The 68,455-nt window shown below is 44.4% G+C and overlaps 1 protein-coding gene across 4 annotated transcripts; it reads left to right on the top strand.

Annotated features, from left to right (window-relative positions):
- Positions 1 to 7,929: 7,929 nt before the first annotated feature.
- BCL7A (BAF chromatin remodeling complex subunit BCL7A) lies at positions 7,930 to 39,207 on the top strand. Of its 4 annotated transcripts, none has more exons than XM_075834253.1 (7): positions 7,930 to 8,145; positions 16,585 to 16,666; positions 17,943 to 18,005; positions 20,307 to 20,400; positions 27,511 to 27,675; positions 28,616 to 28,734; positions 34,729 to 39,207. In XM_075834253.1, exons 1-7 carry the CDS (start codon positions 8,054 to 8,056, stop codon positions 34,801 to 34,803), a joined length of 690 nt encoding a protein of 229 aa, XP_075690368.1. In that variant the 5' UTR covers positions 7,930 to 8,053; the 3' UTR covers positions 34,804 to 39,207. The 4 variants fall into 4 exon arrangements, with proteins under 4 accessions (XP_075690368.1, XP_075690360.1, XP_075690384.1 ...); XM_075834245.1 differs by having other exon boundaries at positions 20,304 to 20,400; XM_075834269.1 differs by lacking the exon at positions 17,943 to 18,005.
- Positions 39,208 to 68,455: the final 29,248 nt, after the last annotated feature.

Here is a 68,455-nt window from a genome sequence, read left to right as displayed (position 1 = left end):
CCGTAAGAGGCTTAGCGACGACCGAGAAGTTTGCAATAAATCTCCTGTAATAGTTAGCGAAAACCAAAAAACACTGTAGCGCCTTCAGGGAGGCAGGTTGGACCCATTCCGCCACAGCCTGAACCTTGGCAGGGTCCATGCGGAATTCATGAGGAGTGAGGATTTGACCCAAAAATGGTATCTCCTGTACCCCAAACACACATTTTTCGGTTTTCGCAAACAGATTATTTTCCCGGAGGACCTGGAGGACCTTCCTGACATGCTCCACCTGGGAGGACCAGTCCTTGGAAAACACCAGTATGTCATCAAGGTACACTACAAGAAAATTTCCCAGGTAATCTCTCAGAATTTCATTAATAAAATTCTGGAAGACGGCAGGGGCATTACACAACCCAAAGGGCATGACCAGGTATTCGAAATGACCTTCGGGCGTGTTGAACGCAGTCTTCCACTCATCCCCCTCTTTGATGCGGATAAGGTTATATGCCCCCCGTAGATCGAACTTAGAGAACCATTGGGCCCCCTGAACCTGATTAAAAAGATCCGGAATCAAAGGAAGGGGATACTGGTTCCTTACTGTGACCTTATTCAAGTTCCGATAGTCAATGCACGGCCTAAGACCACCATCCTTCTTCCCCACGAAGAAGAAGCCAGCACCTACAGGAGAAGTCGAGGGGCGAATGAAACCCTTGGCCAGGCATTCTTGGATATACTCCCTCATAGCTTCACGTTCAGGACATGAAAGATTAAATATCCTACCCTTAGGAAGCTTAGCACCAGGTACCAAATCGATGGCGCAATCGTAATCTCTATGAGGGGGCAACACCTCGGAGGCCTCCTTAGAAAACACATCAGCGAAGTCCTGAACAAACTCTGGTAGAGTGTTCACCTCCTCCCGGGGAGAAATAGAGTTAACTGAAAGACATGACGTCAGGCATTCACTACCCCATTTGGTGAGATCCCCAGTATTCCAATCAAACGTGGGATTATGCAGCTGCAACCAGGGAAGACCTAATACCAGATCGGACGATAATCCCTGCATCAACAGTACAGAGCACTGCTCCAAATGCATGGAGCCAACAAGGAGTTCAAAAACAGGAGTATGCTGAGTAAAATAACCATTAGCAAGAGGAGTGGAGTCGATACCCACTACCGGGACAGGATAAGGCAAATCAATAAAAGGCATTTTTAGAGACATAGCAAATTCCACAGACATGATATTAGCAGCTGAGCCAGAATCCACGAAGGCACTGCCGGTGGCAGACCGACCACCAAACGAGACCTGAAAGGGAAGCAAAATTTTATTGCGTTTCATATTAACGGGAAATACCTGTGCGCCCAAGTGACCTCCCCGATGATCACTTAGGCGCGGAAGTTTTCCGGCTGCTTATTCTTGCGCCTGGGACAGGTGTTCAGTAGATGCTTGTCACCCCCACAATAGAAGCAGAGACCATTCTTCCTGCGGAACTCTCTACGTTGTCGAGGGGACATGGAGGCCCCGAGTTGCATAGGTACCTCCGAGTCTTCCATGGAAGAGCGAGGAGACGGGACCTCGGGGGGAATCGCAGGGAAGTCAGAGGGGAAAACATTGAAACGTTCAAGCTGACGTTCCCTGAGACGTCGGTCAAGTCGTACTGCTAGGGCCATAACCTGGTCTAGGGAGTCAAAAGAGGGGTAGCTAACAAGCAGATCCTTCAGGGCGTCAGATAATCCTAACCTAAACTGGCACCTTAAAGCCGGGTCGTTCCACCGAGAAGCTACGCACCACTTTCTAAAATCAGAACAGTACTCCTCAACAGGTCTCCTACCCTGACGTAAGGTCACCAGCTGACTCTCGGCTAAGGCAGTCCTGTCAGTCTCGTCGTAAATGAGTCCGAGGGCAGAGAAAAAACGATCGACGGAGGGAAGTTCAGGGGCGTCAGGAGCCAAGGAGAAGGCCCACTCTTGGGGCCCTTCCTGGAGTCGGGATATAATGATACCCACCCGCTGGTTCTCGGAACCTGAAGAGTGAGGTTTTAGACGGAAGTAAAGTCTGCAACTCTCCCGGAAGGAGAGAAAAGTCTTACGGTCCCCTGAGAACCGGTCAGGTAACTTGAGGTCGGGTTCTAGAGGTAAGGTGAGGGGTACTACTATGGCAGCGTCAGACTGGTTGACCCTCTGAGCCAGGGCCTGGACCTGTAGGGAGAGGCCCTGCATCTGCTGGGTCAGGGTCTCAAGGGGGTCCATGATAGCGTCAGCGTAGGAGAAATGGTAGACTAGGTATAGGCTTGTTATTATGTTATGGCAGGAAGGAGGTGAAGGGAACAAGTGAGCCCTAATCTACCCACCGCCCTGTCCCTGCCTACTTGCAACGACCCGCCCTAGGCGATGGGGTACAACTTGGCGGCGGTCCCTACGCTGACTAAGTGCAAGGGGATACAAGCAGGGAACAAGCAAGGGAAGGGGCAGTAGCCCACGGAACACCGTGAGGAAACGGAGTGGTGAACGAGCCAGTCAGGATCAGGATGTAGTGGAGTATACAAACGCAGAGCACGGAGCAGGAAGCAAGCCAGGGGCAGAGCGAAGCAGGATAAGCGGGAACTGAAGCAAGGCAGAAGCAAGGCAGAAGCAGGCTGGAGCAAGTCAGCAGTGGGGCCAGGAATCCAAGAAGAATAACAAGCAATGAGGAAGAGAAAACGGCAGGTATAAATGGACAGGGGGCGGAGCTAACTCCGACTGACCAGGCCGCGATAGGCTCTCCCACTCCTGAGCCTGCCACCCTGATTGGTGGGAGCCGGTGTCAGTCTAAGAGGTCTGGCCTCAGGTGTCGACTGATTAATCCTGGGAGTATCCACAGACGTAGTGCCTGGCAGATCCTTTACAGTAATATAGTTATATCGCTAGTGCAGTCACTTACACAAACGCTAACATTACTGCAGTGTCCTGATAATGAATATACATCACTACCAGCCTGGACGTGATGTGTATTCAGAATCCTGACACTTCTGAATCTTTTCTGTGAGATTCCAGCAAGGCAAGCGTAATCTCGCGAGATTACGATGTAACCTGTCATTTCAAACGAGATTACGCTTGCCTTGCTATAAATCTCACAGAGACGCTACAGACATGTCAGGATTCTGAATACACATGACGTCCAGGCTGGTAGTGATGTATATTCATTTTCAGGATACTGCAGTAATGTTAGTGTTTGTGAATGTAGCTGCACATAACGATATAACTATATCGCTAGTGCAGTGTAAAAGAATGGAGAGAAGTGCATGACGCTGATTGGTCAGCGTCACACACTCCTCTGTACAACGCCCACTTGGTCTAACGTAAAACACGCCCACTTGGGCATTAAGAAAACTCATTAGCATAAAGCTAAAAATCGCTCATAAAGTGGTTTAAAATAGATTGTTTTTCTAAATAAAAAGCATTACTGTCACCTACATTATAGCGCCGATCTTCTTATATAGGAGATAGGGCACTTATAATGTGGTGACAGAGCCTCTTTAAACAAACAGTCTTGTAGAAATCCTGCAGAGTGAACAGGGGTCCTGCTGATCTGTCCCATTTTCAGCTAGGGGTGGGGCTTAACGATTTTTGCATCCTACTGCAAACAGGGTATAGGCTTCTATTGCAGCCAGTTTTTGTTATGACCAGCAGGTTGTAGACCCACTGTGCTACTTTACTGGCTAAAGGCCACCTCTAAGGGCATTATCTATGTAACCTCCTCAGTCTTCACCCTTTAACCCCCATACAGTGATCTGGACTTCACATGCGGGAAATCTACCAAGTTGCTACCTGTTGACGTGGTCCCGGTATGAGTAGCGACTGGCTCAGCAGACCAGGATACAACGGGATTCAGACTGATGGTGGATAACAGGATACGAACTGGAAGAAGGCAGCATGAGGCAGACTGGTAGTGGATAGCTGGACACATGCTGTAGCAGATAGCTGGATACAGACTGGTAGCGGATTACTGGATACAGGCTGGTAGCGGATTACTGGATACAGGCTGGTAGCGGATAGCTGGATACAGGCTGGTAGCGGATAGCTGGATACAGGCTGGTAGCGGATAGCTGGATACAGACTGGTAGTGGATTACTGGATACAGGCTGGTAGCGGATAGCTGGATACAGACTGGTAGCGGATTACTGGATACAGGCTGGTAGCGGATAGCTGGATACAGGCTGGTAGCGGATAGCTGGATACAGACTGGTAGTGGATAGCTGCATACAGACTGGTAGCGGATAGCTAGATATGGACTTGTAGCGGATTACTGCATACGGACTGGTAGCAGATTACTGCATACGGACTGGTAGCAGATTACTGCATACGGACTGGTAGCGGATTACTGCATACAGGCTTCTAGCAGATAGCTGGATACAGACTCGTAGCAGATAGCTGGATACAGGCTGGTAGCGGATAGCTGGATACAGACTGGTAGCGGATAGCTGGATACAGGCTTCTAGCAGATAGCTGGATACAGACTGGTAGCGGATTACTGGATACAGGCTGGTAGTGGATAGCTGGATACAGACTGGTAGTGGATAGCTGGATACAGACTGGTAGCGGATAGCTGGATACAGACTGGTAGCGGAAAGCTGGATACAGACTGGTAGCGGATAGCTGGATGCAGACTGGTAGTGGATAGCTGGATGCAGACTGGCAGTAGATAGCTGGACACATGCTGTAGCAGATAGCTGGATACAGACTGGTAGCGGATTACTGGGTACAGGCTCGTAGCGCATAGCTGGATACAGGCTGGTAGCAGATAGCTGGATACAGGCTGGTAGCAGATAGCTGGATACAGGCTGGTAGCAGATAGCTGGATACAGACTGGTAGCAGATAGCTGGATACAGGCTGGTACAGTGGCGTAACTACCGCTATAGCAGCCGTAGCGGCTGCTACGGGGCCCCCGGCATGAGGGGGCCCGTGTCGCCCGCCGGCACGGGTCCCCACCATGGCTGCAGGCTCCACTAGCTGCCGCTATGGCTGCTACAGCGAGACGCCACTGAATACTACGGCAGAGCAGGGAGGTATCTCCTCGCTGTGCCATGAAAGGGGTTGTTCCTACATAAGACATGTATTCCCTATCCACAGGATAGGGGATACATGTGTGATCGCTGGCAGCGATAGGGAGAACGGGGGACCGAAAGTCCCCTGAAGTTCTCCATGAGAAACCTCGGACTTCCGGGGTCTGTGTCGGCAGCTCCGTAGAAATGAATGGAGCGCATAGCTGGATACAAACTGGTAGCGGATAGCTGGATACAGACTGGTAGCGGATAGCTGGATACAAACTGGTAGCGGATAGCAGGATACAGACTGGTAGTGGATAGCTGGATACAGACTGGTAGCGGATAGCTGAATACAGACTGGTAGCGGATAGCTGGATACAGACTGGTAGCGGATAGCTGGATACAGACTGGTAGCGGATAGCTGGATACAGACTGGTAGTGGATAGCTGGATACAGACTGTATCCAGCTATCCACTACTAGTCTGTATCCAGCTATCTGCTACCAGTCTGTATCCAGCTATCTGCTACCAGTCTGGTAGTGGATAGCTGGATACAGACTGGTAGTGGATAGGTGGATAGACTGGTATCGGGTAGCTGGATACAGACAATTGGATACAGACTGGTAGCGGATAGCTGGATACAGACTGGTAGTGGATAGCTGGATACAGACTGGTAGTGGATAGCTGGATACAGACTGGTAGCGGATAGCTGGATACAGACTGGTAGTGGATAGCGGGATACAGAGTGTATCCAGCTATCCACTACTAGTCTGTATCCAGCTATCTGCTACCAGTCTGGTAGTGGATAGCTGGATACAGACTGGTAATGGATAGCTGGATACAGACTGGTAGCGGATAGCTGGATACAGACTGGTAGCGGATAGCTGGATACAGACTGGTAGTGGATAGCGGGATACAGACTGTATCCAGCTATCCACTACTTGTCTGTATCCAGCTATCTGCTACCAGTCTGGTAGTGGATAGCTGGATACAGACTGGTAGTGGATAGCTGGATACAGACTGGTAGCGGATAGCTGGATACAGACAATTGGATACAGACTGGTAGCGGATAGCTGGATACAGACTGGTAGCGGATAGCTGGATACAGACTGGTAGCGGATAGCTGGATACAGACTGGTAGCGGATAGCTGGATACAGACTGGTAGCGGATAGCTGGATACATACTGGTAGCGGATAGCTGGATACATACTGGTAGCGGATAGCTGGATACAGAATGGTAGCGGATAGCTGGATACAGAATGGTAGTGGATAGCTGGATACAGAATGGTAGCGGATAGCTGGATACAGAATGGTAGTGGATAGCTGGATACAGAATGGTAGCGGATAGCTGGATACAGAATGGTAGCGGATAGCTGGATACAGAATGGTACTGGATAGCTGGATACAGAATGGTAGCGGATAGCTGGATACAGACTGGTAGTGGATAGCTGGATACAGAATGGTAGCGGATAGCTGGATACAGACTGGTAGTGGATAGCTGGATACAGAATGGTAGCGGATAGCTGGATACAAACTGGTAGTGGATAGCTGGATACAGAATGGTAGCTGATAGCTGGATACAGACTGGCCAGGGACTCAGGCATCGTAACGTTCCTGACATCACTTTCCATATATACAGACAGGGATGTCAGAGGCTTCTCCAGGGCCAGAGTGCTTTGATGCTCTTGCCGGTGACCCTGGCATTGTAAGGGTATGTTCACAAACAGAGTAAAAAAGTCTCAAAATACAGAGCTGTTTTTAAGGGAAAACAGCCCCTGATTTTCAGCTGTTTTTTGAGCAACTCACGTTTATCGCTGCGTTTTTTACGGCCATTTTTGGAGCTGTTTTCAATAGAGTCTATGAGAAAACGGCTCCAAAAACGTCCCAAGAAGTGTCCTGCACTTCTTTGACGAGCCGTCATTTTATGCGCAGTAGTTTGACAGCGAAGCGTAAAATGACAGCTCGTCTGCACAGAACATCGTAAGACCCATTGCAAGCAATGGGCAGATCTTTGCCGACGTATTGGAGCCGTCTTTTCAGGCTTAATTCGAGGCGTAAAAACACCTCCATTACGCCTGAAAAATGGTCATGTGCACATACCCTTAAGCTCTTGACATTAAAATAGCGTCAAGGGCTTCCCTAGGGCACTTGCAATGCTCAGGCCAGGAACTGCGCATATATGGACAGTGACGTCAGGATCAACACCAGGCTCAGTGTTTCAGGTAGCGCTCTGCCTGGCATTTCAGGCAACGTATTCTACTGTATGCCTATACCGTGGGATAGGTGGCAGCCTTTCGTCAATGGTATACGTCCAGTCCTCCTGACATATACCTCCCGACGGAAGACAAAAACATGATGTGAAGGAGGCCTAACTCGAGACAAAATTGATGGGATCTTTTTTTTACGCATGTGTATGTCTAATGTTCCCTTAAACCGCTCTAGGCGTGGCGTCTTTAGTTTACACAGGTTTTAATATGGAAAAATATGGGAAACTTTTTTTACGTATTTCCTTGACCTCCCATTTTGGCTGGAATGTCGATGGTCCGGTCGCTTGTAGGAACGATCCGACGTACGATTGATCAGCCACATTGTAGACGGACCTATGGTCAGCTTTAGACCGGCGATAAAATACTCTGGCCACCGATGCACGACCGCATTCATATGTGTTTTTCTAGACAAATCTAAAACTTTCCTTGTCCATACTCTTCCACATCCTTATCTGTGGTAGCCTACAACTGAATTATATAGCAACTTACAATAGAATTACAAAAGATGTAGGTTTTTCTTTACAGTTTACACCAGTATTTCTCCCCAACATCCCCCTAAGATATAGATGGAAAAAAACAGGGTGCAGAAGTGTTGCATTGTAATTGTGGGTGTGCAATGCTTCCCTTTCCCATCCCCCCGCTGCGAGTCCCGGCAGGCGAGACACTGCGCATGCGCGTTGTGCTGTGCTCGGCCGTATGTGAGTGTGTGTGAGAGAGCAAAGAAAGCTACAAGTAACCGGCGGCGACTCTTCCTCCTCTCCCCCTCCCTGATAACCCGCTGCAGCCATGTCGGGACGTTCGGTCAGAGCCGAGACACGAAGCCGAGCTAAAGATGACATCAAACGGGTTATGGCCGCCATTGAAAAAGTACGGAAATGGTAAGAAAAAGGACAACAAAGGAGAAATGGAGGGAGGTGACGGCAGCGGGGACGGACGCGGCGTGAGTGGAAAGCGGCGTTATGCGGACTGCTGAGCCTCCTAGAGCCCGCTTTACTATACAGTTTCTATAGGCGCTCCGAGCTCCCGCCAAAGCCGGCAGCCATGTCAGCTCAGTGAGAGCCGGCGAGAGAGAAGCCCCAGCCCATTGCGACCGCTCCGGTGCCTTCCCGCAGCGTCCTCCCCTGATGACTGCGGAGCGCTCCCTCTCTGCTCTTATTTATATCTCTTATCAGGGGCTCGTAGATTTCTTTTAAATTTAGCGCTTTGGCCCTGAGGCTCGGAGCTCCCTCCTCCCCCGTCCTCTTGTTCTGAAGAAAGATGAGGCAGGAGGAGGAAGTGCGGCTGCATGGCTGATCTCTCACACACGTATATAAAAGGAGCCCGATTTGGCCCTCACGTCTCCGGCTTTCAGGATCCGTGTTTACACGATCATCACACGTGTGCTATGGAGGAGGCTGCGGATTTTCACACGGGACGAGCGTCGTTTACACATTGATTTCATTACACAACCTTCCTTTGTCTTCCATCACACGGCGATCTAAGCGTGGATTGTGCGAAATCTTTAGACGTTTTTAAGCCACGGATGAGCGATCTGTGCAGCACTCGCATCTGCCTTACAAAGTTTCATCAACAGTATTTTCATTTGCTATTTATTGTGAAATGGACACCTTGGTCAGCCATACAGCAGCCAATGGGAAGCTGCTGTCTTATTGTGGGATGACCTTAAGGCTGCTTATTGGGCAGTCATTTAAATGGCCAAGAAGTTTCTACAGTGTTAAGAGACATCCGATCACTTTGGTTGGTGGTTTGCACAATAATTAAGCTTTTAGCCATTTAAAGAGCATTCCCACCTACCATAACTTAACTGTGTGTGTGTGTGTGTATATATATATATATATATATATATATATATGTGTGTGTGTGTTAAAAATGCAGATTCACTATCCACTCTGATTTCTTACTAGGGAAATTTGGCACTTCAGTATCTAAGGTATGAATGGGCCGCCTTTGTGGCAGCCATATTTGTCATTCTGCTTTTCCAGGACAATAAATCTTTTGCTAAGTTGTCCTATTGGGCTGTTTCAGGCCCTGTTCACATCATGTTTGTCATCTACGTTTAGCGTGTACAGCGGAAAACACCCTTTAAATGTGTCCATGTGGTTACATTAGCCCGATAAAGGCCAAAAGAACAACCTTTTGGCCGCTGTCTGGTATACTCCAAAAAGAAGGTATTGAATAGCGTAGTACACTATGCTATTCTCTACAACAGTATCTAGTAAAATAAATATACATATTTACAATGGGATATGTAAGTGTATGTATTAAACTTATACGTCGAAAAGGTCCAGTGATGTAACTGTCAGTTTATGGACCGTAATCACTGGAGCTTCCCTGGGCAGAGATAGACAGCCCGGACAGAGCATCAGGATTCAGAGAGGGGGAAGCCATTCCCAATGCTCTGACCAGGGACTTCAGCTACTTTAAAAGAAGTAAGGCCCTAATCACACAATTGCAGTAAAAACAGACCCCAAATTAACACGGGCTATTCACACGGCCAATTTTTTTGACGGCCCGGTAAACTGGGTTGTCAAAGAATGAAACATGCCCTATTTTGGGCCGTTCTCACGGCTGCACTGCTCCCATGGAAGTCAATGGGGCCGTTACTTGGATGTGATCCGAGTGACAGCCATGCTTTCTGCCACTCGCTCTCTCCTCACAGTGCGAAGTGCTTGTGAGGAGGAGCCTTTTTTTTTTTTTTTTTTTTTTGCTGTAGTTAGTGCCACAGCCCTTTTGTAGATAGCACCACCCCTCTCTGCCTTGTAGATGGCGCCACTAGCTCCCTATAGGAGTGTAATCCCAGAGGCGGGCGATTCAGCACCTAGCTCGAGCCCCTGACATCACTATCCATATATGGACAGTGGCATCAGGGGCAACTCCTGAAGCGGAATCCCCGGCCAGAGGGATTCCGCTCCTACAGGGAGCTACAGTGGCACTACCTACAAGGGGGGCTGTGTGGCACTATCTACAGGGGGCATCAACATCTGCGATTGCTGTCTGAATTGCCGAGAAATTGGCCACAGCTGTAGTACACGGTTCAATGGTTGAGGACATGGTAGCAAGTAAAAAATAGCAGAAAAGCCAGAAACCAATGAAAAGAAGCAGAGGGATCAGATCAAGCTCTCTATACTCTGAAAGCAAGAGCAAATGGTGATCATGTGACCTTCTTTGGGTGTTTTTAGTGGGTTGGGACCCAAAAAATGGACAAGTGAACTTCATCAGTTTTTAAAATGGACAGTGAAAAACAGATCCAAAGCGGGTCACAATCGGCCGTTAAAAATGGAAACCTGGCCCAGAACGGATGCAAAATGGCAGAGAGAAACTGACCAAAACAGCCGTTTTTATCGCCCGACACCCGGACCCTGTCGTGTGAATAGAGCCTTAGGCCCTATTCACATGACAGGGACTCTCGGCCATTCTTTGAATGGCCGCAGTAGGAACAATAGACCCCGAATGGGGCTATTCACTCGGCCGAAGCTGTGGCCGGGGATTGTGTTCCAGGAGAAGTCACTGTCCGTATATGGACAGTGACATCAGGGACTTCTCCTGGAGCTGTCCCCTACTCTTGCAGCGGAATCCCCGGCGCTGTGGCCAGTGATTCCGCTTCAGAAGTCCCTGACTTCATTGTCCATATATGGACTGTGGCGTCGGTGACTTTTGAAGCGGAATCACCGGTGATTCCGAACCAGGAGAAGTCCCTGACTACACTGTCCATATATGGACAGTAAAGTTAGGGACTTCTCCTGGAGCTGTCCCCTACAGGAAGGTAGGGGGGGTACCATCTATGGGGTGTGGTTATGTACAGGGGGTCTGTGTGGCACTACCAACAAGGGGGTCTGTGTGGCACTACCTACAGATGGCAGGGTGTGGCAGAAAATTTACAAATGAAATTCATCTGTTTTTAAAACGGACAGGAAAAAAACCTGAGGCAAAACGGGTCAAAATCGGCCATTAAAAATGGAAACACGGCCCGGAACAGAAACTGAATGGATGCAAAACACTCGGACCCTTTCATGTGACTAGAGCCTAAGTGGTGAGTCACGGGAAGAATTGGTGGTGGCAGGCAGAATTTCAATAGAGAACACTGCACCCTTTTAGGGATGAAGAGCCAGTGAGTGTCCCGCTCCCCCTCTTACTGGAGACGGACAGCGAGAACACTGCCCGCTTTGAAGCCCAGCTCCATCTTTGCACGGACATCGGCTTTAGGCTAGTCTGCCTGCAGCTTTTCTCTCTGCAGCTCCTGGTAGCGCCACAGTGCGGTGAGGTGTTCTATGAGTAGTTATCACCTCCTGTGTGTTGGTAGGAGGGGGATCGGTGACATGGTGATCAGCTGCTCCAGCCGTATTCACTGCAGGGAGATGACTCCGCTTTTCCCTCCGGGAGGTCCAGACTGCTGGTAGCACTTGGATGTATGAAGGGGCCACATTGCATTGGGGTCCACATACTGGGAATGCCGAAGCTGGGGCGCTGCAGTAAAGGATATCCCTCATGTCTTGGATGTGCAGCCTGCAGTCATGTAATAAGTGACCGGAGTGTCCCCAGGTGATTAACTGTCCATGTATGGACGGTGCTGGGCTGTTTAGGAAGAGAAACATCAGACACCAGGAGTGTCAGGGGTGAAGAATAAGAGGGGGGGGGGGGGAGAGAGAGAGGTCAGTGGACCAGAGGCGCTCGGGTGATCTCTGTGCCGCTTCGATTCTGATCGGCTCTTCTCGGAGCAGTATATGGGCTCAATAGAAAGTATGAGTTCGTACACTGCTCTCTCAGAAAGCCGTCCAGAAACTAAGCTGCACAGCGCTAACCCAACTGCTTCCACCGCTTCGATTCACTATGACATGTCAAAAGTTTTTGGTTTTTTTTTAAGTTTAATCACACTTTAATGGTGTGGTTTTTTTATTTTCCCGGTACAAATCTTCTTTAAAGAGGCTCTGTCACCAGATTTTGCAGCCCCTATCTGCTATTGCAGCAGATAGGCACTGCAATGTAGATTACAGTAACGTTTTTATTTTTAAAAAACGAGCATTTTTGGCCAAGTTATGACCATTTTTGTAGTTATGCAAATGAGGCTAGCAAAAGTCCAAGTGGGTGTGTTTAAAAGTAAAAGTCCAAGTGGGCGTGTATTATGTGCGTACATCGGGGCGTTTTTAATACTTTTTCTAGCTGGGCGCTCTGATAAGTATCATCCACTTCTCTTCAGAACGCCCAGCTTCTGGCAGTGCAGACACAGCCGTGTTCTCGAGAGATCACGCTGTGTCGTCACTCACAGGTCCTGCATCGTGTCAGACGAGCGAGGACACCGGCACCAGAGGCTACAGTTGATTCTGCATCAGCGTTTGCAGGTAAGTCGATGTAGCTACTTACCTGCAAACGCCGATGCTGCTGCAGAATCAACTGTAGCCTCTGGTGCCGGTGTCCTCGCTCGTCTGACACGATGCAGGACCTGTGAGTGACGACACAGCGTGATCTCTCGAGAACACGGCTGTGTCTGCACTGCCAGAAGCTGGGCGTTCTGAATAGAAGTGGATGATACTTCTCATCAGAGCGCCCAGCTAGTAAAAGTAGTAAACACGCCCCGATGTACGCACATAATACACGCCCACTTGGACTTTTACTTTTAAACACACTCACTTGGACTTTTGCAAGCCTCATTTGCATAAATACAAAAATGGTCATAACTTGGCCAAAAATGCTCGTTTTTTAAAAATAAAAACGTTACTGTAATCTACATTGCAGCGCCGATCTGTTGCAATAGCAGATGGGGGTTGCAAAATCTGGTGACAGAGCCTCTTTAAAGAGGCTCTGTCACCAGATTATAAGTGCCCTATATCCTACATAATGTGATCGGCACTGTAACGTAGATAACAGTGTTTTTTATTTTGAAAAACGATCATTTTTGACCAAGTTATAAACTATTTTAGATTTATGCTAATTTAGTTTCTTAAGACAACTGGGCGTGTTTTTACTTTTTACCAAGAAACTAATTAGCATAAATCTAAAATAGTTTATAACTTGGTCAAAAATTATCGTTTTTCAAAATAAAAAACACTTATCTACGTTACAGTGCCGATCAGATTATGTAGGAGACAGGGCATTTATAATCTGGTGACAGAGCCTCTAACAATTTAAAGAGGCTCTGTCACCAGATTATAAGTGCCCTATCTCCTACATAAGGTGATTGGCGCTGTAATGTAGGTGACAGTAATGCTTTTTATTTCGAAAAATGATCTATTTTAAACCACGTTATGAGCGATTTTTAGCTTTATGCTAATGAGTTTCTTAATGCCCAAGTGGGCGTGTTTTTACTTTAGACCAAGGGAGCGTTGTACAGAGGAGTGTATGACGCTGACCAATCAGCGTCATGCACTCCTCTCTATTCATTTATACTGCACTAGCGATATAGTTATATCACTATGTGCAGCTACATACACAAACACTAACATGACTTTAGTGTCCTGACAATGAATATACATCACTACTAGCCTGGACGTGATGTTTATTCAGAATCCTGACACGTCTGTAGCGTCTCTGTGAGATTTACAGCAAGGCAAACGTAATCTCGCGAGATTACGATGTAATTTGTCATTTCAAACGAGATTACGCTTTCCTTGCTGGAATCTCACAGAAAAGATTCAGAAGTGTCAGGATTCTGAGTACACATGACGTCCAGGCTGGATTTCATGTGTATTCATTATCAGGACACTGTAGTAATGTTAGGGTTTGTGTATGTAGCTGCACATAGTGATATAACTATATCGCTAGTGCAGTGTAAATGAATGGAGAGAAGTGCATGACGCTGATTGGTCAGCGTCATACACTCCTCTGTACAACGCCCACTTGGTCTAAAGTAAAACACGCCCACTTGGGCATTAAGGAACTCATTAGCATAAAGCTAAAAATCGCTCAAAGTGGTTTAAAATAGATTGTTTTTCTAAATAAAAAGCATTACTGTCACCTACATTACAGCGCCAATCACGTTATATAGGAGATAGGGCACTTATAATGTGGTGACTTTAAGGGGGTTTTCCCATCAGGGACATATTTATGACATTCCGTGGATGTCAGATAGGTCCAGGTCTCCGAGGTGGGACTCGCATCTATCTCTAAACCCCGTTCTACCGCTCTGTGTTCCCGCTGAAGCGTGTGATTTCCGACCATGTCAGATGAAAACAATGTAGCTAGCTGAGCTTCTGTTTCCGTAACTCCCATAGTAGTGAATGGTAGTTACGGAAACAGCGTAGCATGCGAGCTACGCTTTATCTGTAACTGCCATTCACCTCTATGGGACTTACGGAAACAGCGTAGCTCAGAGAGCTGCGCTGTTTTCTTCTTTATATGGTCGGAAATCACAAGCATCAGCGGGAACATAGAAAGCTAGAACAGGGTTTAGGGGGCCCCGTTGTAGAGATAGGTGGGACCTGCATCTATCTGACATTTATGGCATATTCATTGGATATGTCATAAATGTCCCTTATGCAAAAACTCTTACGGCCACGGCCTAGTTTAGGTTCTCTTTAAAGAGGCTCTGTCACCACATTATAAGTGCCCTATCTCCTACATAAGGAGATGGGCGCTATAATGTAGGTGACAGTAATGCTTTTCATTTAGAAAAACTATCTATTTTAAACCACTTTATGAGCGATTTTTTTTTAGCTTTATGCTAATGAGTTTCTTAATGCCCAAGTGGGCGTGTTTTACTTTAGACCAAGTAGGCGTTGTACAGAGGAGTGTATGACGCTGACCAGTCAGCGCCATGCACTTCTCTCCATTCATTTACACTGCACTAGCGATATAGTTATGACCTTATGTGCAGCCACATACACAAGCACTAACATTACTGTAGTGTCCTTATAATGAATATACATCACTACCAGCCTGGACGTGATGTGTATTCAGAATCCTGACACTTCTGAATCTTCTCTGTGAGATTCCAGCAGGGCAAGCGTAATCTCGTTTGAAATGACAGGTTACATCGTAATCTCGCGAGATTACGTTTGCCTTGCTGGAATCTCACAGAAAAGATTCAGAAGTGTCAGTATTCTGAGTACACATGACGTCCAGGCTGGTAGTGATGTATATTCATTATCAGGACACTGCAGTAATGTTAGTGTTTGTGTATGTAGCTGCACATAACGATATAACTATATCGCTAGTGCAGTGTAAATGAATGGAGAGAAGTGTATGAAGCTGATTGGTCAGAGTCATACACTCCTCTGTACAACGCCCACTTGGTCTAAAGTAAAACACGCCCACTTGGGCATTAAGAAACATTAGCATAAAGCTAAAAATCGCTCTTAGGCCTGGTTTACACGAGTGTGTGTGTGTTTTGCGCACACAAAAAACGCGGCATTTGGCGTGCGCAAAAGGCACTAAACAGCTCTGTATGTCATCAGCATATGATGCGCGGCTGCGAGATTTTCACGCAGCCGCCATCATTATGACACTCCGTTTGGATGTTTGTAAACAGAAAAGCACGTGGTGCTTTTCTGTTTATATTCAGAGTTTGACAGCTGTTGCGCGTATCACGCTGTTCGCACGGAAGTGCTTCCGTGCGACCTACGTGATTTTCACGCACCCATTGACTTCAATGGGTGCGTGATGCGCGAACAGCGCACAAATATAGGACATGTCGTGAGTTTTTTTCAGCGGAAACACGCTGAGCAAAAATCACGGACTGTCTGCATGCCCCCATAGACTTACATAGGTCCGTACGACACGCGTGAAAAGCACGCGCGTCGCACGGACGTATATCACGCTCGTGTAAACGAGGCCTTAAAGTGGTTTAAAATAGATCGTTTTTCGAAATAAAAAGCATTGCTGTCACCTACATTATAGCGCCGATCTCCTTATATAGGAGACAGGGCACTTATAATGTGGTGACAGAGACCCTTTAAGGTCCTTCACCTGCCCACACATGTGCAGCATGTAATAGGCAGGGCTTCACAAACACTGTCTCACGTGAAATAATTTTTCTAACTTCCTCCGTGATTTCCATATCGGTGCCGTTCTATTTGGCGCCCAATATGTAAATAAGCCCCTGAACTGTCAATGGGGCGTTTTCTATCTAAATGGCAAGGGGGCGTGATGTCTTCGCTCTGACACTGTCCAATCAGCTACGGACAGTGTCAGGGAGGACTGCCCTGTGTTCCCTCCCGCGAGAACACACACAGACTGAGAGAGCGCTCTCTGCAGAACCACCAGTGTTGTACCTTCCTGATGTGACTATGATATTGAAAGTAATCCGGAGTATGCAGTTATGACGTATGTGAGATGCCCTTATAGTATCAAGTAGCCACACATTTATTTTCGGTTTTATTTTCCAGGGAAAAGAAATGGGTAACTGTTGGCGATACCTCTCTAAGGATTTACAAGTGGGTGCCGGTTGCTGAGCCGAAAACGGATGATGTAAGATTTTATTTAGACAATAAATTAAAGATTGACATTTCTAGTTTTTTTTTAAATTGTATTTATTTATTTTTTAATTGACTTGTATGCTATCCAAATGGACATATTTGTATGTCTAACAAATTACTGAAAAAGTATATTCATTTAAAATCGATGAACAGGCCATCCTTACTCATAAGGGCGGGTACGCGCACCACCTCCCAACAGGACGCAGACAAAACACAATTCTAATCTCCCTCTACGTAGCATTGTGTTTTGTCTGCGTCCTGTTGGGCGGTGGTGTGCGTACCCGCCCTTATGAGCAAGTATGGCCTGTTCAGTGATTTTATATTTGTATGTCTAGCCGCATTGTATCAAGAAAAGCACACAAAAAAATGGCGACGGCACATGCGAACATCGTCACCTAAACCGCTAAATGTAAATAAGTATGCATTACATGCTAAATCTACTTACAATAGGGAGGTTCTTTTGTGCACATTTTGATCAAAAAGTGTGTGTGTGTATGTATGTGTGTGTGTGTGTATATATATATATATATATATATATATATTCACATGCATAACCTGTAAATAAAAAACGAATACGACTGTTATTCTTGCATTGTGACTAAAAAAATGGTTCATTTTTTATTTTATTTTTTTCTCCCTGGAGCAGAATGAGGAATGGAAGAAGCCTTTTCTGTATAGAGCAGGATATTTGCCTTATTGTTTTGCTTAATATGGCTATATTTTATGCTGAAAAATGCAACTCTTACTTCTGGGTTTCCCTACAGATTAAAGATATTTATGGGGGTTCCAGCATCGGCAAACCCTTTGATCTGCTACTTGTCAGCCAAATGCTTTAAAAGGGAATCTTCCAAAGTGAACAATGCTTTTTAATCTATTAATAGAACATGCCCTCGTCAGCTGGCGTTTGTGCCCGCACTATTTAATGTCTGCATTCCTTTTAATTCTTCTACAATGCCAAAACAGTGCCTTACAATTAGCCAGGCCAACCTGATCTATTCACACACTAACAAAAATGCTTGCTGCCATGTTGGAAAATGATATTGCCCCATCTTGGTTGCTCTGTGAAGAAATGAAAGGGGATTGTATATCGTGACAACAAGGTTGACAAAATTCGTAGTGTTTACTAGAAAAGTGAATTAACTTGTGAACGTTATTCTGCAGGATGGGAACTGGTCTCACTTTAGGGGGTAACATTTTATTTTATGCACATCAATTGCACTAGAATTCTACACCCAGTCACTTATTTCTGTACATTTCTTTCCCTTCAGATTGAGTTGAAAGTGACAGATGAGAATTCGGGACTTCTGAGGCGACCAAAACCCTGTGGAAAAGTCAGATACTGTCTTTTCTACTATTGTGTGTTTTTAATGTTGCAGGGAGTGGGTTCATCACTAACAAACAAGCATGATGGTTTATTTACTACTTTGACACTAACTGTTGGATTTGCTGATTTATTAATGATGAAAGCTCAAGTTCTAGTTAAAATAAACCAACCTAGTATTCTTAGATGTACTGCATCTTTATGTCATTTTAAATGTGACCTAAAAAAGGTCATGTAACTTAAGTTATTTGTGGTCCTATAAACTTCGGCATTATGTTGCTAAATGCCGATATATTGAAAAAACAATGTGGATAATGGCCTTATTGTGATCGCAATTTCTTCACATGAAATGATGCATTTGTAGTCTAGTATTTCAGCTTTCATCACTCCTTTACGTAGATTTATTTCATTAAAGGCTATGTACACCTTTGAAAACGTTGTTTTCTTTAAATAAAAATGTCAGTTTTATTGGTGCATCTTTCAAAATACTTTTTATTAAAAATTATTTTAACTTTTTGAGATATAGCTGCTTTGTATTCTGTATACATAGCAGCTGTATCGTGCGCGAAGACCTGAATCTGCAGGACGGACGGGTGCAGGGTCAGCGGAAGACACACAGGATCCACCTGTAACCTATCAGATCTAAGTTCCGAACTTGGATATGATCGGTAACCGCTCGATCACGCAGAACCCCTGTCACTGAATCAGTCAGTCCCGCAGACCTGCTAGATACAGCTGCTCTGTATACAGGATACAAAGCTGCTGTATCTCAAAAAGTAAAAATTATTTTTATTAAAAATTGCTTTTGAAGTTGTACATAGCCTTTAAAGGCTTCCTAGACATAAAAAAAAACTGCCCCATAGGTAGCAGTCGGGACAAGTGCCACTTTCTAATATGACTAGTGCTGTTGCTTTGCAGCACTTGGGTCCTGGTTTAGAATCCAATCTCGGACTCTTCATCAACACACGCCAAAAAAACATACTAATGTATTCATTGTTTTCCTAGGGCATCAGCCCTATTTTGTGTGGCTGAGAAAGGAACATTATATTGTGAGCCTCATTGGGGACCGGGGCTAATTTAAATGGTGACAACCTGTTCAGTGCTGCAGGTTATGTTGGCACTATATAGAGAACGGAAAATAAATATGCACCCTGTCCTAAATATGCCTTCTTGGGGATCTGTGGTAGGGCTGCAGTGCAAAAGCATCTGTTTTATATTCTCGATACTTGTGCGCATAGATCACTTTGTGGACATGCTCTTATTTGCACCACAGCCCCCTACCCCTGAGAAGTCCAGCGATAGGTGCAAAAAGAAGGAACAAGTTGCATATTAGAAAATGGTATCTGTCTGGATTGCTGCTCATGGAGCTCCTTTTCTCTCTATTAAAGTGCGGAATCTAATTGACATGTTGTGCAGTCACAATATTACATTTACTTTATAAGACCGCATTTCAGGAAACTCTAGATTGCTGCATTTTTTTTTCAATCTGTAATGGATATCCAAAATGTAATTTGTTCTGTCACTTTGTCTTAATTCTTTTTTTTTTTTACTACGGTTACCCAATAGTCAAATAGAAATTTATTTAGCATCTTACACACTTGGCCATCCCGCATAAAACCGTTACCGCGAAAGATGTTGTTTCTAATTGCAAATGGTTTGATCAGATTTTCAAACTTGCTATGGAAACTTTGAAATGCCTATGAGGTCAGGGGGCCCTAGGTGGTGATATTGCTGGAACATTTGTCGCAGAAATGAAACACATGCGAGTCAATATCAGTCTGCAAGTGAGAACTGGGTATTGGTAAGACCATCTGTTCTGTATCTCCGTCTCTATATAGTGTGGCATCACTATTTACAACCGAGTATTCGAATAAAAATTAGGGTTTACTGCTAGGAAATTGTTTTAATCACGGTCTATGGTGTTGACATTTAACATTACAGTTTCTGATTTTCTGCAAAGTATATACAAGTGCTTTTATTTGATAGGTTTTTCAACAGTTCAAGAAAATCAACTTACTATTTTATTATTTATTGTATTAATGCCTATGGAAGGGCTTACTGTGTAATGTAAAGATTGCAGGCTTAAAATACTAACTAATCTACACTTGTATATATTTGCTCACAGGGTGATCTATGCCTGGATAGTTTCTATTTAATTCCTTTTTCTTTTCCTCTTAACTCCTTTTGGATTTTCCTCGTTTGCGGTTTGAGATAGGTTGACATTTGTGAAAGATGTTGTTTTTTTGTTTTTTTTTTGTTTGTTTTCTTTTTTAAATATTGTGATGTTTTTTGTTTTCTTTCCATTCAGAAGACTAAGAACAAAAAGAAAACAAAAGATGAGAAATGTGGTTCAGAACTGACCACCCCAGAAAATAGCTCTTCCCCAGGGATGATGGACATGCATGGTGGGTACTGGGCTGTAAATGGTGCTATAAATAATGTGATTAAATGGTGTAAACACTGGATTTTCTGCAACTGATTCATTGCGTATTACAGTAGCAGCAGTGTGGGTGAGATTCCAACAAATCTCACCCCCAAAAAGCGGCCAAAAAAACCGCACATAAATTGACCTGCGGTGCGGTTTCTTCAGCCGCAGAATGTCAATTGCTGCGGAATCGCTGCTCTACTGTTGCGGGTTTTCCCCATTGAATTCAATAGGGTGCTTATGGGTGCAGCAGTCACAGGGCTTGCAACGTCCTCCCAGGAGGCCGGACCACGCACAGAAGAGAGGAAGGGGGTAAGTATTCATAGGTTGTTTTTTCCGGCGCTGCTTTCTGCAGCAGAAATTCCGCACTAATAAATGCACCACAATATGGTGCAGATTTTCGGACGGCATTCCCTGCGGTGTTCAGGGCGGATACGCTGTGCAGCTTGACGCAGCATATCCGCCCTGAACACCCTTAAACTGGATTGGAAAGTAAGAAGCGACTATATTGTCAGCTGCCAAAAGATCAAGGAGTCTGATGTCCAGAGCCCCCTCCCCAGCAGTTTGGATTAGTAACAGAACCAAGGGGGCACATGGAAGCAACAAACACTGCAAATTACTTCTAAGGGTATGTGCACACACACTAATTACGTCCGTAAGTGACGGACGTATTTCGGCCGCAAGTTCCGGACCGAACTCAGTGCAGGGAGCCGGGCTCCTAGCATCATACTTATGTACGATGCTAGGAGTCTCTGCCCCGCTGCAGGACAACTGTCCCGTACTGTAATCATGTTTTCAGTACGTGACAGTTGTCCTGCAGCGAGGCAGGGACTCCTAGCATCGTACATAAGTATGATGCTAGGAGCCCGGCTCCCTGCACTGTGTTCGGTCCGGGACTTGCGGCCGAAATACGTCCGTCACTTACGGACGTAATTAGTGTGTGTGCACATACCCTAAATCTGCTATTAACAGCGTTTCTTTCGTTTTGCTATGATTCATGGGATAACCCCTTTTAAAGCCTTAATTATCCATTAAAGTGTATTAAATAAAAACAAGCGCGCAGTAGTAATATATGCAGTGTCATCTCTGCATTCTGAAAACTCACATTTTTTTTTTTTTGGGGGTAAATATAATATATTGAATAACTTTTATGAATTTTAGGTGAGGAATGGAAAAAAAAACAAAATTTCTCCGTTCCCCATGCAGTATAAATTACATAGTAAGGCCCCATGCACACGACCGTAAAATCGTCCGCAATTACGGTCCATAATTACAGGTTCATTCAGTTTTATTGCCCGCGTACACCTTTCCGTATCGCTATGGATGGGTGTCCGTGCCCACAGAACTGCCGGGAATCATGGAGCATGTCCGTTTTTTTCATGTTTTACGGGCCGTGCTCCCATACTTTGTATTCGAGCACAGCCAGAAAATGCGGGCGGCCGTCTGCAGCTAGCTGTGATTTACGGGCACGGACGTGTGCATGGGGACTAACTTAATTCGGTGTTACTAAAATTTGGTTATTTTATGTTTTACTACTTTGGCATTGTAAATTTGTTTTTTTGTCGTGCATTCCAAAAGCCATAATGTGTACAATTTTTCCATCAACCTTTTGAGGGCTTCTTCTTCTTTTCTTTTTTTTTTTTTTTTTTCGAAAGAGGTTCTCCAACTAAATGTATAAGATAATTTGTAATATTTTACTAAATTAAAAAGAGCAAAGAGTTGTCAAGCCTCCTTGCCTCTTTTCTAGTCTCCGCTCAGTGCTAGTTCTGGGTAATTTGAGGCAGGTTGGTTGCTAAGGCTGTAGCTGTGAGGCAGTTCATGCCTGGCAACCAGTCTCTCTGAAATAACTGTTCAGTGTAAAGCTGTATTGTCACTGTGCTGACAGCAGAGACTGAGAACAGCTACTTGGCAGCAGTCAGCCATGTCATTCCACATCTGAGCCTGAGTGTTAGTTGAAGATGCTCTTTCATACGGAATAACATTTTATGTAGCCTAGTGATAGGACTGGATTTTTGGGATTTCCGTCTATCTTCTGAAGAGCGGTTTGTATCACTATTTTCCATGCCATCCATGGTTAACTGTTCATAAGGCAGGGGGGTTACTACAGCAGTTCAAGAACTGTGCATTTGTGCTGTGTAAGTCGATAGTAAGGATCTCAGAGGAATAAGTCCGGAGTATACCTCCGGCGTATGCCACTGTATAGCCATGCAGTAGTTTATATCTCTCATTGGCCACAATGTTCAATATTCTTTCCACTGAATAGGAAAAAGTATGCATGTCACCATTAACTGGTTGCCGACACAGGACGAGAATGCTCGTCCTCCTCGGCGAGTACTTGGCGCATTAGGACGAGTATTCTCGTCCTGTGTGACAGCCGTCTCTGCAGGCGATCGAGAGCGGGGCAACGGCTGTAATACACAGCCACGGCCCCGCTCTGACAGCGGAGAGGAGAGAAACATCTTCTCTCCGCCGTTAACCCTTTGAACGCCGCGATGAAAGCAGATCGCGGCGTTCAAAGAGGGGGGACTGCACATTGATCGCGTCACAGAAAATAACTGACGCGATCAAAGCCCACAACTCATATGGCCAGACAGCCCAGGGTCCATTGAAGGACCCCAGGGCTGTCTGAACTTATTTCCTGTTGTTAGCGCATACTGAGGTATGCCCTAACAACTGCCTGTGTACAATCAGTAACAGGCTAATGTACTAGAATATAGATCTATGCCAGTACATTACAGTTACAAAATCAAAATGATAAATCCCTTTATGGGATTAAAAAAAAAAAGTTAAATGAATGTAAAAAAAAAATAATGATAAATAAATAAAAAGTAAAAAAAAAAAAATACACAAACACTATTTTAAAATAGTACCAAAACATGAAACAAATATAGACATATTTGGTATTACCACGACCGTAAAAACCTGTACAACAAATGTATAACATTATTTATGATCGGTGTATGGTGTAAAAAAAAAATCAATATTAAAACTGCTGCGGAACTGCTTTTTTTTTCTTCCTTTTCGCCATAATAAAAATGTATAGAAATTAAACGATAATGTATTTGTACCAAAAAATGGTACCTACATAAAGTACAACTCGTCCCGCAAAAAACAGTCTCATACAACTACGTCGTACAAAAAATAAGAGTTATGTGCGTCGGGATGCAAAGAGGGAAATCTGAAAAAATTGCTCTGTCCTCAAGACCAAAATTGGCCGTGTCCTTAAGGGGTTAAAGGGAATGTGTCACGAATTAAAAGTTGTTTTTTTTTTTTTTAGTAAGTTTACTTTTTATTATATTTTGTATAGGTTTTCTTGCTGTATCTTTTTTTTTTTTTTTTGTTTTTTTTCTTCCACATGGTGGAAAGTATTAAAAGTTAAATAATTTGAAGTTTTCCTATGTTGGCCACCAGAGGAAGCACTTCCCAGAATTACAGCAAAGTGAACCAGGCAAAGCAGCCTAATTTACAGCTGATGTAAATGTGGAAGGGAGGGAGACTCACCCCCCTCCCTATTTTTGGCTACAAGCCAGGAAAAGGTGTCTCCAAATTGCTAAGCATTGTGCAGCTCCATTTTGGGAGTGTTTTTACAATGGCAGCTGGTAAAAGGCTAAGGCCCTGTGCACACGAACGTGCTTTTGCGGCCACAGTTCCCCCGAAAATCCACGGGAGAATTGTGGCCCCATTCATTCCTATGGGGCCATGCACACGACCGTGGTTTTCACAGTTCTGCGGTCCAGGCTCATAAGAAATAATGGACGCAGCCATGTGCACGGGCGGCTTGCGGGTGACACTCCGCTGCGGGCCGACCCGACAATCACGGCCGTGCACATGGCTACGGTCGTGTGCATGAGGCCTAAGAATGATGAAAGTCAAGAGGGAAGACCCTGTGGTGAATGAGTTTTCAGTTGACACGTTCACACAGCATTTTTCATGCCGAAAAACTCGTCAAATGCTTGATTAAGCTTCCCATTTACACCATTGGGAAAGTGCAACGTTGGTACATAAAACACAATTTTTTACGTGAGCGTTTTTAAAAAAACGCGTTGAGGGAATAAATAAGCGTCTTGTCAATTCTTTAGCACGTAAAGCACGCCAATTTTTCCCATAGTCCATGGGAGTCCTAATTGCGTGCCAAAAAAACTTGCAAAAAGTACGAACAAAATGCATAAAAAACACATGAAAAATACGTTAAAAACGCCTGTATCTTAAAAGGCGCTTCACAAAAAACGCTACTGTATTTTACATGTCTACACAGCGTTTCTTGGTATTTTTTTTAAGCGGCGTGTGAACCTGCCCTAAGAGAATTATTTTTTATTGGCCTGTAGTTTCTATTGCGGTGCAGGGAGAAGACCAAAGTCACTGTAGGTGAGAATTTTTTTATTTTACTAACTTATTTTTTTATTTTACAGGTTCTGCTCGTCCACTTGGACTTCGTCGTAGATACAATGGACTACTTCGATTTAAAAAAAAAAATTTAAATAAATAACGAGGGTTGTACGGGGGAGTTTTTTTTTGAATAAAAAATTATTTTCTTAGGATGTATTCACACAGTGCGGTTTTACCACGTTTTCGCCACGCAATCGAAAACCGCATAGAAAAAATTGTGGTAAAAGCGCATGCACGATTCGATGTGGTTTTCGGCCGTGCGGGAAAAAGGCAGAAAAACCGCACTGTGTGAATACACCCTTAGGCCCTGTTCACACAGAGTTGTTTTGCAAGCAGAAAAAAAAATCTGACTCCGAATTCCATCAGGAATCTTTAAGTCGATTTTTAAACTGCCTGTGCTTTTTTCCGCTGTTTTCACCCGCGGCCATTGAAGCTAATGCAAGAACCATAGGCAAAAGCGCCACGAAAAAGACGTCCGAAAATATTTCAATGGGATATCAGAGGCGGAACCTGCAAGAAAGGAAACACCGGTTTTTAGGTTTTTTTTTACCCGCGAACAGTCAAAAGCCATCCAGGGAAAAAAATGCCTCTGCCTCCCATTGAAATCAATGCGGGGAGATTTCGGGGGCTCTATGGCACTGATTCCAACTCTGTTTCTGCATCAAAATCAGCACCAGCAAGCTATGTGTGAACAGGGAGTTATATCTCTGTTTTTTAATACTTTATTACCACCTTAGTAATGGCAGTTGTCTGTCTGATGTCTATTACTAATGTGGGGCTTCGTGTTAGCCAGTAAAAAGGTACCTACCGCCACCAGGGGTATCGGGAAGAGCCAGGTACGATCCAGTACCCGGCCATCTGTAGTGATGGTCGGGAACTTATTAGGCTGGCAAGGACCAAAAACAATGGCCCTTCCCACTCTGGTAATGCTAGGCTGCTGCTTTATTGTATCTGGCTGATTAAGTCTAAAAAAACAAAACCGCCAGATAGAATAAAACAGCCGCAGCCTAGCATTAAGAGGGTGGGAAGGACCACTGTTTTTGACCCTTCCCAGCCTAATAATACCAGCCTGCGGCAGCCCCAGTTCCCGACCATCACTACAAGTGGTTGGGTACTGGATCGTACCTGGCTCTTCCCGATACCCCCTGGTGGTGGTGGGTACCGGGGTAATAATGGGGGATTAGTGCTAGCCTTTTTACTGGCTAACACTAAGCCCCGCCTTAGTAATGGCAGTCGTCAAACAGACGACTGCCATTACTAAGGCGCTAGTAAAGTATTAAACACAGACATAAGAAAATATTTTTTTTATTGAAATAAACCCCCCCCCCCACAAACCACTTTCACCATTTTATTTAAAAGAAGAAAAAAAAAATCCTCGTAGTCCAACGAATCTACGACGTAGTCCAAACGGTCCAGTGGAAACTGCAAATCAAAACAAAAAAGTTAGTAATATGCCGCTGCTTCTTCATTCCTTGCTCCTACTGTGAATCGCCATGTAGTTACACGGCGGCTCACAGTAGGAGCAAGGAACGAAGGATCAGCGGTGCTCGTGTGCCTCTCATGCTTCATAGCCGCCAATCAGCTGTTTGGAATGAACGGCGGCGAGCACCGCTGCGCTGTCGTTCCTTGCCCCTACTACGAATGCCTCTTCTATTCAAGTGAATAGGAGAAGGCTGTAATACTGTGAACCGCTGCTAGGGATTGATTCACAGTAGGAGCAATAAACGATGAAGCATCAGCGGCGCTCGTGTGTCGCTGATCCTTCATAGACGCCAATCCGCTGTTTTGAAGGAACAGCGCCGAGCTCTGTCGAGCGCCCTCCCGACACACACACCTTACCTGCAGCCGGTCTTCACCAAAATGGCACCGGCTTTCACGCTACAAATTCGCTTCTATGCTTGGTCAGCCTGAACTGCGCAGTACAGAGCGAGATGGCAGAAGCGCAGGATGTAGCGAACTGGTCCCGTTCATTATGTCCTATGCCCTGTAGCTGCCATATTCCATCTGTGTATGTGTCGTTAAGAGACACATACACAGATTAAATAAAACATGGCAGCCCCCAGTAGTGTAAAAAAAAAAACAAACATATTATGTGAAAAAATAAAGTACATATAAAATTGTATTAAATAAAAACATAAATGAATTTTAAAAAAAAATAATGACCCCTTTACTTTTAAGGAGGCAAAAAGGACAAGGCCTATGGCTATGTTCAGTGTTTGTGCCGGGTGCTTTCCTGGCGCATGCGCCAAATATGTTTGCATAACATGATGTGAACAGAGCCGTGAAGGTGTTTTCACTCTGCACCCCTGCCTATCAGCTGTTTGAAGGGACCGTGGCACTTTGGCTGAATCCATGTTCATTGTTTACACTGCTCCATATGGCACTGCTGCATACTTTTAGTAGCGGTTGTGCCTGGTATTACATATCTGTTCCCTTCATTTGAATGGGATGAAGCTGTAGTGGTGATACTAGGCACAGCGTCTATTAAGTACAGAGCTGTGACTGGTAAACATTAAAGGGGCCCCTTTAAACAGCTGATCAGATGGGGTGGCAAGAGTCAGAGCCCCACCAATCTAATATGGCAAATTCGATGGATAGGCCATCACTTTTAAAGACCCAGAAGAACCCTTTTAATTGTGATTTTAAGTGTATTTTTTACAGCACAGAAAATATTTAAAATAATTGATCACTTCTTAACTTTCAGATGATAATAGCAACCAGAGTTCAATAGCTGATGCATCCCCAATAAAACAGGAGAACAGCAGCAATTGTAGCCCTGCGCCCGACAACCTAAACACACAGGCAGACAGTACTGAGATGAAGTCTGAGGAGGCCCACTCCAATAACAGTGAACACCAGGATTCTGAAGGTACTACTCTACACCATATGCCTACGTATTGTTGAGTAAAATATACACGAGTTAGATCTACATTCTAGAGTTTCATGTATAATTCCTATTACTTTATCCCATTACTTGAATTATTTTTTTGCAATGCTTTCTTTTGTGATCCTAAGGTTTTCGTTCCATGACCTAAACCTGCGCTACATTCCAGGATCATTGCAAAGAAATAGAAGCTAGTGCAATAGTTAGACGTTTAGGGTATATTCACACGTGACCGATTTGTTGCAGAAGTTTTTGTAATTGTCCCTTTTATCTCAATAGGGCTTGCAGAAATCCATGTACATGCTGCAGAAAGAACCCTATTAACATGTATTGAATTAATTTTTCAGTCGCAGAAATTTCTGCAATAAATCTTAAATCTGCTGCATGTGAACATACCCTTAAGCTGTCCATACGCATAAGATAATGATCGGCTGTGAAATCGTTTGTGCGACCGATCCCACCAGCAACAGTAGACTGAACTGGCCGATCAGAGTCGCTTTTAAAAAAAAAAAATTAAATAAAAAATGACTGTAGCTTTCGCAAAGTGGTAAATGATTGGCCGTACACATGTAATTTCGGCCTACCACAGAAAACGTTTTTTTTAACGTGGTCGACAATGTTTTCAGCAGACGAAAACCGGCTGTTGGCCATTGCGAATGGTAGTTGCGTTAATTTTTCAATCGATGGTCGTCCAAAATGGACAAAATCCGCCACTTCGGCCGACTTTTGCCATATGTGTGGCTAGCTTTAGTTTAAAATTGAGGGAAGCGCACTCCTAATTGCAAATGGGTCTATTTCAATAACCGGTATATTCATGGCAAAACCGTAATGGAGCTCTCATATCCCACGTAATTGCCTAATAAACCTTTAACGTGGGGAGAATGAACATTCTTCATGAGCTTGTTTTCTTTCTCACCATTTTTAGTTACTTCAGGACAAAATTCTCAGTCGTCCGTTGAAAGTTCACTAAATAATTCAGAGAAAACGGAAACGCAAAGCTCTGCTGATAAAGAGATCGCTACAGAGACCTCCAAAAATTCTCAGGTAAGAACTGTTGATGAGCCCATGTGATGAATGTACTCCTGAGAGGTGCTGATAAATCTGTGAGGACCGAGTTTCTTTATGTTGCGCTAGAAGTGTAGGCATTTAGGAAGAAAATAATGAGTTACGTAACACTGTTCACTAATCGTCACTAAGCGGCTTTAAATGGACACTAACTTTTCAACAAACTTTGCATAAATCAATAGGACAAGCAAATATAAAACTTTTGTAATCTAATTAATAAAAAAAATGCTTTAATCCACTTATCAGGCTGCTTTCCCCCACTCACTCTGAATTAACTGCTTTTTATGTCTCCTGAGACAACGGACGATCAGCTCACTGAAGGATCAGGTTATAGGTGCCTATAGAAGTCGATGGAGATAGGGAGGGGAAGTAGGAGAGCAGAAGGAAAGGTAGAGCAACACATATGCTGCAGCAGCTTTTAGTAAGTGTTTTCTCACCCCAGCGCTGGATTCACAGCTACACTGCTCATTATTGCTACTGTATATAATGTCATCCATGCAGCTGCTTCTATGTGTGTGCTAAAGAGACAGCAGGATGTGCTCTTCTCTCTGTGTATGGCAGACATGATGGCAGTTAGGCTCCAACCACTTGCTCAGAGAAATCGGAGAATTGGAGAGCCTGCAGAGAGGAAAACAAAAATACAAGTACTATATTAGCCAGAAATAGTGTTCTTGCTCATGGACATACACATGACCGCTTATTCTGTAAAGTCACCTGAAAGGTTAGGCATGGTTTAATGTTAAAGGAGTTATCCGGGGACCAAAAATTTGCTTTGCATTCATATTTTTATATAAAAAGTCACTTACTAATATACTTTAATGAAAAATTCGGTACTAAATAGTGCCGTTCAAACCTGGTGAATTGTTCCCGGAAGTCCTGGAGCTTTTCTAATATTGATGACGCGCTGACTCGGGCCCCACATGACTGAGGGCTTACTTCTTGTGCTGTTCGTGTCGTCGTGTTATCAATGGCATGACCGCAAGGGGCTGTCACATTGCCTATTGCTGTTGTCCCTAAGCAGAGCATCAGCTAGCGCTTTGCTCGGGACTCAAGCATTGCTCCCGACATTTGGTCAGTGACTTCAGGGGTTTCCTATAGCTGAAGTTGAAGACCGTGATGACGGCAGCAGTACGAGATTCCCCAGGCAGAGCATCAGCTGATGCTCTGCTCGGGTGCTCTTGTACTGCTGCCGACGTCACTGTTCATATATGGACAGTGACATTGGCAGCAATGTTGGAGTCCCCAGGCAGAGCATCAGCTGATGCTCTGCCTAGGAATTCCAGGTATAGGAAACTCATGAAGTCATCATATATGGACAGTGACTTCAGGGGTTTCCTTTGCTGGAGTCGCAGAGCATCAGCTGATGCTCTGCCCGGGGACTCCAGCATTGCTGCCAATGTCACTGTCCATATATGGACAGTGATTTCAGGGGTTTCCTATCGCTGGAGTCCCCAGGCAGAGCATCAGCTGATGCTCTGCTCAGGGAACTCCAGCGATAGGAAACCCCTGAAGTCACTGACCAAATGTTAAGAGCAAAGCGCTAGCTGATGCTCTGCTCGGTGACTCTGGTAATGGGCAATGTGACAGCCCCTTGCGGTCATGCCATTGACACGCCGACACGAATCGCACAGGAAGCAAACCCTCAGTCGTGTGGGGGCGTGTCATCAATATTAGAGAAGCTCCAAGACTTCCAGGAACAATTCACTTGGTTTGAACTGAACCATTTAGTACCGAATTTTTAATTAAAGTATATTAGTAAGTGACTTATTTTTCCTTAAAAATATGAATGCAAAGCAAATTTTTGGTCCCCGGATAACCCCTTTTAAATGGACCTTTACTAATGGAATGCTCTAGCGCTTTCCTGTGTAATTCAAGATAATGGATCCTATCTGCAAAATGACAAACACTAGCCTTTGACTACCAGAGAGAGGCCATTCTATTACTGCCCCTTGGGAAGATATGTACTCGGCGTTTTTTTACTTTTCACCAAGTGGGCATTGTAAAGAAAAGTGTATGACGCTGACCTATCAGCGTCATACACTTCTCTTCATTCCAGCCCAGCTTGATCCACAGCACAGTGTGATCTCGCGAGATCACGCTGTGATGTCACTTCATCCCGCGGGTCCTTCACCGGAGCGATGGAGGGATGAACAGACATCGCCTCCAGCCGCTGCAGATTCGGATAAACATCCTGGCACGACTGGAGGCGATGTCCGTTCAGCCTTCCATCGCTCCGGTGAAGGACCTGCGGGATGATGTGATCTCGCGAGATCACTCTGTGCTGTGGATCAAGCTGTGCTGGAATGAAGAGAAGTGTATGATGCTGATTGGTCAGCGCCATACACTTTTTATTTTTTTATTTTTTCCAACACCCACTTGGTGAAAAGTAAAAAAAAAAAAAACGCCCAGTTGGGCATTAAGAACAAATTTACATAAATTTTGAAATGTTCATAACTTGGTCAGAAATAAAAGTTTAAAACAAAAACAAACCGTAGCTATCTACATCAAAGCGCCTATTAGATTAGGTAGGAGAGCAGTTCTAAACTGGTGACAGAGAATCTTTTTAAAGAGGACCTGTCAGCTCTTCTGAGAGATCTGTAATACTAACTACTTGCATTCCCCATGAGAGGACGACAATTCTAGAGTACCTTTTCATAGAACTCTTCATTTTTTCCTCTTATACCTTCTGGAAATGTATGAATACATTGACAACTGGGTGTCACCATTCTGCTTGTCAATAGGGTGCGTCCCTAAAGCGTCTGACATTGTCACCATTAAATAGACCGCATCAGTGTGTACAGACAGACACCCCTCATTGATAAGGGGAATGGTAGTACCCAGTTGTCATTTTATTCATACGTTTCCAAGAGGAATAACCGGAACAGTAAAGATGCCCCAGGATTTTTATTTTATGGGGAATGCTAGTGTTTACTAAAACACACGTCAGGAGAGCTGACCGATACTCTTTAACCCGTTAGTGACCGCCAATACGCCTTTTCACGGTGGCCACTAATGGGCTTTATTCTGATGCATAAGCCTTTTCACGTCGCTGCATCAGAATAATTAAACAGAGCAGGGAGTCGTTAAATCTCCCTGCTCTCAGCTGCCAGATGTAGCGGAGAGCTGGGGGCGTCCCTGCTCGAACGTGTGAGATCGATATAAGTATTGATCTCACCCGTTTAACACCTCAGATGCGCCGCTCAATAGCGAGCGCCGCATCGGAATGGTTTTGGAGAAGGGGAGGGAGCTCCCTCTCTTCCCACCGACACCCGGCGATAATATTGCCGTGTGTCTGTGTCTCCGATGGCAGCCGGGGGCCTAATAAAGGCCCCCAGGTCTGCCTGTGTGAATGCTTGCCTAGCAGATGCCTGTCTGTTTTAAACGTAAAGGCAGTAATACACTGCAATACAAAAGTATTGCAGTGTATTATAAAAGCGATCGGAGGATCGCATATTAAAGTCCCCTAATGGAACTAGTAAAAAAGTTTTAAAAAAAATGTGATTGAAAAACCCACTTTTTCCCCTTACAAACTGCTTTACTATTAAAAAAAACAAAATAAAGTAAAAAAGTTACACATATTTGGTAACGCCGCGTCCGTAAGGACCCGACTATGAAGCTATTACATTATTTAACCGGCATGGTGAATGCCGTAAAAAATTAAATAAAAAACGATGGAAAAATTGCTGTTTTCTGTGAGTTTTTACTGTGTAAAACATACAAAATCTATACAAATTTGGTATAGTTGCAATCTTAACAACCCACTGAATAAAGTTATTGTGTTATTCGTACCACACTGTAAAAGGCGTAGATTTAGGAGGCAAAAAAGAGTAGTGAAATCTCAGGTTTTTTTCTATTCCCCCCCCCCCAAAAAAAAGTTAATAAAAGTTAATCAATAAATATGTACCTCAAAATGGTGCTATTAAAAAAGAAATTCAACTTGTCCCGCAAAAAACAAGACCTTATGCAGCGATGTCGACACAAAAATAAAAGTTATAGCTCTTGGAATGCGACGATGGAAAAACATAAAAGATAGCTTGGTCATTAAGGTTTAAAATGGGCTGGTCATTAAGGGGTTAAAGCAGTTCTATCAGGTACCCTGTGTTACCATATCTGAGCATAGGAAAAACGAGGAGATACTGAGCCAGGGAGTATATACACTCCTCAACACCAAGAAGGAAAAGTTTTGAAATTGTGGAAAACACAGGATCGATAGACATGTTAATGATATGAAAATGATGAAAAAATGGAAACAAAATATTCCAAACATCTTGATTTATTCAGTATAGAGTATGAGCCTCATGCGCAGCGGTACACGCACTTATATGCCTTGGCATGCGATCAATGAGGTTATTAATGGTTGAGGAATGTTATGCCACGCTGAATGCACTTGGGCACGCAAATAATCAAGGTTGGCTGCTGGCAGTTCCCTTTGCAATTGCTGACCAATGACGTCCCAAATGTGCTAGATGGGAGACCAGACCAGAGACCCTGCAGGCCATGTTTTAGACCATGCAGACTGCTCACAGTAGCACGAGCAACATGCTGCCTGGCGTTGTCCTGTTGAAAAACGGCTTCTGGGACACTTGGCCGTACCACTGGTTCTACGAAAAAAATCAATGTAACTCCGAGCTGTTAGGGTATGTGCACATAACTGCATTTACGTCTGAAATTCCGGAGCTGTTTTCAGGCGAAAACAGCTCCTGAATTTCAGACGTAATTGCTCGTACTCGCGTTTTGCGTGGCGTCCATTACGGACGTAATTTGGAGCTGTTCTTCATTGGATTCATTGAAAAACGGCTCCAATTACGTCCCAAGAAGTGTCCTGCACTTCTTTGACGAGGCTGTTATTTTACGCACCGTCTTTTGACATCGACGTGTAAAATGACAGGTCATCAGCACAGTACATCGTAGGACCCATTGAAATGAATGGGCAGATGTTTGCCGACGTATTGGAGCCGTGTTTTCAGGCATAATTCGAGGCGTAAAACGCCTCCATTACACCTGAAAATAGGTCGTGTGAACCCAGCCTTAGTATACCTAAAATGAAGACTAGAGGGATCTGGCTATTGAACATTATGCCACTGCACGCCATAATCTCGGGAGTAGGACGGGTGTGTCGCTCCCTTTGTGAGCGCCTCTTCGTGGCGTTGCCCGTGTTATCTCCAGACCAATCTCCGGCTATCATTGCATCCGAGACCAGAGCGGGACTCAGCGATAGACCTCCATTGCCGTCTTGCTGTGCACCACGATAGCCTTTGAGAGTGGTGGCGTGTGGTCAATTGAACACCAGCAGCTGGACGTCTGGCTCGTAGTCCAATGTCGCGCAAACTCCTTCTGATGGTTTGTGTCGACACTGGTTGCTTGGGATGTGACGTCCAATTTCACTTACAGTACAGAATGGATCACTACGCGCCATTCTTACAATCAAGATTCGTCCGTGCAGATGTTCGCCTCCGCGCACCTCTTGCTGTCGTTCCTTTTCATTGTTATTCTCCTAACCTCCTGGAGAAACAACGTTGAACAGTGCTGACATCTCAGCCTAGGCGTGTAGCGATCTTCTGGAGTAATAAACCAGGGTCTTTCAGTTCAAGGATTCTATCCCTCTCCGTTTGCGACTAGTGGCGATAACTGAACAGGAGGCATCGCACAATCATCCCACACCACTTGATTTTTGAGGTTTCATGTGGCTAAAAAAAACGTTGCTTTCAATCTGGCTTTAATTCTCCTCCCACATGCCACAGATTGGAGCGAGGTGCTTGAAAATGTGATCATTTGCAGATTTTAGCAACACTTGCTACTTCCTCAATTTATATAACCTTATGTCTTGCCCTTCTTGGTGTTGCAATTTCAATGTTGAGTGTCGTTTTGTATGATTTTATTTAGTATGCTCCTAGAGAGAGAGCCTGTGATTCCCCTGCCCACACTTTGCTGCATTTACCAGAACTCTTATCTTCTCCTCTCCTTCCCCTACAGGATTCTGATGATGGTGCGCCTCCTTGCAAAAAGGCTAAAGGCGATAGTTCACAACAGAACACTGAAGCTATGTAGACTATCTAACTCGGTTTATCTTTATTTTATTTGGGGTCAGTTTACTGTAAGGTACATTGGTTATTGCAACAATAGGACAGCCTTACTCCAAACCATCTTTATCTACTTGATGAGAATAGGACTCTACTTTTTCAACCTGCAAAGCAAAAATCCGACATTGCCTGGATAAGAGGCCAGGACTTCAGAAAAGAGAAATATTTCTGTTAGGAATCCGAATACCAATGACAGTCTTTTGAAGTGGTTGATGTGAACACTCAGGAGGGTCTACGCACTGTTTTCTGTAGTCATTTTTACATTTGTGTTGCTGCTGTATATATATATATTTTTCCATTTTGCTATTTAACATGTAAAATATTTAAAGATGGTACCTGTTCCGTTTTAAGCCACCATGTCAATTTACTTTCTGGTTTTGTTATTTGTGCCTTTTTGACCTACTTATGTTTTCTGTTTTGTTTGCGCTCTATTTAGACAGACTAACAAATTCTAAGCCATTTTCACACGTGGAGTGACTTATTCCTGTTGACTATTAGAATGCATTTTTTTTTTTTTTTAAGACTATTCATTCCAGTGTCTTTTTATCTTTGACTTCTTCTGTTTTCTTGTAGGCCATGTATTTTCATAATCATGTTAACAGCGGTATCTGCTTCAGGCAGCTAAACTAGCCATCAACATTTGTTGTAGACTACAGTTCATTTAATTTTGTGATTTTACTTTTTAATATATATATCTATTCCAAGAATACTGTTTAGTCAAAGCAGTATTGGTATTTTTTTATGTAAGTAGCTACATATTGGATTCTGTTCAAAAAGTACGGTAATTGAAATATGGCATTTCTTCACATGTAAATATTTTAGAACAATCAGATGCTAGACCATAGAAAAGAGCAAGTTAGGGTGAATAAGGTGAGCTTTCTACAGACGCCGCATAACCGGGTGTCTGTCCTGGTGCGGTTTCATTCCACGGACAGTAGCACTACTCTACATTTGGCTTATTGGATGGAAGTGCAAATGTTCCTTCGTACGGACGTTCCATGGTAGCTTTATGGTTACGACTATGTAAGGAGAATGTTCTTGTTAAGTCACACCTTGGACAAAGTGTAGTTGTTCTCAAAGACAGAGAGAGCTCTCATATATTTGTATAGACATTTCAAGTATACTGACAGACCATGAAGGCTTAATTTATTAAGTTGTATTTTATGCAGTCCCTTCATTTTTAGCAAACATTTTTTAATTCAAAATAAATTCTTGATCTTGACAGTTCAACTTTTTTTAATTTTTTATTTTTGGGTCTCATGTTATCGAAAGGGGATGTTTTATTATGTGACTCCATAGCTGCTGAGGGATGTTTGCATTCTTCAAAATTTTGTTTCTTGTTGTTCAATGTTCCATAAGTGAAAATGGCTTAAAAAAAAAATTGTAAATGCAGACGCTTCCCATCACCGCCGCTAAGGCTTGATTTCTACCAATTTTGTCTCCCCTAGACATTTGCGATGAGAATGACCTTTTTGTTCAGGGCTGTAAGTTTCATTATTAACTCCTACTACATTCCCTATAAAAAGAATCATGCATATGGTGAATGTGTGTGGTGTTATTCATTCATTGACCGTTGAATGCTATCTGACACTGTATTATCTTCCATAAATTGTAACTATTATAGATGCTCGAGCTGAGACTGCCTGACTTCTGGTTGGCCCAAAACTGTTTCATCCTACATAAATTGAAACGTTCTGGATACCCTTTGACTGTGTGAAGTGTGGATCCAATGTCCATCCCAGTTTATTATATAACTTTTTTGCCTCTTTTCTAACTCATTGACCAGAACTTTTTTGCTGCAGAAACCTGTGGAGCTGTCGCGTTATGGTTATCTTTGGTAATATACCTCAATATTTTACAATAAAATGTACATTTTCTAATTACCAAGAGTTGATTCACTGCAGTGGTTTTCACTAGTACAAAGTTGTTAGTGGCAGCGCACACTTTTGATTTCAGAATGTACATGATTCACTATGCATGCCTGCAGTCCGTTCTTACACACATCAGCCAGCACAAAGGTCAATTGTTACAGTGCTCCTCCTATACGGTTATAACATCCTATAGCAGCAAAAATATTTATTGTATGATGTTAGTCATATTCTTGATTTATGTATTTCTGCATGCGGAATTCAATGGTGTATTAATCCATCACTATAAAATGGCATTCAGGCGCTACATGTTGCCATTTCTTATTAAATCCTCAGTGAGAAAAGTAATCCAATGTGGTTTTAAGGAATGTTAAATGCATTGTCCAAATCAGAAGTGTATAGAAATTTTGCATATACTGCATCCCTGATAACACCAACAAGAAGGTTTTTTTTTTAGCTCGACACTTTCCTGTCCTGTACGCAGCTCATAGGAGCAAATCCAATAAAATTGTGACGCTCAATGCAAACAAGTGGTGGACAGTTAGGGTCCTTTTTCACAAGCCAATTATTCAAGCAAACGAGCGTCCACAGAACGCTTGTGCCCAATCATTGCCCTGTGCAAACAGGGCAACGATCAGCCGGTGAACGCGCAAACACTCGTTCATCGGCTGATCGTATAGTTTCTGCAATCTAAAATATCAGTCAGCAGCGCATCTCCCTCTGTAAACAGAGATGTGCTGCCGACGTGATAGAAATGTATGGTGAGCAAACGAGCGCGGATCAACGAGCGGTCTCGTTAATGGGCGCTTGTTTACAAGTCAAACATCGGGCTGTGTAATAGGACCCTTAGTCATACCCCAACTTAAGTAGCACTAACTTTGAAGGAACACTAAACATAGAAAATGCGCACGCCAAAAATAAAATATATCCCAGCACTTCCTCTTGTTTGATCCCATTTGTTTTATATTACAAGTAAAACGTAGAAACGTATAAAGAACTCAGTTTGTCCCAGGAGCTCTTCCTTTTTTTTTAAATATTAAAGCCCAGTACGTGCTCTCTCACCCATGTGACAAATAAGTACACAACGATGTGGTCTATTGCAAGCCCTCTCCAAAAGGAGAAGCCCCCCCCCCCCCCCCACAAACCTTCCACAGCCATGTTTCCCCTCCTCACTATCCTGTGTCTTAAGGGCTTATTCAGACGAACGGGATATACGTCCGTGCAACGCGTGTGATTTGCACGCGCGTTGCACCGACCTATATTAGTCTATGGGGCTGTGCAGACATGTGCGTGATTTTTACGCAGCGTTGGTCCGCTGCGTAAAAATCACGACATGTCCGTTCTTTGAGCGTTTTTCGCGCATCACGCACCCATTGAAGTCAATGGGTGCGTGAAAACCACGCATGTCACACGGAAGCACTTCCGTGCGAACAGCGTGATTCGCGCAACCGCTGTCAAAAGGATGAATGAAAACAGAAAAGCACCACGTGCTTTTCTGTTTACAAACATCCAAATGGAGTGTCATAATGATGGCGGCTGCGCGAAAAGCACGCAGCCGCGCATCATATGATGCTGCCACACTGAGCTGTCAAGTGCCTTTTGCGCAGGCAAAACGCCGCGTTTTTTGCGTGTGCAAAAGGCGCACACGTGTGAATCCAGCCTAACTATAAAGACAATTGGGTGGACCAGGAGCCCTCTGCCCTGTCTGCAGTAGGGCAAAAATTTTAAGCCATTCCCCAGCTGACGACTGAACGGATCGCGCAGGAAATTAACCCCTGTGGTGAAAAACATGTAGAAAAAGGGGCAAATAAATCTCCTGTTTACATTTACTTCTAGGTTTAGTGTTCCTTTAATCTTTTTAGTGACCTTGAAAGATCTTAACATGTTGACTTATTACTTCATGGGTTTAAACTGTAACCTGTAAAATACATCATGGGACAGGAAAGTAGTAGCTGCAAGTTTTGTAGCAAACGTCTAAAGCTATGACATGGTGCTGCATCAAATTATCTACCATGATATAGGGCAACGCAAATCTTAACCAAGTGTATAGATAAGCTGGCAGGCCTGCAGAAAACACACATGAAATTTATTTTTCCCATTTGATGTGAAACTGAAATAAGAGTGGCTGAATAACTATGTAACCGGCTATTGTATGTGTGGGATGTACACACATACAAGCTATCGACTTCACAGATTCGAAGTAAATGAAATTTCTGTGAAAACATCACCTAAATGGTTTATCTCTCTATATTTTTGTTATCATATAGCATCTCTTCTAATAACCGTTTTCTAATTTTCTGTCTGCGCACATCAAGTACAACATTAATGTCTGTGACCACTGACATCTGTAGATTTCTCACAAATGCATCATGTTCTGGGCATTTTAATTGGTTCAAATTCTGCCAATTGTAACACTTTTTTTCCCTCTATATTTATTTGATTGGTAGTAATGGGTTTGTACAATGTACAACAATTTCTTTTCAAATAAAATGATTACGGAAATATATTGTGTATTTTCTTTTGAGGTTGACTATTGTATTAAATTTGTGTCAATAAGAGTACCAGACTTATCTATCTAACTGAATTGCTTTACTATCAGACCGCTTTCGCTTGTGAAGGTATGGTTTTCCTAGGAGTCTTAATGAGGCTCTGTCACCAGATTATAAGTGCCCTATCTCCTACATAATCTGATCGCTGCTGTGATGTAGATAGCAGTGGTTTTTATTTTGAAAAACGATCATTTTTGAGCAAGTTATGAACGTTAGATTTATGCTAATTCATTTCTTAATGCTCAACTGGGCGGTTTTTAACTTTTGACCAAGTGGGCGTTGTAAAGAGAAGTGTATGACAACCAATCCGCATCATACACTTCGCTCCATTCATGTCCATTTGTACTCACAGCACAGCGTGATCTCGAGAGATCACGCTGTGCTGTCATATACACCCACATTAACTTTACCGAAGTGTCTTGAGAGTGAATAGACATTTCCTCCAGCCAGGATGCGAGGTCTATTCACACTCCCGACACTTCGGTAAAGTTTCTGTGGGACTTACTCACACAGCACAGCGTGATCTCGTGAGATCACTCTGTGCTAAGAGTACAGATGGAAATGAATGGAGAGAAGTGTATGACGCTGATTGGTCAGCGGAATGCACTTCTTACATTGCCCACTTGGTCAAAAGTTAAAAAACGCCCAGTTGGGCATTAATAAACTAGCATAAATCTATCATTCATAACTTGCTCAAAAATTATCGGTTTTCAAAATAAAAACCACTGAGATCTACATTACAGCGACTATCAGGTTAGGTAGGGGATAAGGCATTTATAAACTGGTGACCGAGCCTCTTTAGGAAGGGGCCAGGTTGCTTTGGCATTTAATAGGCTAGATGGGGAGGCACATCTTGGGGCCGTGGGTCAAGTACTGGGGTCTGAGATGGCGGTGGTCACTTCATCCATGGGTGCAGGATGTCCAGGTAGGGAAGGTAAAGGGGGTAGGAGTGAAGGCGTGGCCGGATGTCTGACTGAGCAGACGTGCTTCACGGAGCTCCTGAGTCCCCTGACTCCCTATCCTGATTAAATCTCATCCATCCTGCAGGCTTGAGTGATTTCCAGTGCAGGAACGTGACAGCTTGTACCCCTGTCTCTGTCCGTGAGGAAATTTATGGTGTCTGGCTTAATTAAACCTGACTGGAGAGAGATCCGGTTCTTACGGTCGGCACGTGGTGGATGGCGGGGGTTCTCTGAGAGAACAGACACTGACTGGGTGTTGCCTCTGACTGATTACACTGCTTTGGACTGCATGAGTAAGCTGGCGGAGGACCCTTAGGACTGGAGATATCACCCTATCTTGGACATTGAGTTTGACTGGGAGGTAGATGTGTGGAGGTGCCTTTCCCTCTCTCCCCCCCCCCCCTCCCCTTCCTTAGCCCACGCTGTTGGTTGTGGCTGCAACTGTCTAAAACCCTGTGGCGAAGGAATCCCCTCTGTGCTTCAGGGGCCCTGATAACTGATAGACTTTCACAGCGTCTGCAATACACGCAGCTGCTGGGTTGGCAGGTGTGTGGATACCCGTGTGCTCTTCTTTGCTCCTTGCACAAGTCTCTATAGTGCTTCACGGACGGGTGCTGACCCCTTCTCAGCTCATCCACCATTTTGTGCACAACTAGGACTCCTATGTCCCCCCCGCCCCTTCTGATGATGAATCTGTGGTGGAAGATCCTCCGTTCCGCTCACTGGATGTTGATCCCTCTTGTGCCACCATATCGAAAATTAACCGGTTCCAGTCCGCTGGCTTTGTATTTACGGCCAGCGGTCAGGGTCCTTAAAACCCGTGCCATAGACTATTTACGGCGCGGGTTTTAGCTTGCTACCCGAGTGATCGGGCAGTTGAATGTCGGGTCTCCGGCATTCAGTGATTGCCGGGGACCCTGAGGAGAAGATAGAAGCAGCTTTCGCTGCTTCTATCTTCTCTGATCCCTTTTACACAGCGCTATACTGTGTATAGGAATAGAGGCAGCTTCAGCACCGCTGTCTCTATTGGTCCCGGTGATCATGTGACTGGTCACATGATTGCCGGGATGCTGTTAGTGGCAGACTGCTGCTGGATCTTACTAGACCCATCACAGCCCTATTAGTGACAATAGTCACTATGAGAGGGCTGATTTCCCCCAGTGGAAAAACATGGTGTAAGAGAAAGGAAAAAAAATAAAATAAAGTCCTCCAAAGGTCTTTTCTGACTTTTGAGGGACAGACCTTAGTAATAAAAAAATAAAAGTAAAGTGCTATTAATATTAATAATACACATAAAATACCCACCCCAAAAAAAACGTTCCCCATGCCAATCATTCACGTAACGCTAGCCCTAAGCCAATTACCCTAAAATAGACATGCAATATATTAAAATTGATGGTAGACAATGACGATCACAAATAAAAGATCTATTTTAGGGTGAAACTATGTTATTACCAAAAAAAAATTGCTAAAATGTAAAAAAGCTTCTTTTTTTACCATTATTTTCAAACTTTAAGCCTAAAGTAGCAAAAAGGATGTGTATAAAAATGCTAAAAAAAAAAAAGAAACCTGCATTATCTACGGAAAAAAACAACGCAAAAATCACATCGCTAGCACGACAAATAAAAAAGTTATAGCCGTTTAACTAACGAGTGCTAAAAAGGGCTAAATGGTGTCTGGTCCTGAAGAATCAAAATAGCCCGGTCCTGAACCGGTTAAATCTCACGCAGTGAAGAAACTTGAACAGTTCTCCAGACCTCTGCGTCTGCCTGCCTCCCCTGATCCCTCCCTGTCAATGTTTGAGAGTTCCATGAGCCTGCCACTACCGGGGTACCCACAGGATCAATTTCCTCCTCACATATGGACTTATAATTTGCAGAACTGCTGACTGGAATCCATTCATGTCAATCTAAGCTTGTTACTAAAATTGATGAACTGCGGCAAGATTTTGTTATACTGAGGCATGATATGCAGAAAATCTGTGAATGTACTACTGAAACAGAACGTAGGGTTTCTGAGGTGGAGGACACTGCGCCCCATTCCAGCTCAAATTGCGGAGTTGAAAAAACAGGTGGTGGTCTCGGTGGAAAGAGCAGATGACTTTGAGAACCGGCTTCAGCGAAAAAACATCCGCATTGTGGGACTGCCGGAGAAATCAGAGGGTCCGACCCCAGTAAAGTTTCTGGAGCGGTGGCTGAGGCACACCCTAGATGTTACGGACTTTTCTGCCTTTTTTGCCATTGAACGGGCTCACAGGGTCCCTGCTCGTCTGGGTCCGCCAGGAGGACCTCCAAGTCCGTTACTTGCACGCATGCTACATTTCAGAGATAGAGATGCCATTTTACAAGCGGCACGGAAGAAAGGAACTTTTCTATATAATGACCAACAAGCCTCCATCTACACGGATTTCTCCGTCAACATACAGAGGCAGCGAGTACAATATACAAGGTTCTCACTTAGGAAGAAGGGATACAAGTATTCCATGCTTTACCCTGGCAAACTGAAAGTGATTGATGGATCCACATCTAAATTCTCTCTCTCCCCTGCTGAGGCCTTGGACGGTGCGCCGCGTGCTCCTGGAGAAGCTCCTCCTCCGGACTGAGCAGTCCCCTGCTAGACAGGATTCCGTATTGGATGTTACATGCTTTCTTGCTCAACACTTTTGACAGAATCTTCTTAAAGTCTAATTATATGTAGTTTGATTATGTGATATATCTTTTCTAATGTTATCCCGTACAAGGAGTCAGGTCTTGGGACTATGCTAGTGGGGTAGTTGTTAGTTTATACAGAACCACTGTTCTCTATCTGTTCTATAGTTACAGGGTAAAGGTCTGCACTTAGCTAGTTTAGTCTCTGACAGGGATTTTGGGTATATTGCTAGTTGCATTGTATTACTTGTATGCTAAGTCTGATGAATGTTTGCGTGAATGTGGTGCTCCTTTTTTCGCTCTTCCCTCACTCTTTGGTCGTGAGTGGTCCTGGGCTACTGTATGTCCTTTGGATGCATTATGGCTTCAATTAAGGTGTTAAGTTGGAATGTATGTGGGCTCAATTCTAAATTAAAGAGAGCGCTTGTATTTAATTTTGTAAAGACGCATTCTCCGCATATATGTTTACAGGAGACACATCTGACCGGCCAAAAAGTTTTGGCACTTAAAAGTGCTTGGATAGCAAAAGGATATCACTCCTCTTATTCCAATTACTCTAGTGGGGTATCTTTCCTTATAGTCAAGAGTCTGCATATGGAGGTGCTGCAGGTGGCCTCCGACCATTTTGGTAGATATGTTATTGTACATTGTCTGATGCAGGGGTCAGTATTTACTATAATCAATTTATATGTCCCTTCACCTCTGGCCCTGCTAGCTTTACTGGCCGTTAAGCTGTCAGAATTCCCGGTGAGCCCGATTTTATATGTGGGTGACTTTAATGCAGTACTGGATGCCTCGGTAGACCGTACGGGAGGCTTGGATCAGGCATCTGCCCATCTTAATGCCTGGTCTTCGGCACTCCGTCTCACTAATGTGTGGCGTTGGAAATTTCCAACGGATACATCCTACTCATATTATTCATCTACTCATAAAACATTCTCTAGGATTGACCTTGGTATGGCCTCCTGAGATTTTTTGCCTGCAATTACCTCATGCAATTATTGCTCATACTCCCAGGGGTATCTCAGATCATTCAGCTCTGTTTTTGACATTTATAACTGGACCTCCCAATGACTAAAGTCTGGAGGTTACATCCGGTATGGATTGCCTCTCCTGAGGTCACTTCAGAGGTCTCAGCCTCTCATGGTATGTACTTGGAAAACAACTCCTCCCATCCAGATCCATTGATTGTGTGGGATGCCTATAAAGCCACAGAGAGGAGCATTCGCAGCCGGTGTGGCAAAATGTAGAAGGGTGTCACGATCACAGGGTATGTGGACCCACTAGGCCGCTTCGCCGTAGCTGAGAGGAAGCTGACCAGGTCACAGTCTATACGAAAGTCTATAGTAGTTAGTAACACTTGGGTACCTGAACTAGTCCAGACAGTGGCTGTGGCTTCAGCACGGATGGAGGTCGGTACAGCAGGTAGCACCAGACGTGGCAGGCAGTATCTGATGTGGCAGAAGATACTGGACGTGGCAGATGACACTGGAACGTGGCAGAAGACACTGGACGTGGCAACGACAGCAGGTGCAGTAGACACGACTCCGACGCTAATAGGCACAGGAACAAGAACAGCACGGGGTACAAGAACAGGTAACCGGGTACGGGTAACAACTGGAATGGGAAACACTAAGGAACCATTTGCAAGACAGACTTGGGATAACTAACAACGCTCAGGGAAGGATCAGAAGGGCTGGGCCTTCTTATAGACCAGGAAATCATGTGGTTGATGATGATTGTTTTACAGGTGCGCGCGCTGGCCCTTTAAGAGCGGGCACGAGCGTGCGTGCGCACCCTACGAAACACAGCAGACACGAGCGGAAGTGAGCGCTGGCGTCTCCTAGGAAGGAGATGGGGACCAGCGCTCACGGATCCATGGCTGCGGGCGTCGGGAGGTGAGTAAACCCGACGGCCTGCGGCCATGGACGCTACAAAGGGTTTCCAGGGACAAAGAGAGATTCTTAGTGAGCGAGGTCCAACGGGCGGAGGAGGAGTTTATTGCAAATTCCCAATCAGACACCAAAAAACACTGGGCAGGGATTCAAAGTAAACTGTTAGGGCATGACCAGACGTGGCGGAATTGCTCTGGAAATCCGCAGCGTACCCGTTTCTCCATTGAGCTTTTTAGTTGGGTTCGTTTACACGTTGCGGACAATTCCGCTGCGGAGCATAGGCTGCGTTGCGGAATTTGGTTGCGGACTCATTGTGGAATTTCTCCATTGACTTCAATGGAGAGTCAAAATTCCGCTATGAAGTCCGCAGATGTTATGTGTGCTGCGTAGCGTATTGGTTTTACTAACATTACATTTCTTCATTCTCGCTGGACCTATGTATTTCTAGGTCTACAGCCAGACTGAGGCACCATGCACACTAACGTAAAAACGCCCGTAATCATGGGCCGTTATTACGGCACGGGCAGGCCCATAGAAGTCAATGGGGCTCCCGTGATTACGGGTGACTATGTGTGTGCACCCGTAATTACGGGAACGTTGCTAGGCGACGTCAGGAGATAGTCACTGTCCAGGGTGCTGAAAGAGTTAAGCGATCGGCAGTAACTGTTTCAGCACCCTGGACAGTGACTTCTGATCACAATATACATCAACCTGTAAAAACAAATATAATTTCATACTTACCGAGAACTCCCTGTCCGGCCTCCCGGGATGACGTTTCAGTCCAAGTGACGGCTGCAGCCAATCACAGGCTGCAGCGGTCACATGGACTGCTGCGTCATCCAGGGAGGTCGGGCCGGATGTCGAAAGAGGGACGCGTCACCAAGACAACGGCCGGATAAGTATGAATTGCTTTGACTTTTACTAGGGAAAGGGCTGTCCCTTCTCTCTATCCTGCACTGATAGAGAGAAGGGAAGCCCTCTTCACCTGAATACGCAATGGCTAGTCCGCATCAATTTAATGCCCATTTTAGGCAAAGCCGCAACAGAATCTGCAAGGCAGATTCTGTGCGGCATTGATGCGGACAGTGTATGCAGAACTCCGCCACGTCTGGTCATGCCCTTACTTGTACATACTGAACAGAAGAGGAAGCGAGTGCTGAATACCAAGGCATCCATTTTTGAATTCGGAGATAAAAATGGTAAACGTCTAACTTATCTGTCGAGGTTGGAGCGTCCTTGTGTGTATATTCCTTCCATTCTCTCTGCACAGGGTATATTGTGTACTGACCCGAATGATATAAGTAAGGTGTTTTCTGTATTTTATGCCTGGCTGTATGGCTCGAGGTGCTGTGTTCCGCCAAGTGATATAGAACATTTCTTAAATTCACTGCCCTTATGGCGTCTGTCAGCCGCTCAGGCGATTGAATTGGATGGGCCGATTGTAGCTGAAGAAATAGAGAGTGCCATTCAGTTGCTGCCTTCTGGCAAAACCCCTGGTCTTGATGGGTTGGGGTGAGTGGTATAGGGCTAATAGCGCTACTTTGATTCCTAGACTTCAGGACATGTATTCCAGTGCTTATGAGATGGGCATCCTGCCGACCACCATGCGTGAGGCACTTATTGTGGTGTTGTTGAAGCCAGGGAAGGACCCTACTCTTCCAGACTCCTATCGTCCGATTTCACTTATTAATTCAGATGCTAAGATATTGGCCAAAATTTTAGCTACTAGAATAAAGAAGGTTGTTTTGTCTTTAGTTCACCCAGATCAGACTGGCTTTATGCCCGGGAAAGGAATGGACATTAAAGATGCTCTGTCACCACATTATAAGTGCCCTATCTCCTACATAATCTGATCGGCGCTGTAATGTAGTTAACAGCAGTGATTTTTATTTTGAAAAACGATCATTTTTTAGCAAGTTATGAGCAATTTTAGATTTAGTTTCTTAAAGACCAACTGGGCGTGTTTTTGCTTTTGATCAAGTGGGTGTTGTAAAGAAGTGTATGAGGCTGACCAATCAGTGACCAATCAGTGACATACACTTCTCATTGTTCCATCCCAGCATGATCCACAGCACAGTGTGATTGTGCAGTGAAAGAAGCTGGGCTGGAACAATGAGAAGTGTATGAAGCTGATTAGTCACTGATTGGTCAGCCTCATACACTTCTTTACAACACCCACTTGATCAAAAGTAAAAACACGCCCAGTTGGTCTTTAAGAAACTAAATCTAAAATTGCTCATAACTTGCTCAAAAATGATCGTTTTTCAAAATAAAAACCACTGCTGTTATCGACATTACAGCGCCGATCAGATTATGTAGGAGACAGGGCACTTATAATCTGGTGACAGAGCCTCTTTAATATACACAGACTTTTTTTAAATCTAGATGCGGCGAGGCGGGCAGTGTAATGTCCGTGGCTGCGGGCTGTCAGCTCCAACCTCCCCCTGAGAGCCGCAGCCACGAGTCGGCAAGCGCTGGCCCCAGCCTCCTCCTCAGGAGACGCCAGCGCTCGCATCCACTCACCTCTGCCGGATCCCATTGGCCGAACTTTGACCCGTGAGTACCCTGGACAATAAGAGGGGTCCAGCCCCCTAGTTCTATGCCTGAGCGTTGTGTTCCCTACAGTTTGTCTATGTGATGGCCTCCTAGTGTGTTTCCTGTTCCAGTCCCTTGTTCTAGTTCCTGTCCCTGTACCTATACGTGTTTCCAGTTCCTGCTCCTAGCAATCCATACCTTCCTGGTCTAGTACTGAGCTGTGCCAAAGTCGTGCCGTGCTGCATCCACGTCTGACCTGCTTCACCTCGCCTGACGTCCCCCTGCTACCTAGTCCCAGCCGAGCCTGCCATGCTGCTGTCTGAGCTGCCACAGGTACCTATAGAACTATAGACATTCACCTGCTCCCTGTTGGCCAGCTGCCTTACCGCCAAGTCGGTACGGCCCAGTGGGTCCACAGACCCTTCGTTACAGGCAGTTTCTCTTGGCTTTGTTGTCGCTTGGATACTTATAAGGCCTTTGACTCGGTCGAATGGCGTTATCTTTGGACGCTTCTCTCTCGTTTAAATTTTGGTCCACGTTTTTTTTTGGCTCTGGTTCGCCTCATGTGAAGTACCGAGTGCCAGAGTGAGAATGAATATGGATATTTCGGACTCCTTTTTCTTGGGTTGTGGTACCCGGCAGGTGTGCCCGCTCTCCCCTTTGTTATTCGACCTCGCAATAGAACCCCTTGCATTGGCCATGCGCCAATCTCCATCCATAAAAGGTCTTTCTAGGGGCCACATAGTTGAAACATTATCCCTGTACTCAGATGACACACTGGTATATCTAGAGGAGGATGGTTCTTCTCTGGCATCTCTTTTAAAACTGGTCTAAGTCGGTCTTATTTCCCCTGTTTCCGGGATATTGCTCCAAACAGAGTCTCCCTGTACCCTTGCAAGTAGTTTCCCAATTTACGTACCTTGGGATTAAGATTGCTCTTGATTTATCAAGATATGGTGAGTTTAACCTTGACCCTTTGGTTGTTGCTGCTGAAAAGCAGCTAAACACTTGGAACAATCTCCCCTTATCAATCTACGGCAGGATTAATTTATTTAAAATGGTGTATCTCCCTAAATTTCTATATTTATTTTTATGCCTGTCCTAATGTATTGTCTAGACAATTTTTTAAAAAGCATGACAGTGTTTTACAGTCTTTTTTTACTGGCAGGGTAGAGTCCCTAGGTTTGGTCTCGGTCTACTACAGGCTCCTAAACACATGGGGGGAAGGTGGCACCAACCCTTTATCTGTATTACCTGGTGTGATAAACCAGTCCTTGGGGGATGTAATATTCCTTATTTTCAGGTTGTGAATAAATCTCCCATGCCATCTATAAAAGGGAGAGGTGTCATGAGTTATGTTTTAAAACCCATGCATCAGGTAAATGTCCCTGACGGTGGGGGGGATAATCAGGATGTCCTTTTCCAGAGACATAATCAAATTAGTTTGCATGACAACACAAGGACCAACTTTGTCTCTGTGGGGCTCCCATCACACCATGGGTGCTAATCTAATCAATACTTTGGAAGCCAGACAGAGAGACTCCAGTACCCACATGTCTACAGAAATGGCTGTATGGGACAAAAGAAATATAATCCTTCAAAGCCCCCCCTGTCATAATTCATATTGTATATAACCCAGCTAGGTGTATATGATCCAGGACCTCAGACGCTCCTTGGGTCTCAAGCGCAGGGATTCTCGGCCATGAGAAACCCCAGAACTGAATGTTGGTTACAATTATTAATATTTCATAGTCATGTTTGGTATGCCAGGGTTGGTTAAAATATGCCCGGGAACTTGTCGGACATGGTATCTCGCTACGAGATTCATATAAAGAGTTGTGACCGATTAGAAGTTTGTCCGACAACTTTGCCTGTTTTGCATGTAATTAGCCATCCTCCTTCCACCTGACCAGGAGGAGGGGTGAGGGGTCTTGTTTGGACCCTTTATAGTGGCATACCAAGAAATACACAGTGTCAGACCACAGGAGATGCGACCACATTGCAGTTCTGTCCACATTCAAGCTGTTCTCCTCAGCGGGATCTCTAACCTATCCAATACGTAAGAGGTCTGTTATTCTTTGCTTTATTCCCTTTTATTTTGTAACTGTTTTGCTTATATGTATGTCATTTTATTTACATCATTTTTGTAACCTTTGTAAGCACTGTACTTTCGTATATTAAACCTTAAAATTAATAAGTTTGTTCCTTGCTGCTCTAAACCTACCCACAACTTCGAAGAGGAAAAGCATAATCTGTTGAATGCTATTTAGATTCAGTGTGTGCCTGGGTGAACGTGTGCGTTACCAGGAGGAGGCTCTTGTCGGCCTAATACGGCAAGTGGTGGCAGCGTTTTGTGTGGATGTGTGAACTGGTTTTGGGGTGCGCTTTAACTCGTTATTAGCCTGTTGCGATAGGTGTGTGTAATAGTGAGAGTGGACAAGCGGAGTTCCCCTTTACAGTAGCATCCAAGTCACGTGTGCCGGGAGTGGTGTTCGTGACAGAGTGGTGGCAGCGGTGGGATAATTTTATTTTTTATTAGAGCATTAAGTGCCTGGATTAAGTAATTAACCCTTGCACTTAAGGACTGGCAGAATCCTTGCGAGGAGCTCCCCGGTCTATAAGGACAAACTCAGTGCTTATTTATTTTTTATTAATTAAGACATACTTGCATACAGTTCCCCTCCCTTCTTGTTTTTCTTTTCTATTTTTATTTGGCAAGTAACTGCTAAGATGGCAGCTACTTACAAGAAGCAAGACAAAGCCGTTTTGATCAGCCTTTGTGAGCAGAGAGGTCTGGATGGGACTGACAAAACAAAAGAAATGCTGATCCGGGCGTTGGTAGAGGATGATGCCAAGCACCAACGCCATGTGGTACCTGAGCCAGGGACCTATACAGCACATGGGGATCAAGCAATGGATATGGCTCCGGAACTGGCAGACCCAGAGGGTGCCAGCAGCAGCAGTTCTCGGAGTGGAGTGGACTCTTGTTTGCCCCTAATTCTTCAACAGATGAGTGAATGTGACCCCCAAATGCGTATGCAGCTTATTTTACAAGAACGCCAAGCAGAGCGAGAGTTTGCGGAGCGCCAGGCAGAGCGAGAGGCGGCAGAGCGCCAGGCAGAGCGCCAGGCGGAGCGAGAGTACCAGCTGGAGTTAGCACGACTCCAATTGCACACTTCTACCCCACCGAACAGAGAGTCCAGGGATACCATAACAACCTTTAAACCCCGTCTGGAGCACTTTCCTGTTATGGAAAAGGATGGGGACCTGGACACTTTCCTAAGAGGATTTGAAAAGGCTTGCAGACAGTACCAGTTACCCAATGAGCAATGGGCCAGGTACCTAACCCCAGGGTTAAAAGTCAAAGCCTTGGAAGTGTTTGCAGCTCTTCCCCTAGACCAGGATGGGGATTATGATGCCATCAAACAAGCTTTGATCCGGAAATATAACCTCACCCCAGAGGTGTACCGCAAAAGATTCCGGACTTTACACAGGGTAGCGGGTGATAATGGCAAATTACTGCGGTGGAGCCTAGCTCTACAGCAGTATGACTTTACGATCCAGCATAAGAAGGGAAGTGAACATGGGAACGCAGATGGGTTATCCCGCCAAGGGGATGTGCTTGGGAAATGACCTGTAAGTCAATTTCCCAGGGCACATCATAAAGGGGGAGGTGTGATAAACCAGTCCTTGGGGGATGTAATATTCCTTATTTTCAGGTTGTGAATAAATCTCCCATGCCATCTATAAAAGGGAGAGGTGTCATGAGTTATGTTTTAAAACCCATGCATCAGGTAAATGTCCCTGACGGTGGGGGGGATAATCAGGATGTCCTTTTCCAGAGACATAATCAAATTAGTTTGCATGACAACACAAGGACCAACTTTGTCTCTGTGGGGCTCCCATCACACCATGGGTGCTAATCTAATCAATACTTTGGAAGCCAGACAGAGAGACTCCAGTACCCACATGTCTACAGAAATGGCTGTATGGGACAAAAGAAATATAATCCTTCAAAGCCCCCCCTGTCATAATTCATATTGTATATAACCCAGCTAGGTGTATATGATCCAGGACCTCAGACGCTCCTTGGGTCTCAAGCGCAGGGATTCTCGGCCATGAGAAACCCCAGAACTGAATGTTGGTTACAATTATTAATATTTCATAGTCATGTTTGGTATGCCAGGGTTGGTTAAAATATGCCCGGGAACTTGTCGGACATGGTATCTCGCTACGAGATTCATATAAAGAGTTGTGACCGATTAGAAGTTTGTCCGACAACTTTGCCTGTTTTGCATGTAATTAGCCATCCTCCTTCCACCTGACCAGGAGGAGGGGTGAGGGGTCTTGTTTGGACCCTTTATAGTGGCATACCAAGAAATACACAGTGTCAGACCACAGGAGATGCGACCACATTGCAGTTCTGTCCACATTCAAGCTGTTCTCCTCAGCGGGATCTCTAACCTATCCAATACGTAAGAGGTCTGTTATTCTTTGCTTTATTCCCTTTTATTTTGTAACTGTTTTGCTTATATGTATGTCATTTTATTTACATCATTTTTGTAACCTTTGTAAGCACTGTACTTTCGTATATTAAACCTTAAAATTAATAAGTTTGTTCCTTGCTGCTCTAAACCTACCCACAACTTCGAAGAGGAAAAGCATAATCTGTTGAATGCTATTTAGATTCAGTGTGTGCCTGGGTGAACGTGTGCGTTACCAGGAGGAGGCTCTTGTCGGCCTAATACGGCAAGTGGTGGCAGCGTTTTGTGTGGATGTGTGAACTGGTTTTGGGGTGCGCTTTAACTCGTTATTAGCCTGTTGCGATAGGTGTGTGTAATAGTGAGAGTGGACAAGCGGAGTTCCCCTTTACAGTAGCATCCAAGTCACGTGTGCCGGGAGTGGTGTTCGTGACACCTGGCATCTCAACTGGTGCTTGCACGGTGGTGGATAGATATCGATTTGAGTAATGCAGCCACTGCACTTGCAGGGGCACTTATGACGTCTTATGAAAGTCTTGCAAATTTACTGTATAGATTCAAATCCCGGGATAGTGTACGTCTCCCGCTTCAGATGGTGGCTGTAGCATGGAAGGCAGCTCATGCTATGATGAAGGTCACAACGGTTCCATTGTACTCACCTAGAACTCCGATATGGAATAATCCTTGGTTGCCTCATTTTGAATCTTTGCCGGGGGCGGGGATGTGGGCGAGTGGGTACACATGTGGATGTGGGTACAGTTCCTGTGTCAATTGTCCGCGGAAGACTCTGGTTTTCTATCCTTTTCTGAACTTAGAGATAGATTTGAGCTTTCGCAGAAGGTCTTTTTCCACTATATCCAGTTACGTCATGCTTGGTTTGCCCAATTTGGTTCTATGTGGCCTCAGTTGGGGTTTTCTAGACTGGAGGATCTTCTCGGGGCCCCGGCCCTTTCAAAGGTCCTTGCTCAAATTACGCCTTATTGCTGTCCATTGGATAATGACCTTTTGATAAAGCCTTTACCCGGTGGAAGGGGGATATCCCTGATCTGGAAGTTGAGGAGTGGAGAGGGGTAGAACTGTCATTTTTTGATTCGGTTACTAGTGCAAGAGATTTTCTGATACAATCTCGGTCTCTGCATTGGATTTACTATAAACCAGTCAGACTCCAGAGAATTGGGATGCTGTCTTCGGATAGCTGTTTTAGATGCCAGTCGGAGGTGGTACATAAATACATTGTGAATGGATATGTCCCAGGATTGCCCCCTTTTGGCCTGAGTTAGTAGAATTTCTCTTCTGATAATAATCTTGCAGTATAGTGCCTACCAGATGCCTTGTAATTTGTCTTGTTTCTATTGTTTTATTTACTGTACTTGTTTGTACTGTAACACATTGTAAAAGTTTTGGAAAAAGTTTTGGAAAAATAAAGCCATAAAAAAAAAAAGAAGGGGTAGGAGTGTTGCCCACCTATTGTGTACTTGAGGGGGTAAGTGATGTAGGGGCGGAACAGCAAGAAATCGGCTGAGGTGATTAATGATTAGTAGGTAGGAAAGTGAGAATAGGTTTAACCCCTTAGTGACCAGCCTAGTTTAGGCCTCTGACTAGCAATTTTTTTTTGTCCTATTGTCCCATTCAAAGAGCTATAACTTTTTTTTATTTTTGCGTCAACATAGCTGTATAAGGACTTGTTTTTCCGGGACAAGTTGTATTTATAATAGTTCCATTTTGGGGTACATATTTAGGGATTAACTTTTTTTGGGGGGGAATAGAAAAAGAACAGCAACTTCGCAATTTTTTTTGCATCTTAAATTTACGCTGTTTACCGTGTGGTATAAATAACATAATAATTTTTTTCAGCAGGTTGTTATGATTGCGGTGATACCAAATTTATAGAGTTTTTGTTTTTTTTTGGGATGTTTTATTACTTTTAGGCCCTGTTCAGTTTTTTTACGTGTTTTTTGCTGCAAAAAGTTGCAAAAAAACGGCCGAAATTGCCTCCCATTGATTTCAATAGAAGGTGGAGGCTGTTTTTTTTCCGGCGTGCGGAAAAAAACGCTCGCGGGAAAAGAAGCGACATGCCCTATCTTGAGGCGTTTTCTGCCTCAAAAACCCCATTGAAATCAATGGGAGACAGAAAAATAAACGCTGAATACCTTCAGCGTTTTTTGACGCATTTTATGGGAAAAAAAATATTTTTCCAGGGAGAATTTTCTGCCTTCAAAAAACTGTGTGAACAAGGCCTTACGCAGTAAAAACACTTTTTTTTTTTAATTATTTGTTTTTGTGTCGCCAAATTTTAAGAGCCATAACTTTTTTTATTAATCTGCTGACATAGCTGTATGTGGACTTTTTTTTTGCAGGATTATGTGTAGGTTTTATTGGTACCATTTCGGAGTACATACAACTTTTTCATGATTTATAAATTTTTTGAAAGCATGATGAACAGAAAAGAGCAATTCTGACATTGTTTTTTATTTTATTTTTTGTGTCGTTGACCGTGCGGATTAAATAATATAATCATCTTATAGTTTTTTTTTTCATAAAGCAAAGTGGGTTTTTAATTAATTTTTTTTAGACCCACTAGGGGCTTTACTATGCGATCAAACGCTTTTATAATACACTGCAATACTTCTGTATTGCAGTGTATTATTGCTTGTCCGTGTAAAACTGACAGGCATCTTTTAGGCCATGCTGGAGGCATGGCCTAACAGGCATTCACTAAAGGTGAATGCCTCCGGCTGGCATAGAAGACATCGGCACCCCGAAATCACATCGCGGGTGTGCAGATGGGCAGAGAGAGGGAGCCAAAATCACTTATAAGTGGCTATAAATAGTATACACCTTTACTGTGACCCATAATCTGTACAATTCCATTGAAAAACAAACTGAAATCATTTACAGGGAAAAAATAAAAATAACAAAACTACAATAATGTGGTTGCATAAGTGTGAACACCCTCTTATAATTGGGGAAGTCAGAATTAGCCAATTGCATTTAAACTCATGTTAAATAGTAATCAGTACATAGCTGCCATTATTTAAAGTGATTCTGAGTAACCCCATATAAAGTTCAGCTGTTCTATTAGGATTTTCCTGACATTTTCTTTGTTGCATGTGACCGCAAAAGCCATGGTCCGTAAAGAGCTTACAATGCATCAAAGGGATCTGATTGTTGAAAGGCATCAGTCGGGAGAAGGATACCAAAGAATTTCCAAGGCATTAGATGTACCATGGAACACAGTGAAGACGGTCATCAAGAAGTGGATTACATTTGGCACAACAGTGACGTTACCAAGAACTGGACGTCCCTCAAAACTTGATGAAAAGACAAGACGGAAATTGGTCCGGGAGGCTCACTAACGGGTAAAAGAGGTTTGGAAAGTGAAGGCATTTTGCTGAGACAGAGGTGTGTGGCAATGGTGGCTGTATGGTTCGACTACATTGAGCGTCCCACATTAGGGGAATCTCACTAGTGGGGGGAGGGTTTACAAGCACCACTGCAGATCTTCTGCTGAGTGGTTTGGCTCAGGCAAATACCAAGTTCGATCATATGCACTGGCAGCTGCCCAGGAAGGAAGGGGGTGGTTGTGGCAGGCACAATTAGGCCCTTTAAAGAGGCAGATGCGTTCAACTGCCAGGAGAAAATTAGGTGCCTAAAGCATGTAGTCCTTTCCCGTATGCAGAGAGTTCTTGTTAATTATGTGCCTCCTGCCACGTTTTTTTGCCAAAAACTATTATTATGGTATTTGTGGGTTATGTGTAGAGTGCAGGTGGGAGGGGAAGTTCCTAGGATTTCGTGTGAGCGCCTTATGAGTCTGGATTGCCTTTTATTCAGTGGTTGCACCACTGATTTTAAATTTTTATTCTGGTGGATGAAGTCTCCTGTGCTGCTGGGCAGTATTTTGGCAGGATTTTAGCTTTAAGATAAGAGTATGTCAAGCCTAGCTGTGGATACAGCACCAGTAAACCACAAACTACTGCCAAGCTTGTGCAGACCAAGGCCATTATCCAATCATTCTCTATTCCTAATGGCAAACAAGTCATTTAACGTCACTTGCGATTGTCCTTTATCCCGGTTATACATGTGTCCTTTTACGCACATTGTGTACTCGTCCTTGGTAAGATAAGCTTATCTGAGACATTTCTATTGCGTTCATTGATGGATTGGTCAGGGAGTTCCCTGTAATTCTGAATATTCAAGAGTGTTGGTCCAGATCTGTACTTCTGTAAACTCCTGCTGGAGCTTTCCTTAGTTCAAGTAATAATAACCTGATTTAGTCTATAGGAAAACACTTCATAGATCCAAATATGAACAGTACGAAGGTTTAATGCATGGGCAGCGGACTTTACCCCAATAATGGCTCCCAAGACAGCTTATCTTTTGTATAGAATTAGAGAAGAAATATGAATAATATTTGATTGTGAGCTCTTATGGGCAGAAAACTCCTTTTGCCTCATTGTTTGTTTACTTTTTTTAGATTATTTGCCATTTTACTTGTTAGTTACTTCCTCAATTGTAAAGTGCTGCGGAATATGTTTGCGCTTTATTTAGGATTCCTGTTATTAATATAAAAAATTCCAATTACTACATTGGTCATTTCACATGTTTGAAGCTTTCTGACCACTAGATGGAGCGTTTCCTGCACTGAGAATTTTCTTTCTGTGGTTAAAGAGCATCTGTCACTAGTTTAGTAATGCCCAATCTCCTAGCTAATCTAATAGGCGCTGTCACACTGATAATGCTAGTGAAAATTGTGTCCCAAAACGTTTATTATTTTAAAAGTTATGAGCTTTTTTCTAAATATGCAAATGAGGCAATACTAGACAAGTGGGTGTCAACACCAGCAATTCTCCTGAGGTGAAGCTACATCACAGACTGACGCTGTCCTATCAGCATGAAGCTGCTTCACACCGTGTGAAAGACGGAGGCTGGAGGGAAGGGGATGACTTCAAATAGCCATGTCTCCGGCTGTCGACCACCTAGAACAGTGGTTCTGGTGGCATATGAAAGCTGAGATTCTTTCAAATGGCACCAGGATCGCAGTTCTAGCTGTGAAACAAGCAAAGGTATCACCAGTGTGAAGGATAGTTTATTTGCTTATATTCTCTGTATGAAATTACATTATATTAATTATCAAGCAGGATGAATTACTAACATATGTATTATGTGAAAGTGATTATAATAATGTTTAAATGATTTAGTTTCGTGCAGCAGCCATCTTGTCTGGAGTTCCCATCTTGGTTCTTTTGTAGTGAATAAGACATTGTTCCTTTAACACAAGTTATGTTGATTTCGTATGTTTTATCTTTGACCTTGGTTCCCATACGAAGCTTGCAGAGAAGGGACAGGGAGAGAGAAGGGAGGGTGGCAAATATGCTTGTGGGAGTGCCTCCCCCATCTTACGGGAACATTCTGCCCAAGAGAGATAAGGCCACCTGCAAACCTGATATGTGAAGAATTATAATGATGTATCTGGAATGTATCGTATGTCTGTAATTGGCTGAATAAGAAATATTGTCACCTTGTCTCTGATTGGTTAACCTCAAGTCTACACCCCTTCTGAATGATAGTATTATAGTTTGAGTTTGGAAATAAACCTTCAGAGGAGTATTTTGAGCATATCAGCAGCGTCTGTGTGTTTTCTTCTCCTCTCTTGATATATATCGGTATGAAATATCCTGATTAGGATGCTGGATAAAGTGCCTGGCCTGAGAGTCTGTTGGACTCTTCTGAATTTCAGTCTAATATATTTTGAGCCATTGACTTCCACGACACCAGTTAAAGGATACAGTCGGGAATGGAAGCTGTGTTGCTGGGCTGGGAAGGGGGAGAAGCTGTATGATGATTGGACAGCGTCAAACAGAAAACATTACACCGCCCAGAGTGAAAAGGGTAACCTCCAATTATAGCCAAAGTATAGTCAAATTAGCATATTTAGAAAAATGCACATAACTTTGCAAATAATACATATTTTATTTTTTTTAAATTACACTCGAGTTATCAGCATCATAGCGCCGATTAGATTATCAGCTTAAGTGTCTCATGGGAATGCATAGAGAAAGAGACTTCCGTTCCACACAGCAGACGCTGTAGGAATCGGCTAGGCACAGTGCGATCACGTGACCGCTTTGCGGCCTGGATATTTCTAAAAGAGCCCGGTAAGAGAATGGCGTGCCCATCCTTTTACCAGGTGTGCTGTACAAACAGTAGCAATAATAAAAAAAAAACAGCTGGAGTGTCTCTTTAATCTATCAAATATAATTATAACGATTCTGACTTTAACTGGTTCAGGACCGGGCTATTTTGAGCCTTCAGGACCACGCACCGTTTAACCGTTTTTAGCATGCGTTAAACGGCTATAACTCTTTTATTTGTTGGGCTAGCGACGTCGTTTTTGCGATGTTTTTTCCGTAGACAATGCAGGCTTCTTTTTTTATCGTTTTTATACGCATCCTTTTTGCTATTTTAGAATTTTTAGGTTTAAAAGTTTGAAAATAGTAGTAAAAGAATATGAATTTTTACTTTTCAGCAAATTTTTTCTGGTAATACCCTAAAAAGGTCTATTTTACCTTAAAATATGCCTTTTATTTGTGATCGTCATAGTCTACCGTAAATTTTGATATATTACATGTCTATTTTAGGGTAAATGGGTCAGGGCTAGCGATATGACAGTAATTGGCAGGGGGAACATGTTTTTTTTTGGTGGGTATTATACAGGTCCTTCTCAATGAATTAGTATATCATCAAAAAGTTTATTTATTTCAGTAATTCAAATCAAAAAGTGAAACTCATATATTATGTAGATTCATTACACACAGAGTGATCTATTTCCAGCATTTTTTTTCTTTTAATGTTGAAGATTATGGCGAACAGTTAATGAAAACCCCAAATTTAGTGTCTCAGAAAATTTGAATATTGGGTAAAAGTTGAAGATTTTAGACTCATGGTGTCACACTAATCAGCTAAGCAACACAAAACACCTGCAAAGGTTTCCTAAGCCTTTAAATGGTCCAACAGTCTGGTTCAGTAGGCTACACAATCATGGGGACGACTGCTGACGTGATAGTTCTCCAGAAGACAGTCATTGACAACCTCCACAAGGAGAGTATGCCACAAAAGGACATTGCTAAAGAAGCTGGCTGTTCACAGAGTGCTGTATCCAAACATATTTGTAACGTCTATGGCCACGGCCCGTCGTTCCGACTTACCCCTCGACGGCCGTGTTCATGGACTCCTGACTTGTGTGCAGCGCCGTCATCCCGTGAGGTGCCGGCACTCACTTCCAGGTTACAAGACTGTCTCCAGAGGGCGCGTGCGCCCGCGCGTGCACGCTCTTGAAGGGCCAGTGCGCGCATATTGCAGGAAGTCTGCAATCTAGCCCAGGATGCTCTGGGCTACAAAAAGGGCTCTGCCCTCTTGCTCTTTGCCAGAGTGTTGTTTGCTACCCAAAGTTTGTCGTGCTTATGGTCTCCTAGTGTTTTCCAGTTTCCCAGTGTACCCTGTTCCTGTATCCGGTTTTCTGTTACCGTGCTACCCTGTTCTAAGTGCTGTGCTGAGTTGTTGCCAGATTGGACTACGTTCCACGCCTCTTTCGCTACACCACAGCTGACGTCTACCCGCTGCCTGGTCCCAGTTGTGCCTGCCTTTCTACTGTCTACGTTGCCTCAGGTATCCTCTCTGAACTATTTGACTCTGTACCTTACCTGTTTGGCCAGCTGCCGGCCCGCTACGCAGTATGGCCCAGTGGGTCCACACCCCACATCGTGACAATATTAATGGAAAGTTGAGATGAAGGAAAAAGTGTGGTAGAAAAAGGTGCACAAGCAACAGGGATAACCGCAGCCTTGAAAGGATGGTCAAGAAAAGGCCATTCAAGAATCAGGGAGAAATTCACAAGGAGTGGACTGCGGCTGGAAACAGTGCTTCAAGAGCCACCACACACTGACATATCCAGTGTCACGGTCACTGGGTATGTGGACCCACTAGGCCGCTCCGCCGTAGCAGAGAGGCAGCTGACCAGGTCACAGTCTACACGATAGTCAATGGTAGATAGTAACGCTTGGGTACCTGAATTAGTCCAGATGGTGGCTATGGCTTCAGCACGGTTGGAGGCTGGTGCAGCAGGTAGCGTCAGACGTGGCGGGCAGTATCCGATGTGGCAGAAGACACTGGACGTGGCAGAAGACACAGGACGTGACAGAAGACACTGGACGTGGCAAACGACAGCATGTGCAGTAGACATGACTCCAACACTGGTAGGCACGGGAACAAGAACAGCACGGGATACAGGAACAGGTAACAGGGCACGGGTAACAACTGGAATGGGAAACACTAAGGGACCATTTGCAAGACAGACTGGGATAAACTAACAACACTCAGGCAAGGATCAGAAGGGCTGGGGCCTTCTTATAGACCAGGAAATCATGGGCCGTTGATGATGATGATTTCCTGATGTGCGCGCACTGGCCCTTTAAGGCCGGGCACGAGCGTGCGCGCACACCCTACGGGACACAGCAGAATGGAGCGGAAGTGAGCGCTGGCGTCTCCTAGGAAGGAGATGGGGACCAGCGCTCACGGATCCATGGCTGCGGGCGTCTGGAGGTGAGTAAACCCGACGGCCCGTGGCCATGGACGCTACATCCGGGACATGGGCTACAACAGTTGCATTCCTTGAGACAAGCCACTCATGACCCAGAGACAACGTCAGAAGTGTCTTTCCCCGGCTAAGGAGAAAAAGGACTGGTCTGTTGCTCAGTGGTCCAAAGCCCTGTTTTCAGATGAAAGTAAATTTTGCATTTCATTTGGAAATCAAGGTCCCAGAGTCTGGAGGAAGAGTGGAGAGGCGTCAATCCACGTTGCTTGCGGTCCAGTGTGAAGTTTCCAGTCTGGTTTGGGGAGCCATGTCATCTGCTGGTGTTGGTCCACTGTGAGATATCAAGTCCAGAGTCAGCGCAGCCGTCTAGCAGGAAATTTTACAGCACTTCATGCTTCCCTCTGCTGACAAGCTTTATGGAGATGCTGATTTCATTTTCCAGCAGAACTTGGCACCTGCCCACACTGCCAAAAGTACCAATACCTGGTTTATTAACCACCATATCACTGTGCTTGATTGGCCAGCAAACTCACCTGACCTAAACCCCATAGAGAATCTATGGGATATTGTCAAGAGGAAGATGAGACACATCAGACCCAACAATGCAGACGAGATGAAGGCCGCTATCAAAGCAACCTGGGCTTCCATAACACCTCAGCAGTGCCACAGGCTGATCACCTCCATGCCACGCTGCATTGATGCAGTAATTCATGCAAAAGGAGCCCCGACCAAGTATTGAGGGCATATACTGTACATACTTTTCAGTAGGCCAACATTTCGGTATTAAAAATCATTTTTGAAATTGGGCTTATATAATATTCTAATTTTCTGAGAGACTACATTTTGGGTTTTCAATAACTGTTAGCCATAATAATCAACATTAAAAGAAAAAAAATGCTGGAAATAGATCACTCTGTGTGCAATGAATCTATAGAATATATGAGTTTCACTTTTTGAATTGAATTACTGAAATAAATTAACTTTTTGATGATATTCTAATTCATTGAGAAGGACCTGTATGTGTATTTATTATTTTGTTTTGCTGTACTTTATTTTACTTTTATTTTGTTATTATTACGGCCAGGGCCGCCATCAGGGGGGGGTATTAGGGGTACTGGTGTGAGGGGCCCGGCCAAACCTAATTGAAAGGGGGGCCCGGCAACTGCCGCGACTTGCCATTGGTAGAAAAAACGGGCCCCTGCAATGGGGCCCGTTTTTTTCACCACAGAATGTCGTGAGCTGCGGGCCCCCCTCTCGTCATGGGGGCCGTCGAACTGCCCGCGCGACCGATCGCGCGCACAAGGAAACTCCCGCACGTGCACACTCGCGAGCGTCCGCGAGCACGCACCCACGAAAGCCCGCACTCGAGACCGCCCGCACGCGCACCCGCGAAAGCACGGAAGCGGGCACCCATTGCAGGGGCCTGTTTTTTTTCTACCAAAGGCAAGTCGCGGCAGTTTGCCGGGCCCCCCTTTCAATTAGGTTTGGCCGGGCCTCTCACATCAGTACCCCTAATACACCCCCTTGATGGTGGCCCTGGGTACCATGATATAGTGCTGGACGGAGTACCGTTAACAGGCGGTGCCACGGTAGGGGGGCCCAGAATATTTAGCTGTAGGGGGCCCTGAAATTCCTGATGGCGGCCCTGATTACGGCTTGTACCTCAAAGGTCAGAAAAGACCTTTGGGGGACTCTATTTTTCTTTTTTCTTTACACCTTGTGTTTCCACTGTAACTGGGGCTGCACAGAAGCCCCAGTTAGGCCGGGTTTACATGAGCATGTTCGGTTCGTAAAATACGTAAGTCTGTAAAAGTATGTCGGCCGCATTTCCCGGACCGAACACACTGCAGGAAGCCGGGCTCCTAGCGTCATAGTTATCTATGATGCTAGGAGTCCCTGCCTCGCTGGGGGAAAACTGTCCCATACTGTAATCATGTTTTCAGTACGGGACAGTTTTCCGCAGCAAAGCAAGGACTCCTAGCGTCATAGATAACTATGACGCTAGGTGCCCGGCTCTCTGCAGTGTGTTTGGTCCGGGAAATGCGGCCGACATACAGTCCATATTTTGCGGACCGAACATGCTAGTTTGAACCCAGCCTTGCCGGGGAAATTAGTCCTCTTAGGCTGAGTTCACACAGGGCGGATACGCTGCACAAAAGCACGCAGCGTATGCGCCCTTTGCGCCGAAGGGCGTTCTGGGCGAAAAACAGCACCAAACTGTGGTCCATTTTTTCGCCCGAAATGTCTGCTGCGAAAAACTGCAGCACTTGGCCTGTTAGCATGCCGGCCTCCTGGGATGACGTTTCATCCCAGGAGACCGCTGCAGCCTGTGATTGTCTGCAGCGGTGGTCACATGGGATGAAAGAAGACCGGCCTGGAGGAAGAAACAGAGTCTCCTGGGTAAGTCTAAGGGTATGTGCACACACACTAATTACGTCCGTAAGTGACGGACGTATTTCGGCCGCAAGTCCCGGACCGAACACACTGCAGGGAGCCGGGCTCCAAGCATCATAGTTATGTACGACGCTAGGAGTCCCTGCCTCTCCGTGGAACTACTGTCCCGTACTGAAAACATGATTACAGTACGTGACAGTTGTCCTGCAGCGAGGCAGGGACTCCTAGCATCGTACATAAGCATGATGCTAGGAGCCCGGCTCCCTGCACTGTGTTCGGTCCGGTTATTGCGGCCGAAATACGTCCGTCAATTACGGACGTAATTAGTGTGTGTGCACATACCCTTAGGGTTGCTTTTTTCTTCTTAGCTGAATTTTTGGAGGCGGATTTGCTGCGAACCCGCCGCAAAAACCGCAACAACTGCTATTTATTGAGGGTTTTACCTCACCATTGAATTCAATGGGGAAAACCCGCAACAAATAAGCAGCGTTTACGCAAATACAATTGACATGCAGAATTTTATTCCGCACCGCAGGTCAATAAAACAAATCTCATCCACACACTGTGTAAATAAATACTGAGCGGAAAGAACGCTCAGAAATTGACCTGTGGTACGGACCAAGGTTCCGCAGCATGTCAATTGTATTTGCGTCAACGCTGCTTATTTGTTGCGGGTTTTCCCCATTGAATTCAATGAGGAGGTAAAACCCGCAATAAATCCCAGTTGTTGCATATTTTGTGGCGGGTTCGCAGCGATTTTGCCGCACAAAACGCAACTCAGAACAAAATAAAACTTATACTTACTCAGGAGACTGTTTCTTCCTCCAGGCCGGCCTCCTGGGATGACGTTTCATCCCATGTGACCACTGCAGCCAATCACAGGTTGTAGCGGCAGTCACATGGGATGAAAAATCATCCCAGGAGGCCAGCCTGGATGACGTCAGAGTGTCGGCAGTCACTGACGGCCGGGCACCCAACATTCAGCTGCCTGATCGCTCGGGCAGCCAGCTAAAACCCGCACTGTATATCTGCTATGGCGCGTGTTTTAAGGACCTCGACTGCCGGACGTTTATATACAGCCGGTGATCAGGAACCAGTTAAAGCAGTAATCTAAATAAGCAAAAAAAAAAGGATTATTATTAAAAATATAGAAAAGTTATGGCAATGTCTCATTTTTTAGCTATAGCCTAAATCGGTACAGGTATCGTGTGAATACGGTTGTAAAAAGCAGCACTTCGTAATGCAGACATTAAGGAACGTCGAAAGTAAAAAAGAGTTCCAGATCATAATAGAGTGAACATGAGCTCAGTACAGTCAGTATGGGAACAACAATGATATAATCAAAGAAGGAAATAAATAGAAAAAGGAAAAAAGGAAAGAGGAAGGGAAAAAGAAAAAGAAGGGGGAGGGGAAATAGATCAGGAAATGACCACTGGGAAGACAGGCACTCAGCATAATTATAAAAATATAAAAATGTATTAGCAAAATTAACTAGATATGACAAGGTAGCATCAATTGCAGTCCTGTGTCTAAATTACAAAGTAACACAACACAAAAAAGAAAACACATACATAAATTACAAACATACATAGACGTCACACACCCGGCCTTGTCAAAAATTGATTAGCCCACATATAGGAACATGTGTATTATGCCCAAACCACGTTGCATATAATCGCAACCAAGATTATTGCATAAATTGCAGCCATACAGAGATGCTTGGCCAAATTTGAAACACATATGACTAATACAAATGTTGGGATGAGTGTAATCCTATCCAGTAAAAGGAATACAGGGGTGAATGATCCAACTGGTGTATACCACGTAAGCATAAATAACTGCAGGTGTATAGTGAATGTTCGTACCACCCAAGTAATAATTGTGTCGACCAAAACGGCATTAGCAGACATCAAAAATTTACCATAATATGGTGCTGATTATTGCAATATAGCTCCAATAGCATATGGAGGAACTTCAGCTGCAGTCATTCAATGCATATTTTTACAGCATATACTTATCGGTCAGACGCAGTCTCTGCGATGTTGGTCAGTGCGTCGTTTTCCACCGGCAGTTATAGCTATGGCTAGGGATTGTCCGTCCTAGTCATACAGTGAAGGAAATAAGTATTTGATCCCTTGCTGATTTTGTAAGTTTGCCCACTGTCAAAGTCATGAACAGTCTAGAATTTTTAGGCTAGGTTAATTTTACCAGTGAGAGATAGATTATATTTTAAAAAAAACAGAAAATCACATAGTCAAAATTATATATATTTATTTGCATTGTGCACAGAGAAATAAGTATTTGATCCCCTACCAACCATTAAGAGTTCAGCGTCCTCCAGACCAGTTACATGCTCCAAATCAACTTGGTGCCTGCATTAAAGACAGCTGTCTTACATGGTCACCTGTATAAAAGACTCCTGTCCACAGACTCAATTAATCAGTCTGACTCTAACCTCTACAACATGGGCAAGACCAAAGAGCTTTCTAAGGATGTCAGGGACAAGATCATAGACCTGCACAAGGCTGGAATGGGCTACAAAACCATAAGTAAGACGCTGGGTGAGAAGGAGACAACTGTTGGTGCAATAGTAAGAAAATGGAAGACATACAAAATGACTGTCAATCGACATCGATCTGGGGCTCCATGCAAAATCTCACCTCGTGGGGTATCCTTGATCCTGAGGAAGGTGAGAGCTCAGCCGAAAACTACACGGGGGGGAACTAGTTAATGATCTCAAGGCAGCTGGGACCACAGTCACCAAGAAAACCATTGGTAACACATTACGCCGTAATGGATTAAAATCCTGCAGTGCCCGCAAGGTCCCCCTGCTCAAGAAGGCACATGTACAGGCCCGTCTGAAGTTTGCAAATGAACATCTGGATGATTCTGAGAGTGATTGGGAGAAGGTGCTGTGGTCAGATGAGACTAAAATTGAGCTCTTTGGCATTAACTCAACTCGCCGTGTTTGGAGGAAGAGAAATGCTGCCTATGACCCAAAGAACACCGTCCCCACTGTCAAGCATGGAGGTGGAAACATTATGTTTTGGGGGTGTTTCTCTGCTAAGGGCACAGGACTACTTCACCGCATCAATGGGAGAATGGATGGAGCCATGTACCGTCAAATCCTGAGTGACAACCTCCTTCCCTCCACCAGGACATTAAAAATGGCTCGTGGCTGGGTCTTCCAGCACGACAATGACCCGAAACATACAGCCAAGGCAACAAAGGAGTGGCTCAAAAAGAAGCACATTAAGGTCATGGAGTGGCCTAGCCAGTCTCCAGACCTTAATCCCATCGAAAACTTATGGAGGGAGCTGAAGATCCGAGTTGCCAAGCGACAGCCTCGAAATCTTAATGATTTACAGATGATCTGCAAATAGGAGTGGTCCAAAATTCCATCTAACATGTGTGCAAACCTCATCATCAACTACAAAAAACGTCTGACTGCTGTGCTTGCCAAGAAGGGTTTTGCCACCAAGTGTTAAGTCTTGTTTGCCAAAGGGATCAAATACTTATTTCTCTGTGCACAATGCAAATAAATATATATAATTTTGACAATGTGATTTTCTGTTTTTTTTTTATATAATCTATCTCTCACTGGTAAAATTAACCTAGCCTAAAAATTCTAGACTGTTCATGTCTTTGACAGTGGGCAAACTTACAAAATCAGCAAGGGATCAAATACTTATTTCCTTCACTGTATGTTTCCTTCTCCAGTTTGTGGAGGGAGTGTGGTTAAAGCCCAAATAACAGCAGGCTAGCCAGCGGATTTAGTCCGTGCAGGATTCAGCAGAGCAGACCAAATGCAGCATCGCTTAGATCACACTTGTATTCAAGCAGTATGATGGATCAGTCCACGCACTCCCGGCGTGACGTCAGACCAAGAGCAGTATGCTAGATACGATAAAAGAACGTCTTTTAATATGTAATTAAAGGGGTTGTCCACTACCAGACAAATGATTACCTATCCACAGGGTAGGTCATCAGTATATGATCGGTGCGAGTCCGACACCCGGACCCCTCACCGATCAGCTGCTCGGGCTACCTCTGGGCACTGGACGTTCATGCCGTAAGCAGATGGCTCCGGTCACAGAATAGTGGCCCAGCTGCAGTTCTGCAGCATGGTCGCTATGCAATGTTTGGAGCCAAATGCTTCCGGCTCCGTACATTGCGTACTGTACAATAACTTCTAGAGCCTGCAGGCCATCGGAGCAGCTGATCGGTGAGGGGTCTGGGTGTCGGACTCGCACCGATCATATACTGATGACCTATCCGGTGGATAGGTCATCAGTTCTCCAGTGGTGGACAACCCCTTTAAGAGATTGAGATGTGAGATCCAGGTGTGTTCACAGAGCAGATACCAAGGACTTCCTGTAGGTACTCCTATTGAAAAACACTGCAGTCACTCTCTCATTATCCTGACATGACTGAATGCAGACAATAACCCAGCAACAAATCTGGAACGCTGGTTGAAAATCTGCACCAAATGGTGTTTGATTTGATGCAGATTATCAACCGGATTTGCAGCTGCAAACAACGAGAGGAAAATAAAACAAAAAACATACTCACCTCTTCTAGCAAACCCATAGCAACGTGACCATGCTCCCCGGTTGCTCTTGTGCAGTGGGCCTCCTGGGTGAAAATGCGGATGGAAAATCTGCAACAATTCTGCTACATGTCAATATAGCCAAAGAGGGTTTATAGAACAAGGGAAAAACAGATATGTAACACAAACTTCAGGGTATGTTCACACGCTAGCTGGCTTTTACGGCTGAAATGACAGCCTGTTTTCAGAAGAAAACAGCTGCGTCGTTTCAGCCGTAAATGCTCCTCCTCGTAATATACGAGGCGTCTGTGACGCTCGTATATCTTGAGCTGCTCTTCATTGAGTTCAATGAAGAACGGCTCAAATTACGTTGCAAAGAAGTGCCCTGCACTTCTTTGCCGAGGCAGTCAATTTACGCGTCGTCGTTTGACAGCTGTCAAACGACGACGCGTAAATGACAGGTCGTCTGCACAATACGTCGGCAAGCCCATTCAAATGAATGGGCAGATGTTTGCCGACGTATTGTAGCCCTATTTTCAGACGTAAAACGAGGCATAATACGCCTCGTTTACGTCTGAAAATAGGTCGTGTGAACCCAGCCTCAAGGGTATGTTCACACGCTGAGTCAAAAACGTCTGAAAATACGGAGCTGTTTTCAAGGGAAAACAGCTCCTGATTTTCAGACGTTTTTTTAAGCCACTCGCGATTTTCGCTGCGTTTTTCGTGGTGTTTCTTACGCCCGTTTTTGGAGCTGTTTTCTATAGAGTCAATGAAAAACAGCTCCAAAAACGTCTCAAGAAGTGACTTGCACTTCTTTTTCCCGGCCGTTTTTTTACGCGCCCGTTTTTCAAAACGGCCGCGTAAAAAAACGGCCCATCGGAACAGAACGTCGTTTTTCCCATTGAACTCAATGGGCAGATGTTTGGAGGCGTTCTGCTTCCGATTTTTGGCAGTTTTTCAGGCGTTTACGGCCCGAAAAACGGCCGAAAATAGGCCGTGTGAACATACCCTAACACTGTATTCCTAACATATTAAAGCTGGTACCCTATGCTAATACTACATACAGCTATTGTATGTGTTGGGCCCCCATAAAGTCAGACCCTCCGAGTGTCCCGAGTACCCACAATCACCTTTCTATATCCTTTATCA

This window comes from Rhinoderma darwinii, chromosome 1, assembly GCF_050947455.1.
Source record: "Rhinoderma darwinii isolate aRhiDar2 chromosome 1, aRhiDar2.hap1, whole genome shotgun sequence".
NCBI lineage: Eukaryota > Metazoa > Chordata > Amphibia > Anura > Rhinodermatidae > Rhinoderma > Rhinoderma darwinii.
The sequence above is the reverse complement of the archived record's forward strand: the minus strand, read 5'-3'. Positions and strand labels throughout refer to the sequence as shown.

Coding starts and splice junctions, on each gene's coding strand:
- BCL7A (XM_075834245.1), top strand. CDS start 8,054: ATGTCGGGACGTTCGGTCAGAGCCGAGACACGAAGCCGAGCTAAAGAT. Junction 18,006..20,303: donor GACCAAAACCCTGTGGAAAA/GTCAGATACTGT, acceptor CTTTCCATTCAG/AAGACTAAGAACAAAAAGAA. Junction 27,676..28,615: donor TGAACACCAGGATTCTGAAG/GTACTACTCTAC, acceptor CACCATTTTTAG/TTACTTCAGGACAAAATTCT.